The 60,657-nt window shown below is 38.9% G+C and overlaps 2 protein-coding genes across 5 annotated transcripts; one reads left to right on the top strand and one right to left on the bottom strand.

Moving 5' to 3' along the window:
• Positions 1–26,214: 26,214 nt before the first annotated feature.
• On the top strand, positions 26,215–37,404 carry LOC115693862 (transcription factor TCP2). 4 transcript variants are annotated; one of them, XM_056319670.1, is made up of 4 exons: positions 26,215–26,602; positions 27,339–27,481; positions 27,912–29,950; positions 37,141–37,404. In XM_056319670.1, the coding sequence occupies exon 3, from the start codon at positions 28,397–28,399 to the stop codon at positions 29,906–29,908; it is 1,512 nt and encodes a 503-aa protein (XP_056175645.1). In that variant the 5' UTR covers positions 26,215–26,602; positions 27,339–27,481; positions 27,912–28,396; the 3' UTR covers positions 29,909–29,950; positions 37,141–37,404. The 4 variants fall into 4 exon arrangements, with proteins under 4 accessions (XP_056175645.1, XP_056175646.1, XP_030476783.1 ...); XM_056319671.1 differs by having other exon boundaries at positions 27,333–27,481; positions 37,150–37,404; XM_030620923.2 differs by having other exon boundaries at positions 27,333–27,481.
• A 2,680-nt stretch (positions 37,405–40,084) lies between these two features.
• LOC115693860 (F-box protein At4g18380-like) lies at positions 40,085–43,389 on the bottom strand. Its single transcript, XM_030620921.2, has 2 exons — positions 41,888–43,389; positions 40,085–40,875 (listed from the first exon to the last, which is right to left on the bottom strand). Exon 1 carries the CDS (start codon positions 43,101–43,103, stop codon positions 41,907–41,909), a length of 1,197 nt encoding a protein of 398 aa, XP_030476781.2. The 5' UTR covers positions 43,104–43,389; the 3' UTR covers positions 40,085–40,875; positions 41,888–41,906.
• Between the last annotated feature and the right edge of the window lie 17,268 nt (positions 43,390–60,657).

The raw sequence follows: 60,657 nt of genomic DNA, 5'->3' as shown, positions 1-60,657 counted from the left end.
CCTACTTGCTGTATGAAGCAATCATGTAAGGGTTGGGCAAATTAAGTCCGTCCTCTCTAGTGGATCCCTATCACTTCTTTGCGGGGAGTGACTTCTAAGAAGCGCGCGTACACTGCCATATTCAACACATGCATTCTTAAACTCGCACCCGTGATTGTGTCTTGTCCTTAATTTAGTTCGATTGGTCAGTTCGTTGATGGCTGAAAATGCCATTGAATCGAGAGTTGACAGGTTGTTCTTTCTCATGGAAACTGAGGAAGAACTTTCGAGAAAAAAGTTGATAAAGGTAGGATGGCTGGTACAGTAGGTCGCATTGGCAGGTGCAAACGTCGTCTACTAGAAGTCTAAAGAAGAAGACTTCTAGTAGATCACATTTGTGCTTGTGGGGTTCTAATCTACCAAGCGCATGAGCTCCTGCAGGTGAGGTCTGGTACCGGAACATTTTAGAGTGCCCGATTAATTCAGATCACGCAGCCTCATCCCATCACGACCGGGTGATCACTGGGGCAAGAGGGTCTCCGAGGGCTGGCTTTAAGAAACCTTGCCTTCTCTAGAGGCCTGGTCGAGCCTATGATTGTGTTTTCTCTCTGGAGAAGATACCGTATAGGCTCTGTATATGTGGATGGAGGTGATGCGGTTGACAGAACCGATCACGGTTCGGAAACTATATACGGCGTGGGTCTGATAGATTCTTAAAATGTGATTGGCTTGGTCAGTAGAGTACGAATGTCGCTGTAAGCCACGGAATCGTGCTGTCTTGCCTTTTAATCTTTGTATTCAGAAACACTAAAGTGGTGTGCTACATGTCAAATCTGAAGGCTTTTCTTGCCATGTTTTGCCAACGCAAAATAGGCCTAAAAAAGATATGTATGCCCTCTTCTACCTTCCACGTCTTCGTGCAAAGAAAAAGATGGGTGGCCCCTAAACCACATTGACTTAAACATCATAATTCCGTCGATCAGCCACGAGATGAAAATGTCTTTCATGAAATGTCAATGCATCCTAGTCATTTGGGGGACTATAAGTTAGGTAGGGGGAAGATGGAAACAAAAGTCGACGATTAATCGTCCCTTGCGCGCTTTGACAAAATCTGGTACTCGCTAATCGGTTTGGCGAAAAACCCGAGCCATACCGTCGTTTCGCATATGCGCACGTCAAACCTCGGTCTAACATTCCATCTTAGGCCAGCTTGTAAGAACCGAACCAACGATGGCATTCGGTGTCGAGCCTTCCCTAGGGATGGCATACCTAATAATAGATGGCAGCGTGAGATGGCATACCTAAGGAAAGCTCTTGCAATCCATGTAGGATCAACTGCCATTCTTTCCACTCTCTAATGGCTTAAAATTTGTCCGCCCGAATCTCCACCTGTATCTAAATTCGTATCAACAGGAGAGGGACTTCTCTCCCAAATCTATCTCTCCATCCTCATGAAAAACATGCTCAGAGATTCTTCTTCAAGCTCAAAGATCCTCCAGCTTTTTGAAATGGGAATTCAAAAACTTCGACCTCTTGTTCTTAAGGCTAAACACAACCTTTATCGACGGGAATTATGAAAGTGTCAGCTCTGTTTTTCGGCTGTTGTTACCGGGAATAACGTGAGACTGGCTCTGTTTGCAGATGGACTCGGTCCTCAGTCCATGAGAATCGCCACCAACTTAACAGATTTCGCAATTTTGTGCCACGTTCTAGTCCGCGCTTTACCTGCTCTGTTCCGCTCAACCTGCATTTGTCCGCTTCTCATTCTCCTTAATTCAACGAGATCTAACTGAATTGGTTAGCGTCACACATCTGAGGCTGGGCTATATAAGGGGATACCAGTTCCTTCACAGAGGGGAAGGAGAAGAGGGACGCCATTCTCACCTGAGAGAAACACACCACCGAGAGAGCTCTGGGAGGGCCAAGTCCAGAAAGCTCCTTTTCGGTCGACCGATGCCCGTATCCATCATTTTCCGGTCATCGGCGCCCACCGTTTGCTTGCTTTCCGTCACCGGAGACACGAGATTTCCTGCTTGCCATCCGGGTCCTTGCCATGCCAAATTCCCTCGTGGCTCATCATGCAAGGCCCCGCCTGATCAACGCATGCTCGGCATGACGTCCGAGTCCAAGGAGAAGGCCCCGCTCCGGCTCTCCGACATCAAGGAGGTTGCCGTCATCCCTGAGGAGTGCAACGTTGTCAAGGTCACCAAGCAGAGCACCGAAAGACTTCCGGTGTGGCGGGATCTTCTCCTCCACCCGACTCTGTCTGTCCGCCACATGCTCATATGCGTGTTGGGATCCACTTCTTCCAACAAGCATGTGGCATCGACACCATCCTCCTCTATAGCCCGGCTCCGGCTCTCCGACATCAAGGAGGTTGCCGGCATCCCTGAGGAGTGCAACGATAATGTCGTCAAGCTCACCAAGCAGAGCACCGGAAGAGCGTGTGGCGGGATCTCCTCTTCCACCTAACTCCGTCCGTCCGCCACATGCTCAGCCGCGCCGTTGGGATCCACTTCTTCCAACAGGCATCTGGCATTGACATTATCCTCCTTTACAGCCGGGCGACATTATCAATATACCCATGTGGGGTAAATGTTGCACGGGTCTATTAGTTTTAGAGTTTTTATGACAAAAAAAATTAGTATGAGTTAAATGTATTACGTGTGTACCAGTTTAGGATTTTTGGTAATATTAATTTTCAAATGAATTATGACCAATTCCCTGGTCAAAGCAAAGAAAAAAAAAATCCAATCTCCAATATCTCTGTTCCTTTCCTCTCTCTTTCCCTTTTTTTTTTTTAAATTTCTGTTTTGTTTCAAAGTAAAAAAAAATAAAAAGAATAAAGAAGAAGAAGGAAAGTGATAACGGGCAAAAACATGAACGCTTCATCTGTGGCATCATAAACAATCAACAATACAAAAATATAAGCAGTAATTCCAAAGCACCGATTAAAGTTGGGTGTTCAAATAATTGGAATGAACTTCGAAACACGGTAAATACCCTCATATGGATCAAGGAATTCACTACATTCAGAATGACTTCTTGAGCCGGATCGATCACCTCATGGATAAGATCTTATCTAATTCACGTAGATGAAGCGGTACGTCCAAAGGCTTGTCCAGATTATTCGAGTTAGTTGATGTTCGTGTGCTGATGACATTGAAAAAAAATAATAAAATATGAATGGACATATATTTGCTGGTCATATTCAGATTGCCATAGCTTTTCATGATTCTATCTAGTATCGATATTTTTACTAATCGAATAGAATTTTTTAGGTCGAGAGAGCTGCTAATTTTTTTTTTTTGGGCGGGGGGGGGATATTTGTAATATTTTAATACTGCTTTAACTATACTATATATTAAAAAGAAAATGTGGGAACTTTATTATGATATCTTTTCGGCCAACGGACTTTATCTTATAAATTGCAATAATATAAAATAAAGATTAAGCAATGCAGTCCCTCTTGAGGTGGGTTTGACTTTGAACACTAATTAATAAATTAAACATAGTTTTGATTGTCAAAATATGATGGACATAAATCACAATTGATCGAGTATAGTCGATGATCTCCGATCCTGCACTATGCGTATGCATGTGAAATAATGAGAAATTAATAAATAATTGTGTTAATTTGTCCACTTCTTTTCATAGTCTTTTGTTTTACTAATATTTTCATGGAAATCTCGAGAGTTTTCTCCTCAGGTTTGATGTTTGCCAAGTTCTCCAACGACATGTCGAGCGATACATTGAATAGGGATTTTCTTGAGGTGGAGCCCTAGCCAGTGGCCGGCGAGGGCGTTGCCTGGCCAATCGCCGGTCATGGCCGAGTACCTGGCCACAGGCCAAAGTGAAGAGAAGGAAAAAAAAAAGAAAGGAAAAAAAGAAAAAAAAATTAAAAATATCCAAGTTAGGGTCGGCCGCCTATCGGCTATGCCACATAAAATAGTCGGCGTTCACGTAAATAATTTCCGGCCTAAATTTGCCTAATGGACTGAATTGGTACAAATGTGACAAAATTTATGCACCAATTGAAAAGTTTAGATTGGTACTTTTCCCTTCGGTGATACGATGTCTTATTTTTATTTACTATTTCAAACGGTTAGTAGTTGAAGGTGAATTTTCATGAAGCACAACATATAAACATTCAACCGCAGTACAAATTTGTGCTGCCTTTCTTGTCCATTTGTTGATAATAATATATAGGCGGTAGGGTTTAAAGTCAAACAGCAAAAGTCCAAAAGCAAAGGGGAAACATCAATGTTAAATACATAATTTGGTTTTATTATTTAAACTTTGCGAGATAACTTTATCTACTGTTCTTCTCTCTCTCGGTTACAAAAATCTACTAAAAAGAAGCTGTTTCAAATTTCAAATTCCTGAGGAAAGATTTTTTATATATATTTATGCCCAAACAGAATTTTATTGAAGTATTCAAAATTTTATATTTCTTGTCATGGATGAAAAATAAATATGTAAAATTTTATATTTCTTGTCATGGATGAAAAAGAAATATGTAAAATCTTTCTTAAATATGCCCAAAAGAAAATCTTATTTAAGTATTCAAAATAAACGAAAAATCCTCCATTATGTAACACGTGATCAACATTTCGGTGATGTGAAAGTTGTAGGAGTTTTGGATTCAAAGACAAGTCATAATGCATGGACCACACTATTTAAATTAAGCAAACAAAAAGTAAAATGTAAAAATCAATTCAAACGTGTCTGAGATTATCACGACATAATCCCATTGAGGCTGAACCTAAACCTATGCTCGAAAGATAGCTGTCCATACACTGATAAGGGCGAAGATTAGTAGCTGGTCCGAGCGGATAATTAGCCACACTGGGGCTAAGACAATGCCCAGTCTCCTAGGCCAATTCGGCGGCTTTTTGCTCAATTTCACGCGGAGTCAAATTCTCATCCGTACACGTCAAGGAAACACTCAAACCCAGAGCTAATCGGTTCCCTCTCAAAATGCGTTGAGGCGCAGCTCTCTCACAGTGTGACTCACACTCTTTTTTCATTTTGCCAACAAACAAAAATCCTAACTTGGTTTATAGGGACAAGACTAAACGCTCTCCTAATGATATCAAGTGTAACCAAGGGTGTGTTCGTTTCGCGGAAAATGAGTGATTTGGAAAACATTTTTCGAAAAATGATTGCTTATATAATTTAGAAAAATTAGTCAATAGAAAATATTATTATCATTGATAACAATCTATGCCTACATATTTTCGTGAGCAAATGAAAATTTTCCATTCATTTATATTTTTACGAGATATAAACGATCATTTTTCGAAAAATATTTTTCAAATTACTCATTTTCTGCTAAACGAACGTACCCTGAGAGTCAAAAAATACCAAAGAAAGTTGAGTCGTTGTAATCTCTACCGTATTACTTGTCCACAACAAATTTTTCTATCGTTCTCCTTATGAACCATCACATTGATCACTTGTCCCATTTTTTTCACTGTTCATCTCGTGACCATCCAATATATCTTAACCACAAGGCCGGAAGATTAACGTTTCAAAGATTCTAATAATTGACGACGATCTCCGAGTACTTTATCACCCATTACCCACGTTTCCTCGAGGTGTGTCGAGTTGGTTATCCAAGGGGTTCTATTTATGCCCGATCGTCTCGCATGCAGCATCCATTCCATAAACCACGTTGTATAGCCAGCACATATCAAACTCGGTTGCTCGTGTTGAGGAAACCCAAAGGTCACACTTCGCCGAGCGACAAGGTTCGAAAGCCATATCGACCGTGATTAAGCCCCGAAAATCACGTTAGCCCTAATTAAGCCTCAAAACAGGACTCGGTGTATACAAGTATATAATGTCTCGATACGTAGGTTGACCATGAGCATCAACAACACGACATGCTCGCAGATATAATTCACCAAGTATAAACACTTCTGTTTCAAAACATTTCACGCGACCAGCGACATCGAATTGCCGATCAAATTTTTAGAAAGAGCATGCCACAAACGAAGTTATTTTTGTATAGTTTAAGATATGTGTAGGACAAATCAAATCAGGCAATTTCACAAAAACGTACAGTGGTAAAAGTCAAACTATACAGAGTAAATCCCTCCGGTCCTAAACATAATTTAAGATCCATTACCAGAAAATATCAACTTAAAACAGTAGCTAGGCTCTCTTAGGCCAAAAAAGCCCATTATGGAAGAAATTGCAAAATGCCCTAACCAAAAATTATTTGAGGCTGTAAAGCATCAGGAAATATTTAACTATCAGAAAATACATTCTTTCTTTTTTTCAGAAAATCCCATTGAAAATTGAATTTTTCAAATTTTCATTTTACCATTCATTCTCCTTGATAAAATAGCACCTGATATTTCAGAAATTACAACACAGGAAATTCCACGCCAATAATTGGAAAATAAACATTCAGAGATTCGATAAAATTTTCACATTTTCATAACATTATTTTCTCGGATTTTGACAATTTCCGTAATCTCCGCATATACAATTATTTTCGCTAAGAATACCTCAACATGACAAAAATGGACTTTGTTATTTTTCCGTGAATAATAACCTTAAATACACCATTTTTCATCCACTAAAAGTGACAATAGCCCAAGTATATACCAAACATTCGCAAAAAGTTCTAGAATATCACCGAAAATTGCAATGATTCCAAAAATTCCAGAAAATTCACAGATCATAGTATCTGTCGTGCCCGGTGCAATGGCGAAAATGTTGTTACAATTTGGTGACAGGGTAAGCTGTATGCACCACCGTCCCCTGCATCGGCGACAGACACTTTAGATTTTTTCAGAATTTCCAATCTTGTGTTACTTACTTGAAGGCTTTGATTCTCCCCCCACAGATAACCAAATCGCGTCATTTTTGTGTCGTTGGAGAGTACTATAAGTTGATAACAAAGATCGATCCTACAACTATTCCAAACAGATTGTATTTTCCCGAGAAATTTACTTGTGGATCAATAGAAATATATAAAAAAATATAATCTTTTGCTAGGCCCAACTCATAGTCTTGGCCCCAAATATTACTTACCTACCAATACTAGAATGGGCCGTGATAGTGGTTCTGTGTTTTTTTCTGAGCTTTGACTCTAAATTCGATATTGGATCATATATATTTGATAGGGGTGTTAATGAAAAATCGAAAACCGATAAATCGAACCGAACCGACCGACAAGTTCCGTTTATCGATTTGGTTTGGTTTTGGTTCATAACTTCGGAAACCGCTAAAACCGAATCAAACCGATAAGTTTATTGAATAAGTTGGTCTTCTTTGTTACTATTAAAATTTGTAGTTTGGCCTAACCAAGTACGTTCGCTCTATTAAAGGGATTCTTCTATACTATTAAATGAATTCTCAAGTTGACCATTATTGGCTGGTTTTTAATCTCAATATGATCTTTTGCATTTTCCCTTTATAGTTAAATAATATTTTTTAATGTTTCAATAATTTAATCTGATTTAATTGTGATTATATCCCTTTTTTTCATTAAGTGTGTAGACAAGGCGCCTTTTTCCTTTTTGTAAATTTCGCATTGCATGTTGGAGTTAGACGGTCTAGATTATGCATTGAACTTCTTACTTGTAAATCGACTTGATGGTAATGGTTTGAATCAAAGCCAAACCGATACCAAACTAAAGTTATTGGTTTGGTCTGAGGTGAAATTTTATTGGTCCGGATTGAAATTTTCCCAAAATGATAAGTTCGACTTGGGTTAAAAATACTTTTGAACCGAACCATGAAAACCCTGAAAACCCTAGAGTTATTAGCCGTATTTATTAGCTTTTCTCACAAAGTATCACCTGGAGTTTCAAGTGTAATCCGAGCTCGAGTCGAGATTGAAATCAAATATAGTTTGAGGAGTTATGAAAATTCGGGGAAAAGAAAAGGAAAAATTTATTTGAAGCATTAATGTTGCAGCGTTTCGCTTGACTCGGCGCTTGACAACACGACAAGAACCGAAAGTTTTTTCTTTTCTCCTTTTCTTAGTGATGTGAATAGTATACGGAAAGCCAACGAAAGCACCACATAGCTACATTTCAAAAAGCACTTGCTATAAATATCTTATTAGCCTGTGGATGTAAGGACTCTTAAAAGACTTTAATATTTTTTTTTCTTATTTCTATGAAAATATTTGTTTCATTCCTTTCCAAATACAAAAACTCGCCCAAAAGTTTACCAATATGAAGTCTTGCCCCCTATACTTTTGAGGTTGTCCCAATCAATGCCATTTAATTCGTCTCGGTCAAACTCTTCGCGATCTGAATGTTTTTCCATCTTAATTTAGCCCTTTCATAATGGAATCTGAAGCATACGATGTTACATGGCAAATTCAAGTAGTCGCTAAGGTTAACATGATTAACACATTTTTTTTTTCTGATCGCAAGGTATACGAATCACTTTTTAATCGCTTCGGAATAGATGAAGAGGACAAATTGAATTCCGTATAATTCTTTTTGGAGGGGAAGGGACGGAGGGGGGTGGGAGCGACTATATTACTCTTATATCTGATCAAAACTTAGGTACATGATATCGGTATTTGAGCCAAATTTAGAGAAAATAAAAATATAGACTGTTGACTAGGATAAAATAAAAATAATAGAGATTGGATTGGACCAACCTCATAAGAAGAATGAAGTAATTGCTGGGGTTATCCCTCCTCGGTTGTGGAAGGGGCTGGTGATGATCAGTTTATAAGTGTAAGGGACAACCTTACCCTTTAAGCTAGTTTTTAGGGTGAGAGAGATCAAATATCACCAAACATTAGTATTAAAACCCAAGTTACTAACAAGTCTAGACCTAACAGTCGCACAGGAGATATGAGTTATTGCTGTTCTGACCTAGGATTCGATGTATGAGAGGGAGATTATTAGGGTTCTCTTACATCAGTTGTGGAATGGGTTGGTAATTAATTTATAAGTATGAGAGAAATCTCATCCTTTGAGGGAGTTTTTAGGGCGAGCTAGCTCAAAGAATAAGAGAAGCCTGAGACCACCCAATAATAATTAACTCACATATTGAGCGACGAAATATATGCAACATGTCATGACTGTCATAGGAAGCAACAACACTGCCAAACGAGCTCTTAGTATTGCAGGATAATGAACTTACAATAGGCATGGAGAGTTGACCTATAACATAAATATCGACCGATGAAAGTTTGCAAGTAAAGGCGGCTTCATCTTAAGCACAAGATCAACTAAAACTCAAGCTAACCCGGTTCCTAAAAGGCCGACCATTCTTAACACCACCAAAATAACGCGATACAAGCAAGAGAAAAGCTAACGAAAGCAGTACATCTCAATCCGAGAACGACATCGATGCAGATTAATTTGAAATCGACCCGACTCGAGAGGGGTACAACTGAATCCAAGAAAGCCGAGAAACAGCATAGCACAATGAAAGATAGGAAACAAACATTATTGCATAGTGGTTCAATTGCGACTCGCATTAACTTCTTGCGTACTTTAGCTCACGACTTGAATTATTGGTCAAAACCAGACGACCTAAGTGAGGGAAATGTCCGTGCCTTTACGCAATCGTTCCCTTTAGGTGGGTTCACAGATACTGCTTTCTTTTGACTTCGGCAATAATGATGTTAAAGCAAAGTTTCAATGACTGAGAAATCAAATCAAATCAATTGCTCGCATAATTGAGAGTCAACTGAATCAAATTTATGGTACCGTCCATATCGTTCTCTTGCTAAATTCAGGAGACGTATAGGAAGTGACAAGTCGTTTTGGTGATTGTCTTGTGCTGTCCATTGTTGCATAGGAAGAAATGCCTTTTGGGAATATCTTCATTATTGTGTTTTCAGCTTTGCAGTTTTTAGGGTTTTTCGCCCGGAAAAAGGACGTGAAAGTGACAATCACATCCTTTGCCGAAAGGGAGGAGGGAGTCGCATTCAATCGATTCTCATTCGGTGGGATTTGAGTCATGCGACTGCTCACTCCTCCACCAAGAATTCAAGTCAAATGGCAGAGCATCAGCAATAGTAAAGCTGCCTAACTACATCGTCGATGTACATTGCATTTGATGAACGATGAGTCAGTAGCTGTAAACTCGACGGCGGCGGCGGCTTTTCCAACTAGGCTTATAAGAAGGCCCCGCCCCCCACAAGGTGTTTGCGTGTTTTCAACATATTACCAAGTTGAAATGTTAGACAAAGTTCTTAACCAGCCCGTCTTTAAGTTAAACTCTATGTTCGGCGCCGTATGTCAGTAACATCGCTTCAATGTCCATGGAAATGCCTTAGAATTCGAAATTTGATATGATTCGAGATCGCAAAGTCTAGGATACTAATTAACTTCGACTGATTACTCTCTAGGTCAATAATCAAAGTTGGTAGGTTTTGACAAGTATGTGACCGAGATACACAGTGCTAGTTGTTCTACTTTTCTTGTCAGCTTTAAAAAATGACCGAATTATGCATTACTAAAGTTCTACATCATGGGGTAACTCTGAATTCTGGTACGTTCATACACTCTGCTACCCTTTTTAATCAAGTCTAGGTTATTGGCGTCGGCTTATGCAACCTCAAACTAGCATTGAGATTTCAAAGCCTTGTGAGTGTGGACGAATTGTGTTGAGATGTGGTTCATACTCTCCATCGACAGAAAGGTACGGGTGCACCATAATAGCTTGTGAGTATATATAATTTATTTATCTTGTAATCAATACTTATAACAAAGAGATGAGAAGTGCTAAATATAGTAGAAAAATCCTCCACTGAATGTAGTCATAATTTAATGGTGAACCAGAATAAAACCTGATGTTTCTATTTCTCTCACTTTTCTACTTTTTATTTCGTTGTGTTTGTGCGCCTAATCTTAACAAATTGCAACTAAAGTGAGCAATATGGTGGGAGGGTGTGATTTGTAGTGATTTTACTGTGATGAAGAGATTAGATGCCACATGCGTCTGTGATGTTATATCGCCCATGTCCGCATTGCACTAGTAAATTCTCAACATCGTATAAGCGACGTACCCGGATGGATGGGGTTGCCTAATTTGACTATTTGCCATGTGAAATTTGCCGTGCACTATGGAACCTACTCAAGGAAAAATGTGAAAACGTCTAGTGGTGAATATATACTTGAGATAACCTAGAAACTTCAGCTACCCTAGATCATTAGTACCATCTTGATCCTAGATTTATCTATCCACTTGGTGAGCGTCAATAAGGTTACCGAGATTCAGTTCAACCTAATCAACAAGACAATTCGAAGTGCCCACGAAAAAGCACGTGCATGTTAAACACGACGAACAAAAAGCCGTAACATCTCGCACGCAACTACAGCTTTCTCCATATCACCCTAACAATACACAACACATGGTCCATCCACCATTAAGGACAGCCGCCACCGCCACATTAAGGTATAAAGCGGCGGCATCTAAGCAAGCAACAAAGTTAGATTAGTGCGACATGCCAAGTTACCAACAAGCATAGAATGTGTCTAGAATGGGTTCAAAAAGGGAGCATGTTGGCACATTTAAGTAATTGTTAAAACAAGCTCATGATTTAGTGCACTAAGACCAGCATATATTATGTGCCAACCAGCAAATGAAGATGCGGAGAGGGGGGCCTCATCTGCCTTGATGGTACTGACGCTGGCCAATGCGAACGAGGTGCCGTACAACATGTCCAAATAATTTACGACAATAATGGTCTCTGATTGCTATCCTCATGCAACCTTTTGGCAGAAAAAAATAAGGATGGTTGCAGAAATATATTTTAGTTTTTAAGGAAATCTATGCTGGTTGTACGGCGATTCTTATCCAAATCATGGAGATATCACCCCCACCCAATTACCGAAAATTAAAATAAAAAACTTTTTTTGGTAAATAAAATAAAATAATTGATAGAGAGAAGAAAAAAAAGTAAACCAGTTGAATTTTGTTTTCTTTTTTGTTTAGGATAATGACACAAATGGTCTTTAAATTTTGGCCAAATATGTAATGTGATCCCTAAATTTTTAATTTGTTCAATGTGGTTTTTGAACTTTAGCCTAATGTTCAATATGATCCCTGAACTTTAGCTTAATGTGCAATGTGGTCCCTAAACTTTTAATTTGTTCAATGTGGTCCTTGAACTTTAGCCTAATATTCAATGTGGTCCCTGAATTTTTAATTTATTCGGTGTGGTCCCTTGACTTTTGGTCCATGTTCAATTTAGTCACTAAATTATATGAAAATGTTCAATGTAGTTTCTGATCTTAAGTTAATGGAAGGACTACATTAAACATTTTCATTAGTTTAGGAACTAAATTGAATATGTACCGAAAGTCTAGTGACTACATTGAATAAATTAAAAGTTTAGGGATAGCATTGAACATTAGGCTAAAGTTTAGGGACCACATTGAACAAATTAAAAATTTGAGAATCACATTGCACATTGAATCAAAGTTCAGGGACTATAGTTAAACCAATTCACTACTATATCGACAGCAAGGCAACTCTATATGTCATGGTGAGGAAAATTTATATATCGGATTAACATCGCATGATTTACTCAATTAAGCATCACCTTCTTTTTTTCTTTCTTTTTCGATAATCGAGGGACACGGGTAGGCTTGCCCACTGAGTCGGGCCTAGGTCGATATGGCTCGGGTACGCCAGGCCTGGCATTGGCCCGGTTTTTGTAATTAATTTAATTTCTTTTTAATGAAAAAAGTCAAAGAAATTAAAACTAGTTTTTCAAATATTAAAGACAATAAGAATTAATTGAGGAAAGTAAATGAAAAAAACACTTGCACAGTTTAGCATGGATGAAGTGCAAATACATATCCAAGTAATTTGAAAAAAATTATGCGTACAGTTGCGCCAGGAACAATTACATGCAAATTACACCCAAAATAATGTTTAATAAATTTGGTGTCTTTGACGCTGTGTCTCTCACCATGATTCAGATGATATAGTGTCATCATTGTCCTCTATTCACATTGGCACGTCGGGCTGGAGTCAATTCTTGTGAAAACCAATTATGTCTTATGATAGCCATTTCTAATATTTTACGTAGACAAACTGCACCTATTGTGTTTCGAGACCCATTGACTAGTACTGAAATTAGACTTCGCACGGTATTTTGTATGCCAATGTAGTCCGTAAGTCATGACCCATGATGGAAAGAATCAAAAAACCGGTGGCTCGCCTCTTCCACCATTTTAGAAAATTGACGTTATCTTCTCCAAACTCTTTCAATGTACTTGGAGTAGTTTGTCCCCCGATACATCTCCAACTCATTTTCAAAATTACAAGTTACATACCCCATTTCAACAAAACTGTCCACCTATTCACAATTTTGTCGTTTTAAAAACATCCTCCCTGCTCCCACACAAACCGACACTCACATTTTGAATTCTCCACACCCACCCAAAACACTCTAAACGCTAAGGGTACGTTTGGTTGTCTGGGTTTCTAACCAGGATATGACTAAATATCATAGGATATAAAGTGCCAGGGATTTTGCTATATCCTATCCACTATTCGATGAATCGCAGTAATAAAATCGGATATTTTCACATCCTATTTTGTCCATTGTTTAGTATTAACGGCATATCGGTGTAAATAAATTGAAAAGTTGCACAAACGAAGATGGAAAGAATCTCTCACGACACTCTTGCTTATTTCATTTTTATTTGCTTATTTTTTTATTATTTTTCCTTTTTTTAATTCTTTTAGTTTTTATTTCTTTTTTCCCCCTCCATCATTTTCTAGTAAAAATTTATTAAATAGTAAACTATACTATTATACCTAAAATACTAAAACACCTAAAATGTGTGATAAATATAAATACTAAATATATATGTTTAATTTATATTATAAGATAGAAAGAATTTTGAATATATAAATAAAAATATGACTAAATAAAAATGAAATTGTAGTTATTTTTTATTATTTTCAATTTTTTTTATATTAGAATTCAAATATTATTTTAATTTCATTAATTTAACAAGTTTGTTATTTGAGAAAAATAACTTTTATATTATGAATATTAAAAATCTTATTCATCTTTATCCCAACTCCTCCATGGGATAATTTTATCTAAGCCATATCCCTCTTATATTCGATTTTATTCTATTTTGAGCAAGCACCAAATACAAAATATGATAAATTATCATACACAAAATTATATCCTGATTACCAAACGTAATCTAACCACCTGAGCCAAGGATAGGCTAATGTTGCCAACTCCCTTCTCCACCAACACCGGAGCCTCTTGGTTTGCCGTCATCCACCAGAGATCTTGTCATCATCACTTTCAACCTTTGTGTGATCACTACGAGCACCCCTTATCCCCCACCCCGCTATCAATTGACCTCGGCTAAGGTCACTTTGTGGTTGTACCAACCTCGATTCGAGATTGACGGCCACCCTCAGGCCATAGGGACCTTAGATCGAGGTCGCAAGCCACGGCGAGTCCATCGCGAGCCCTGGGGGGTCTCGTCCATAGGGGGTCTATGAGTTGCATCGTGGCAATAGAGATAGATGAGAGATTGTAGAGAAGAAAATAGAGGGAGATGCACCCAAGTGAAGGCAGGCAAGAGGGTTTTGAAAGAGAAAAATGAACAGAACCACATATCGAATTCGGAGAGCATCAGAGGGCAACATGACCCACATCGACAATGATATTGATACTTCAAAATTAAGAAGCTTGTGACATCTCAAGTGCTAAAATAGATGGAAGAGAGGAGTTATAATATGATTTATCAATTTTATGAACCGATATCATCTCAATCATTAATTATGTGAATTTTAACATGGAACTTGTATGATAAAAATGTTAAAATGGACATGACCTACATAGTTTATAGACTATCATACAACACAAGTGACTCGTAAAGAGAGTTTTATTCCAAAATGATTACTATTTTGAGCACTCATTTCTTTTGTAGAATTTGGGCAATACATTGGGTCACGTTGTGAGAACGATCCCCCCCCCCCACTACTTTCAGCAACCAGAGAACCAAATTAAAAATAGGAAGGAAAAGAAGGGATGGGAAAGTTAAGCGAGAAGAATCAATTGAGATGCCGTTTCAGTCCATGGCTGTTTTCGTGCTGATCCAACCTTTTTGCAGGCCACACACACACACGCACTCATTCTCTCATTTCTCATCTTCTGCTAAGAGAGGGAGAGGGAGAGGGAGAGGGAGTGGCAGGTGGAGAAAAGGAAAAAGAAGGGCACGTCGCCCAATGCACACACACAGAGATAGAGAGACAGAGAGAGAGAGGGAGAGGGGAGGCAGAGGCACGTGTCGTGGTCTGAAGGAGGAGTCAGGCGTGTAATCTATCAATGCGGTGTTGGGGCTGACTTCTCGATGACCAGCACGTGTCCTGGTCTTCCTTTTCGTGAACCCCTAAAATCCCTTTTTATAAATTTTCAGAAAGAGCCACTCATTCTCTCACCCCCCCCCCCCCCCTTCTCTCTCTCTGTAAGCTGTACTTACTACAGGTAAAACTTTCTCTCTCCTCTCTGCTCTTCTTGTTCTACGATTATGCGACCCATCGTTTTCGTTTGACTCCGCTTTACTTCTGTCCGACGCACGAGCTTTGCTTGTGAATTGTACCTAGCGAGATTTCTATCGAAAAATTGTCTTGAAGTCATAAATTTGTTATAATTTTACCAATACAGCCGTAAATCCTTCTATTTTGCCCATTGAATTCTAAATTTTTTCACATTTTATCAATTTGATCTATCTAATCAATTTCAATCGAAAATCGCTGACGTGAACGCCGACCGTCCTACATGGCACAGTAAGCATTGATGAGGGTTAGCCGGTCCTCGACAGGCTTGGAAGAAAAAAAAGAAAAAAGAAAAAAGAAAAAATATTTAAAAATTTTAAATTTTTTTTATTAAAAATTATCCACGTCAACGCCGGCCGGCATTTACATCAATGATTCCTGGCTAAAATTGGCATTATGAACTTAATTGGCAAAACGTGAAAATGTTTATGACTCAATTGACAAAATTAAAAAGTTTAGGACCGAATTAGCAAAAGTGTAATAGATTTATGATTTTTTGGATAATTTTCCCAAAAATTCGACTTTGCCAAGTCCCATTTCCATGTGATGAACACGACACAATTCGCATTTCTTTAAAGAACTTCTACATTGGTTTCATTTGAGATTTTTCAAATTGCAATACATCATTGTTAGAAAGAATAGCTAGCATTGATGATGGATCGTTCGATCTCAACAGGTCACGGGTCAGATCTCGAATGATAATTTTCCAATCAAGGTGTGCTATGATAAATTGTTGCGAGTTGCACGACAAAAATATCAAGTGAGAAAAATCGCTAACGATTAGATCTTTGCTGATCGCCTCACAGAAAATCTCAAACCGACACTCCTGATCTAATCTATTTGCACTAGAATGCATATGTCTCAGTACATGTGGATTTTCCATCTTGGATTTGTCATTCTCCACTTCCATGTCAGATTCGTCTTCACTACTTGTGTTGAAACTCATGCATTTTAAAGGGATATCGGAAGGAATGCTAATCTATGATAGATTTGGGTTAGGGGTACCAATTATGAGAAGAAAATTAGTTTGGAGGTTATCAATTTGGAATTTTTGGTGAGATGAAAATTAGTTTTGGAGGTTATATCATTCCTCAAAGCAAATATAATTGCATACATATATCAAAAACATAAAAGCAAATACATTTGTCGCTAATAGTACTTTTTTAGGCTTATAGTTGGTATTTTTCACTTTCCCTTTTTATTTTGAGCAACACAGTACCGTTTTTGCTTAATGGTCTCCATCCTGATTTTTCAATTTTGCCTCTGTGAGGGTTTTTTGAGGCCTTATTGCGTGCTTCAATTTAGTATTACTGGAAATTGCATCAACAACATGCACAATATTAGTTTCGAGATTGGCATCAATCTTTTGTATTACTTTTAGCAAACTAAACATATCATATCGAGAGAATTAGTAACTTAAAAGGCGTCACCTGCAAATTGAAGGAAAAATGGCGGCATGTTCAACTTTTAAATTGTTTCTAAATATAGGTCTAAATTTCAAAAATAAATTATGAAACAATTTCTTGTCCATAAGCAATCTTAGATTTTTCTGGTTCACTTATATGCTCCAAAGTCGAAAAAATAGATTTGGAGGCGGAAGGTATCCATGGCTAAAAGCTTGACATTTTAGTCAACTCTTTTCCCACCAAAGTTTTGACACATAATACTTATGCTTCCAAAGGTAGAGCTCAAGGCAAAACGTCAATGTGTTGCAAAATGAGTTACTCTAATAATCATTTTTATTGTATTCAAACGTAACTTATTATTTGCTGAAAGCCAAAGCTTGTAGTTGTTGCTTGTAGAAGAAAAGTCCTAAAGCACTTCAATACCAAAAACCTTCCCCATCTTTAGTTTTTTTTGTATCCACTGCTCTTAGAAAAACAACATTGCGTCCTAGACGAAATCCCATCAGTAGGAAAGATCAAACTGCCCTCATTTGAAAAACACCATCCCCTAAAATCTTCCACAAAACCCTAGTCTCCATCATCCACAAACTCCCTATCTCTCCTCCACCATCCACCACTAATTTGCCGTCGACTCCCCACCCTACCGCGGGCGTCACCGCTGTTGGCCCTGTTCCTGTGGCCACCATTGATCCCTCTCCCGCCGCTATCATACACCACTCTCCGCCGCTAGTGTCGAGGTGGCCGAGCGACAACAAGCCAAGCGGCATTGGGCGTAGTGGCAACGGCTAAGTTTAGGTTTAGGGTTGGCTTAGGGGGGTGGGGTGGAGAATTTAGGATATGGATGGGATAGTTTTTGGAAATAAAATGGCATTATTATATACGAGTTTATATTTGGAATGGGTGGTGAGGTGTAAAGTGGTTTTTTGAAAAACAAAATTTAGGGTAAAAGCTGGTTTTTTCAAGAGTAGAGGATGTAGAGGATGTAGAGAGGTCTTCGGATGGAGGGTTTTTGGTTTTTTCCCAATTATCTATCTTTCAAGTTTAATTCAACGGGACATACATAAATTTACACGACTCTGATTGATAGATTCGATGGTAACTTGGCCTTTTTGTTAAATGTTGAAAGTAAAGATAACTCAAATATCTTCTTTTTTCTTTTAATGCTTTGCAGTATAATATGTAGAACTACATGTTTCGGCTTGGGACGAGGAGTCTCATGTAAGTAGGGTCTTAAATTAGCCCGGCACGCATCCTTATCTGCTATTTGGAGGACTCGGTAATATGAGCTCAATCAAATGGTCTAATTTCCTTAAAAAAACCCTTAATTTTAAGTTCAATCTCAATTTTATCCCGAACATTTTTTTGTTTCAAAAAGAATTCCAACATTCAATCTAGTCCCAAATCTGTCCACGCGTCCAAAAATCGCCACTATTTTCTTTAAAAATTATCAACATTACGGATCAGTTAGAGGTTCATTATCAAAACCTTTGTCTCATCAACACCCTCATCTTTACATAGAACAACAATAGTTTCCTGATGTTGATAATCTTGAAGAAATTAGTGGCGATTTTTGGATGCGTAGGTTGATGTGGACATCGAACCCTATCGAGGAGGAGGTGCTAGGGACCCGTTGTTCTATCCGCTAGGCCTGATCACTCGAGCGAGAGCGAAGGAATTCAAACAAGCTGTCGGCATCATGGTTCAAGATATTTGGAATGGAGACAATCTGGATTCGAAACTTGAAGATTCTGAAGCTCATTGGCGCAACATTATTACTCTTGGTCCAGCGAATTCCGAAGGAGCTTCGAATTGACAAACTTCGAATTGGCTCAAATTTGGATGGATGCTTGGAAACGAGCCGCTGATCAATACTCACTACTTTAATAGTGATTGATGACGTTTTTTAGCAATTTGGAGTCGTTTAGATGAACATTTAGGCCTTTTTTCATTTTTGGACGAATTTTTAGTAATTAAGGTTATTTTTGTAATTTTAATCATAGTAGGATTAGGATTAGGGTTAGCACCCTATATAAGGTTGCTTATAGATTTCTAAGAGGAGGCAGAATTTTATATAGAGAATTTTTCTTCTTGAGTTCTCTTGAGGACTAGATCTTATCAAGATTCTCTTGTGGCGATCGAATTCAACTTATCGAGCAAGATCGCGAATTCTCTTGTTCGTGGCGTTATAGCGTGGATTGGTTGACACAGGTTCGTCAACAGGTTGTGTTCATACCGAGATTACCAATCACAGGTTCGATTGGGGGTCGAGGTCAGCAATTCGTAACTCACAGATCTTCGTAGAACGATCATCTTCCGCACAGATTCATATCATAGGTAGATTTGGGACTAGAGTGAAAGCTGTGATTATTTTTAGACAAAAAAAGTTCAAGACATGATTGGGGTCGGATCTAAAGTTGGTGATATTTTAGGGAATTAGCCCCATTCTAATGTGAGGTCTTGAAGCTCCGATGTTTGTATTTAAGTGAGGAATGTGGAAAGATCTAGACTTAAGAATGTAAAAAAATTCAATGAATGGGGAGAATGCACATTCGAGAGTATTTTATTTATCAATGATATCACATATCTCGTTGACATGACATCGTCCAATCAATCACATTCATTATTGTTGACATGATAGTCACTCATTTTAACATGTGAAACATGAGTACTTATCATGTCAACAAAATGGATTGATGTGATCGGTTGTCTGATATCACATAAGCAAGACTTGAGTTGCGATATTTCATCTTGCAAAGTTTCAATAATTTGGTGTCATAAATTCATGTGTGGACCTTGGGTTGTGATATATTTTCCAGGCCTCAATTCACACATAAAATCATACTGTACTGTGCCATCTCACCATGTAGGAAACCCTTAAACATATAGGTTAGACTCACATTCACATACAAATACCGGTGGCGTTTATCTCTCTCCCTCTATTAATGTGTTTGATCTTGCACATTAGTCAATGCAGTCTTTTTACACTTCCTAGTAGCCTAGAGGATTTATACATTGTTCGAGTCTTCTGGCTTTTGACGATTATTTCTCGCCCTCGGTGGACTAGGTTGTTACCACCTAAACTCGAACTGAGGAAAATTTTAGTAAGTCGAGTCGCCATAAGAAGAGAGGTATATCTATTTCTAAGGTGTTCCCGTCATCCCTTCTCACTAAAATGCCCTCAACTACTTATTTTGGAGATGTTTCATATAAGGACACATGCGTAAGTTCATATATAATTGCAGAGAGGATAATCACATGATCATCTTTATATGATACTCATAATTATAGTTTAAAATTGAAGCTACTGGTCCAAAAATGCATTTATTGATCATAATTAATCCATGGCGCAATTACAAATTTAATATATTCTGAAATTATCGTTCTCTCGCGCGCCCGTGCACTCACTCAGTGGCGTGACTAGTTCGGGCCTCTTCACTTTGTAGACCTGCGCGGAGTTTGAATCGCCCCACACACAACTCCGAGACTTACCCATGCTAGGGTTAGGACCTGCTTGGCACCTCCGAGGGCTTTACCTGCCCAAACTGGTGCAAATAAGGACAGCGCGGCTTCCCCCTCACAATCATAAAAGATAAAATCTCTCCTTTCGTCTCTCGCGCACGAGTCAATTCGACTACCGATCCAAGTAAAAAATCCGAATCCGAGTGAGGTGTGTGGTTCGACGACCGGTGAAACGAGCATGATTTTCGTGGTTGAGTCCAAGCGGAGTTTTGGAGAGGATCAAGGAGTTTTCCCGCATTAGAATATAAATGTTTCTTGTTTTGGGATTGTCCACTTCGTGCTTGTTCTGCCGCACAGGAAGATTGGCCTTCGAGCCTTGTGCGTGCTGCGAGTATGGCGACATCTGAGGCGTGGCTCCATCATGATTCAATTACATCCTAGAGCCAATTCATGAGTGTATTAATTCATGCATTAATATTAATACACGCATATCAATCTTTTCTTCTTGGGTCTCCCCACAAGCAGAAATAAAAAATCACTGTTACCTTGATTTCTGCCAGATCTCAGCGTTGTAATCTCACAGTCTCTTTGTAACCAAACTCAGACCAACTATTTTATTTATTTCATGTTGATATAATTCATGCATAGGGGTTCATGTCCGTAGGTACATATAGCTTGTGAATGTGTTTGTATCGCATTTTGGTTTGACTTGACTTTAAATGCAAGTTTTATTACCTGTTGATTTCCATGATCATTCTAAGTTGAATTAATTTGTGAATGATAGGTTTTGAATTAGATTATGTACTTTCCATAAATTAGAGTTCATCTAAAAGTTATGGATGCCTATCAAAAGTAGTTTTGCATCTTCATACTGGAAAATGTTAGTTAATAAAATGTAAAAGTTAGGAAGTTTTGAAAATATTTGTCCTAAGAAAAGGAATACAACTTTGCTTAATTTGTATACGGAACTCATGCACGTGCATAATGCCTGTCTAGTAAATATTAGCATTTTAAACAACCCAAATGGTTGAATATTAGCATTATAATGTCGAGTTATTTACATTTCATACAAGTAGTTTCAGCTATGCAAATAAATATTTTATGTGATGATTTCGCATATAATTATATAAAAAAAGCAAGCAAGTGAATAATAAAAACCGACGATTATTGAGATAGTACGTATTGCTCGATTTCATCAAACAACTAAATATATAAAATAATAGATGAACAAAACTCTAAAAAAGGATCTTCGAAAAGAGATCATAAATATATATAGAAGTCTCTCTTCTCATTATATAAGAGTTTTGTTTAAAACTAGTAGATAGATCTTATATGCCGAAGGTAAAAAAAAATTGTTGCATTGAGAAATATTTAGATACCGGCAGGAAGAAATGCCTTATTAGTTATGGAACATTATTACATTATTATTAAAGTAATCTGAAAAACAAATAACTGTATTATAAGCTGGCTTCAATAATCAGCATTTGTCATGAATAACTGTGTACATCGTATAATAGCAACTATAAGCAATTCTCATTACTTTAAGACAAAATTGTAATTTTAGCACGCAACTATAAAATTAGTCTCTGTTAAGAATTTTTTTTTTCACGATAAATATTGATATAGGCATATAATAGGAATATGTTAAAAAAGACACAGTTTCTGTGGAAAAAAAATTATATTATATTTTTGACATTTTTGAGAAAAAACCAATATGGACTCAAAAAATATTTTTAGTTTTTTCCAATATCAACTTAATCAATCAACAAATAAAAAATATTTAGTTTTTCTAACCTTTTCTATCATCTGTCTTTCATATTACCACAAGGAGAGAAAAATTCCCCGCAAGCGATCTTGTCTACCGTCAATATAATTTTCATTAGAGAATGAAATAGTGAAAATCACCAAATTAATGGCAGAGTAGACCACTTCTGAAGAATTTCTGTAAAGGACCGATGTTTATAGGTCATGGTTAGTGAAATTCAAATTCGGAACATAGGATATTACCATAAGATCAGTTGAAAATAATATCGATAGTCTCCAGTATTACTTTGTTTATGCCCATGCTGTCATACTTTCAGGCAAATGATAGACATATTTAAAGAACATTTAATATCACGAAAAACTCCAAACTTGTACACCAGTGACAAATTTAATCCAAACTAAGTTTTTGACCATCAAAATCCCTAAATTGGTATACCTGTGACAAATTTACACTCCCGTTAGTTTTCGTTAAATTTTACAGTCAAATTGATGAGTTGAGTGACACGTGATAGTTAACGAGTGTACGAATTTAGGGTTTTACCCTCCAGTTTGTGGTTTTTCGTGGTATTAATCGAATGTAACGAAAACTAACATATAATAAATTTATCACAAATGTACTAGTTTAGGGTTTTTAGTAGTCAAAAAATTAGTTTGAGTTAAATTTGTCACAAATGTACCAATTTAGGATTTTTTATGGTCAAAAAATTAATTTGGAATAAATTTATCACATCTATATAAATTTAGGGTTTTTTGTGGTATTAACCTTGTATATAAATCTTACTAATCCTTTCTCACCAAAAGATGTTGCAATTTTTTATTAGTTGTTGAAAAAAGTTGTATTGAATGATCGGTAACCTATAAAAAATCGCCACATCACTTAATAATGGATTTCTTTTAAGATTTCTGGGTAGACATATATTTCTCTATTCATTTTCACCCTATTAAGGTCTCTCACCATTTTCAGCCAATTTATTTTTAATAAATCTTCTTGGTACACATAGTATTCTTATTTTAAGGACAAATGCTAGAATGTCACTCCAATTATATATTACCAATAAAGCAATTAACATTTTTATAAAGACAGATACGCATACATATCATGCATTAAATTATAGCACATCTTATTCGGAACGAAAATGTGAAAATGTTTTCATTAAAAACGTCATCTACAAAGCGCGAGGATCAACATTGTTATTAAACCAAAGCATAGGGGAGTACAATTACACATTACAAAAAGTACTCCGAAAAAGTACATAGACTAAAAACACAATTTTTATTCGGAGGTTTGTACATGCGTGACTTACAATGTCGCTAGCCGGTGCTGGCTCAGCAATTTCTGGCAATGTCTTTCGCCCATGAGTCGACCACGAGGACCGGATTTATAACTAAACAAAGTACAATGATCGATAGCGAAATTCGACGACAATTAGGGACCGAAAACGTAATTTCTCCCCCTCGTTTTTTTTTATTTTTTTGGTGGGTGTGTGTGGATGTTAAAGAAAGGTACGCAGGTTGCTGTTGTGTTTACCAGCATAAGGTTCATAGTGGCTTCTTTTCTCACCGGTGCTTCTCGTGGCCCATCATATTGGTACCTTCGCACAAGCAAATTGTATATTCATTTTTATCAAAGTTGGGAGGCAATGAGACACATCATTACTCGTACGGACCATTATGCTTGTTAATGCTCATTAAATTAATTTAATAGAATTTTACATCACTAAATGCCCATCAAATCCTTGCTTTTAGAGGGTGGGATTAAGATAAGCAAAAATAATAAAGAAGAAAAAAATTCAACTTTTTTTAAAAAGTCTATGATTGGTTTAAAGGGAGAATGACTTCCCAGCTCGACATTTGGTTGACGGGGATGATAATTTCCTTCTTCTTTTTTTTTTTCTTTTGGTCCATTAAGTAATTTTGGGAAATTTTGGTGCCCTAAGCTCCCCCCCTTCGCATTAACTTGGAACTTAATCCATCCTTTTGCTTGTTTTCACCAAATTGCCATGAGATGTAGCAAAGAGCGAGGTTCTGAATAAAGCCTGAGGACTTGCTTTTGTAGCAGAGAAAATGAGTGTGATTGACGTATTAATTGTGTTAATTGAGTTATGGAAATATTTTGAACACAACGAACCTTGTGTTTCAAATCATATCGTCTCCCGTTCATATGAATCTTAGTAGTCATGCCCGCCACCTTATGGTCCTTTACTCCACCCACGAGATCGATGGAGTGATCTCTATGCATTTTGAAAATTAGCCCGAGACAAAAGGTATGCATATATGTTGCACATGTAGTGCGACTTGCATATCTCTACTCATAATTACCATAAAAAGACAAAAAGACTAGGATTAAGTAAAAGGAACCGACAATATCTCGGGCCTTTTAGAGTAAGATTAGGTCGATCCCCTTCAGTATTAAGTGCAATCAATTCCATGTTTGGGTTATCTATATGAATTTCGGCTCGCATCTTACTTGATCTGGAGAGATTTGTAGGGTATTTCATAGCAATGATTTATTTATCTAAGAAAGTTTTTCTTTTCATAAAAGTCCATTGAGTGATCCTCCCCATAAAAAGTCAATAAAAAGAAAGAAATGCCTAGACTACAAAGTGATGGAGTACATGCTAGTGCAAATGTTATCATCAATCCACGTAGTGAACAGATACATGCTAGTTGGACATGAATTGGTATTTCGAGTGACTGGCCGCCGAGTGAGTGACGCGTAAGAACTTGTCCTTGGGACGGAAACTTAAGAGTCAAAAATGGTTTGCTAAAACCCTGTTGGCCAAGGAGCCGAAAAAAGAGGAATTCACCCAAGGAAGGGTTAGCGTTTGAATTGCTAGCTGGCTGAGGCAATAACTTAACCAAGGAAACATAATCGGTAATGGAGTTTCCAAGCATTCTTTTTATCATTTCATCCAAGAAGTGTTTTCAGTCAAGAAAAATGGGGGTTTGGATGGCTCCCCTAATCCGGCGATAGGGAGTGCTTCTCTTCAGGTTAGGGTTCCAAACCTACCTCGCTACCAGGTCTCTATTGACTGAGGAAATTGCCCAGCGCTAAAGCGCCATGCTGACGGATTTTGATTAATCTTGTCTTTGATAATAACTATATTTCCAAACAAGATGGGGAAAATGATAGCCCTAAACAAAGATGAAAAACTGAGAGTGCATTCGCTTTCGTATTAGATCAAAAACTGAGAGTTTTTCTAATTCTACGAATGTTTTGAGAATTTCTTTTATTAAATGCCAGCTGGAAAAAGTTTGGGATAAGTGTATTAGAAGTCCAAAAACTTATAATGATAGTGCAATTGAGTCCCAAAACTTGTCAAATTTGTGCAATCAAGTCCTAAAATTTATTGGTATTTTTTCGCTTGTCAAGTTGGATGGAGTTAATGAAAGTACTTGATTGCACCAACTTTACAAGTTTTATGACTTGATTGCTTTTTTTGAAAATTTAAGGACTCAATTGCACTTACGTATCAAGTTTTAGGACTTCCAGTACACTTATTCCAAAAAGTTTTGAATTGCCTAGTAATCCACCAATTAGTAATCCAAGATTCGAGAGAGCTATGAAATGGGGAGAGAGATATGGAAGAGGAGCATGCTTCGAACCATTCGACCGGCCGACCCCTTCACAGTACATCATTACGACCGGGGCCGGATGACACCGACCGGAAGTGGAAATCGCGCGGCAGAGGACTATAGTAGGGCCAGGGAAGCATTTATCGCGTGGCGAATTCACGCGGCGTGGCTTTCGCACGTGCGAATTCCGTCGACCCGGGACGCGCCCCGAGCTTCTCTACAGGGGATTAGATTTGGACACATATAAAGTTGAGAGGGGGATCAAAGGAGCAATCGAACATCACAAAGGCGTGCGGACGCTAAAGAGGGACGTGACTGAAAATGGCATTCACGACAAATAGGCAGAGGCGGAGGGGCGAATAAAAGATTGCATAGAGAGAGAGAGAGGGGGAGGAAAGCATGAGATAAGCCCGGTTGTAATATATTTTGCTGAAACGAACGTGGATCAGCGAATGAAAGTGAATCCTAACCCAACCCAAACTCGCTCACTGTCTCCTCAATCTCTCTCTCTCCTCAGTCCTCGTCAGTCCTCACTTCTTTAGGGCATTCTTGAGCTCATAACTCTCTCTCTCTCTCTGTCTCTCGCTCTCTCGCTGTGCAGATATTTTCTTCCTCCAGGACACTTTGGATTTTCCTTTCGGTCTCAGCCATCAAAGCCAATCCCATAGCCCCCCCACTTGAAAAGACAGAGACACCCGTCTTGTGCTGCCTCCTCCCTCTTCTTCTTCTTCTTCTTCTTCATCACCCGCCAAAGCTTTGAGCTCAAGAATTCTTGTTGTTGTTGTTGTTGGTGTTGATGGTGAGGATGATGGTGGTGCCCGTCTGAGCTCAGAGGTCCGGCCATGGCGGGTCATGGATAAGCAACGGAGTCCTCCTACGGTGTGCGTGAAACTTGAGAGCCGCAAACTCTGCTGGTTTTTTTCTTTTCTTTAATCTGCTGGAGGAGTAGTTTCCCCAAGAAGGTGTTCGCTTTGCTTTTCTCTAATTTCTCTAGCAACGCCATTGTCTCTTGATGCTAAGAGCTCGGTAATTGAAAGAAAATCATGGGTTTGTTTCGTTCTTTTGCTGAGACCTGAGATTGCTGCTGCTGCTTCTTCTTCTTCTTCTTCTTCTTCTTGGAATTTGGTTTCAAGATTTCGAGACCCTTCGAAGAGGGGCACACAGAGAAGCACAAATTAATGTTCGATTCGAGAGGGAATTCATTAACCTGAGGAAGTTTTTAGATTTGCACATATTAGAAGGCAGATCTGTGAAGTGTGAGCTTAGTTTGGTGTAATTTGGCTCCAATTCTTGCTTTCCTTCAACATTTTCTACCATAATAGCAAAAAGAGAAAGACGAAAAGAAAATAATTAGCGCCTTCTTTGCTTCGAGAGCTCAACACCTGTCAAAAATCCAGCCCCCAACAACAGCACACATTGTTTCCTTAGTATCAAGATTTCCTCCCTTTCTATTAATTTTATCCTTTTTGTTGGGTTTCTTTATTTTTTTTGTTCTGTGGGTAGTTTTGAAACAGTGCTCAAATTAATTTTAGTGCCTGTTATTGTTTTATTCACCTTCAGGGCTTCAACACCGTAACTAATCCGGCTGTTCTTGGTGTCTGCCATTTTTAGGGCCAGCCAGAGCTTCAACAAGAAAAGGGTCATCTACAAAAGCTCAGATCAACGGAGCCGTACAAGAATTGACTGGCGTTTCGGCTTGCCCATTGAGCTTTGAATCTGTAAAAAGAGAAAGAGGAAATTTTTGAAAGCTCCGGATCAAGGTTTGATATGTAGCCACCACACTAGCCATTACTCAGTAGCTCCCCTCGAGCTCTCTTTTTAATTTCAATCCACTTTTTTTTCTTTGTCTCTGGGGGTTCTTGGAAGCTTTTATCATCTTTGAAAAGCTGTGAGATAGGTCTTGAGCTGTTGCTAGAAGCTTTGTAGCCACAATAATGCTCGTAGGTATGGGTGGGTGTAGTATGTGAGTTTATCATAACTAAGTCAGATCTCTCTCTCTCTCTCTGTGGTCAGCTTGAATGAGTAAGGTGAGTCTGTGTGTATGTGTGGTTAAAGCAATGTGTACGTATCAAGCATCTGATGCTTGCTATTTTCATTTTGTATTCTCTTTCTTTGTGAATTATAATGATGACGATGAATGGTTAATTTTTTTTTTCATTGTGGCTCTTTTGGGCTTTCTGGTTTTTGCAGTGCTGAAGGCTGAGGCTCCCTTCTGAGACCATCTCAGGCTTTGCTTTTGAAAGAGGCGCACACTGCAAAAAAAACTGCAAAAACAGTGATAGAGAGAGAAGAGGAGAAGCTGCTCTATTGTTATTGACCTCTCTCTCTCTTCTCACACATTCACACAGACATCCCTGACTTGGACTTTGATACATCGAAGGCGTAAAACAGGCTCTTTTTATCACTACACAGCCAAAGTACTCTCTGTATTATCGTCATCAATGCGTAGGACATTGCAACCCCACCTGCACTCTCACCACCACCACCACCACCACACCCACCAAAATCCCTCCTTTTCACTTCCAAGTTCAACCCACCACTTCTCTCTCTGAGACCCACTTCCTCAAATTCAAACCCCTTCCTCCTCCTCTCTCTAGAACAAGCATAAATTCGACTAAGAAGCAAGAGGGTCTCATCAAGTTCTCAGTCTTGCTGTTTTAAGGCATGAAAGTGGCATGGAGGTGGAGAAGATCCATACACAAGCCTGTAAATTCCCAAGGGTAGGAAATGGAACCAGCAGGAACATCGATTCGGCCAAGATTGGGCCAAAAATCGGTGACCACCAGTATCCAGATGACGAGGAAGATGGGGGAAAGCACAAGCATGCCATGAGCATCGCCGCCGTCGCTGCGGGTATCGGGCCTGCCGGCAGCGGCACCAATAGGCTCCAGGGTTGGCCCAACTCCCGGATCATTAGGGTTTCACGGTCCTCCGGTGGAAAGGACCGGCACAGCAAGGTCCTGACCTCGAAGGGCCTCAGGGACCGGAGGGTCCGCCTGTCCGTGGCCACTGCCATCCAATTTTATGACATCCAGGACCGGTTGGGCTATGACCAGCCGAGCAAGGCGGTGGAGTGGCTTATCAAGGCCGCATCTGAGTCCATTGCGGAGCTTCCTTCGCTCAATGGCTCGTTCCCTGAAACGCCGCAGCAGTTCAGCGATGAGAAGAGGGCTAGTGATGGCGGCACGGAGCAGGAGCACGGGTTCAATTCAGCTGAGGTTGAGCTGGACGGTGACTCAAATTTCCAGCAACAGAACCAGAACCTCTCCTTGTCCAAATCCGCTTGTAGCAGCAACTCCGAGAACAGCAAGGGTTCGGGTCTCTCTCTGTCCCAGTCGGAGCTCCGGGTTAATCGCGTGCGGGCGCGTGAGAGAGCAAGGGAGAGGACTGCGAAGGAGAAGGAGACCAATAATCAAAACCTGAACCCAATTTCTCAAAACTCTTCCTTCACTGAGCTCCTCGCTGGGGCTATTAGCACTGGAAACAGCACCACCACCACCAACACCAATACCACCACCGTTGCCGCCACCACCACAAGTAGTCCTTCTGGCAGCGGTGAGGCCAATCTGTTCCACAAGGCGGCAGCGAGGCAGTGGAGCTCAATGACTATGGAGTACTTCACCAGTGGGCTATTAGGTGCACAATTCTCCAGGGGACATCCTCACCACACGTCTGGTGGATTTCCCGGGCAGATTCAAATGGGGAACAACACGAATTCGCTGCCGCAAGCGATGCAAGTTCCAGCCTTTACCATCTCCACTGAAAGTGGTGGCGGGGGCAGCCACCACCAGGAGCTCCCGCATTTCTCCTTCGTGCCTGACCACCTGATCCCGGTGGCGGCAGCTGCTGGCACGTCACAGCCGGAATACAATCTGAACTTCAGCATATCTTCAAACTCTTCTTCTTCTGGCCTTGGCGGCTTCAATAGGGGGACCCTTCAGTCCAATTCATCACCGTCTCTTTTGCCTCATCACCTCCAGAGGTTCACTTCTCCCATGGACGGTCCAAGCATGCCATTCCTGCTTGGCACGGCCATGCCCGTCGCTGTTGATACTAATCACCACCACCACAGTGCCCAGTTCCAATCTGGGATCGATGGCCGGTTGCAGCTCTGCTACAGCGACAGTACCCGACATGCCGCGGCCACTGCCGCCAGCCACCACAAGGGCAAAACAAAGAACGGATGAACTCCATAAAGATCCAGTCGTATGCAATCCATCTTCTTACGGGTAAGATTTCGACACTTCTTTTGTTTACTCTCGTGAGTCCTTGGTTGATGATGCCTATATTATAGGCTTTGCTTGCTCTAAATAAGTGGCTGCTGCTTGGGTCCTTTCCATGGCTCAGTTCTTGAATTGGGTTTTTGTGTTCTTTTTCTCTCTCTCTTAATTTTCTGTTTCCTTAGGTTTTAGCTTTTTGGATTGATGTGCTAGGGTATCGTCCCATGAATCTTTATGATTTTTTATTGCTACTTTTTTAAAAAAATTATTGGGAACCATAAAGAAGAATAATCTCATTGGGGTGGGGAGTATTTTCATGGTTCTTGTGGTATATCTACATTGTTTTTTTTCTCTCTCTCCTCAGTCTCGTTGCTGCATAGGTTGCCGTGAAATATTATAAGAGATCGGCTCGTTGTCTCCTCGTTTGTTTCTGAAATTTCTTTGGTTCCCTCTTCCTCTAGCAAAGCTCTCTGCAATTCTTGAGCCAGGTGTTGCCATTCCTCTGGTTCATTGAGCAAATGTAGGTCATCAGGCCATGACATATTATTCCACAAAAAAAAAACGGCTTTTTAAGGTTTTTGTTTGGGTTTGTGCTTGTGTTTTTGTGCCCCTCTCATGAATGTGGGCCTTTTAGCAGCTTTAAGAAAAATGTCTTGATTCTTTGTTTATTTATTTTCTCCTCTTTTTTGTCGTTGCTTTCTTTTTTTTTTTTGGGTTATAGTGCCTCTGGGCTTGCAACACATGGCTATGAATCGGCGCACTGTCGGGTGATGCGTGGGTTTTATTCTTTTTAGCTTACATGGATCCTACAAAATCACTTGCTGTATCATATGTTATGCAGTTTCGAACTCCATGCACGTAAGCATATGAACTTTATTGATATGAAACTTTTGGCGAAACTGTGGTGATGAGAATAATGTTGATTTCTGCTTTTAGACAGCATATCAAATTTTGGGTGGTGGACAAAGGGGATGATTGCAATAGGGTTCTCCAATAAAAAAAAATTGATTTCTTTATTTTGTTCCTGCCTTGTTCCTCTTTCTCCTTTCCTTCTCTCTGATTACAGAGGTGATTGATTGCTCTGAATAGTGATTGAAGCTTAAGTACATGATTATTGCATTTCAAATAGGGACCAGGAAAAATGTCTTAAGTTTCTCTGCTTGCTTGCTTGCTTTTGGGGGGAACTAATACCAAAAAGACTGACTAGCTAGTTCTCTTACTTTGGGGGGCAAAAGACTAATTAGTGGATTTGGAAACCTAGAGACTCTTCAGGCTTATTCTTTGATTAAGGAAGAAGTGAAAGCTCTTTCATGACTAGGCAAGACATAGCACAAGAGTCATGTGAACTTACATTGATGAAGAAGTTTAAATATGGTAAATATCTAACCATCTGGAAACATTCTTATCAGCAATTTATGAATGAGAAATTCATAAATTTGATAACATGACCACAGGTGTAACTGCATATCATTGTCTTTTCTTAGGTTTTTAAAAAGAACTGTGTATTCAGGAAAAGAGTCTAGAAAGCATTCTTTTCTCTTTATTTTCAGATTCTTAAGAAAACTGTTCATCCAAAAAAAGGGGTCTAAAGAAAAATTAGTCTTGAGAAGTCCTCTCAAAGTCTTCATACTCACTATTGTTAAAATGAATGGACTACTTTTCCCAGTCTCATATATCGTACATTAGTTCTAGCAGGAAAGAGTTTGGTTCAGCCATATTAACTATTAGGCCAACAGTTCGTATTCACGTGTTATATGTGCTTGGTATCAAAAAAACGGAAAACTTGGCCAACAAAAAATTTTCTTAATATGAATCTGTCGTGAAAACGGTCAGTGACCGTATCTTGTGACCAACGACTTGGTCACACGATATGATCCTAGTACAAATATAATAAGTCTGAAATGTCAGCTCTTTTTTTTTTTTTATGGCACCACGTGTCTCCTCGTTACGTGGTTTATCCATGTTAATTGCCTTATTTTATTTGAATATTATGCATTTCCCTATTTTTTTTCGAAAAAAAAAATTCGTATTTGGATAATACCCGGGGTTCAATTAATCAGTGTTTCATGATACATGGCTCCTGCAGCATCGAAGCATGTGTTGTCGTAAAACATGCTTATTGCAGACATATATTGGTTCCAATACCTTTATCACATGCTTAGAACATTTAAGAATAAACTAGACAAAGGACACCAGCATATGAAAAGGTCTTGCAGAGTGTCGTTACTTAACCAAGAAAATGAACTCAAGAGCAAGTCTCTTGTAGATCTTCTTGTTTTGTCATCAACTGATAAAGAACAACCTTTTTTAGAGTAACATCCTGAGATTTTTTCTACTAAAACTATTTGTGCAATGTTAACTTGGGTCTATTGGGAACTTGCCAATTGCTATGCTCGATACGGGTAGTTCTTTTTCTGGTCATCTAGCAGAATAATTTCGAAATTTGTGTGCATTATCTAACATGCTTGAGAAGGTGGTCTCTTCTTGACATTAGCGAGGACCTTGAGGACACTTGCTAACAGAAGACTTAACAATTTATATGATTCATACCATTGGGACTCCTGAATTCGAGGCGTTAATAGTTATGCTGCATGACTAATTATCATACTAAACATTTGAAACAAAGCCGGGACTTTACGAGGGATTAGAGGTTTGGATTAAGGAGTTAAGATAACACTGATCCATTGACATTAGTTGTTGTTTCAATGGGGGTCGAAGAAGAGAACCGCTGAGAAGAAGAAAGACAGAAAGCACATGCTTCTCTAATCAAAGCAACTCCTTTTGTCTTTGTAAGTTCTTAGTTGAAGAATGGAGAAAGATGTCTCTTCCATTGACTATATAGGACACATTTTTTTGTAAGGGAAAATGAGAGCGGAAAATATTCGATAAATAGATCGACTAAGATGCACTAGACAGGCGGAGATAATTTTTTTAAATCGAATTTAAATGGTTGAGAAATGAGACAGTAGATATGTACAGAAACATAGAATCTGGGAGAACTTAATAGTCGTACAAGTTGAGTTTTCTTGAAAATGGGATGAAGAAAGGTATAAAATTTCACGCATAAGGGGACATTTATTGAATAAATGGCGGAGATCTTTTCTTTTCTGATGAGTAAAAGCAGGAGCAGACAGTAGATACAGCTTAAAAAACATGATTATGGTTCATCTTAATAATGACTCGGGCTTTCATTAAATTTTGAAGTCCAATTTTGAGGTCCGGAACTGCCTCTAAGATTGCTTTATGTATAGCCGAGGCTCTTATTTTGATTTTTCATACTTTCACAAACTTTACAAAAAAAAAAAAGAGGTACTAGAAAATCCTTTTCTGGTCAAGGCCACAATAAATACTGCTATGAAAAATTGACTGTTCTTAAGCTGGTGATTCATGTAAGTAGTTTTTGTGACATATGCAAAGGAATAGAGATTTAAATTCTTTTCTTCCACATTTCTTCTAATTACTAATCGGAAATATGTAATTCACATAAGGGCCACTATGCAGGTTACATGTCCATCTTTAAGTAAACGCGTCACCCATCTAATGGTTGATTATCTAGAAAAATCTTTACACGACAACAGACATAATAATAATTCTTTAAGTTAGATCTTCATTCAAGATTGAAATCTAATAAAGCATACTTTCCCCTTCAAGTTGTTGCACAAACTCTTCTTGTTCATGCTTCATTTAAAAAAAAATCTCGTTTTGTTTTCTTATGTCAACAAAAAGGAGCTAATGTGGGTAATCATGGTGGATCAACCTCCTACTTCTATGTTCTTTTGGCTATCACAGAAGTCCCTTGCTCCTGAAACTGTGAGAAGACCCAAGTTATTTGTTGAATAGAGAGGATGAATTAAATTATATGCTAAAGAATTTACCAAAAATTGTTTTTGCCATTGCTTTCCTATGTTCGATTTTCTGTAATTCTTTAATGGAAAAGTGTCTTATGTTATCTAAGAGATTGATGTTTTATTAGAAGATTTAAATATTAAATCATGCCTCGATATATTAACTTAAGCTTTTAGATAGTTGTTGTCCCAAAAAATTTTACAGGCCATTTGAGGAAGAAGTTTCGAGTTCAAATCTTTCTAGATCCCTTATTGCTTCATCATATAGGTTTTTACACTTGAGTCGTAGGCCAAAGTTGCCTTCATAACTTTTAAGTTTTTAGAATAGTTGACAATGGTTTCACAAAATTTTACACGTTCCTTTCTGATGACAAAACTCTAAAAAGTAGTATACTTAAATGCTGGCTTCTCTCCCTCTCTCATACTTTGTCTAAGGGAAATTTTGGACATTAATTCCTTTGAATTTCCTCACTATACATAGTCAGAACCAAATCTGGCAAATGCAAACCTCATCTCATTTGTGTTTTCTTGTCATCTCATTTCATTCCATTGAAAGATTTCAAATGTAATTACTGCCATAAATTTTGTAAGATGTGGCTTACAGGCTGTTACTAAGAACATGGAATAGGGCTGTGAGTTGATACTTTAGGTCAAATTGGCGAAAAACTTCACATTCTTCCATCACAAGAAATCGTATATACCAAGCTGAATGGTGTCCTGCTGCTTTAAAAGATGAAAAAAAAAGTAGAGGTGAATGAATCATTCTATTGTTATCAATGGCTTCACTTTTTGGAGATGTAAGTCCTTTGTTTGGCATTTAAGGCAAGCAATGAAGCCACCTTTTCAATATTGCTCGATTCCATTTGTCAGGGTCAGTATTTCCTCATTGTTTCCATGAGAATTATTTCATCTCTACCATGATTGAGAAATTTGGTCTGCATTATGCTATTTATTAGGTGTTAGGCAGTTTTAAAGCGGGTTGGGGCAATGGAGAGGCAACCCAACCTGTTCCCATCTCAATTTGGAAACATGTTGCCCTCATTATGGTCCTAGTTTTGAAACATGTTGCCCTCATTTTGGTCCTAGTTTTGAAACATGTTATTGCTTTCAAGAACTGTGTCTTCTCAAATTACAATTCAGTTCTTCTGTAGATTATTCTTCTGACTTAAAGAGGCATTTCGTCTCAGATAATCTATCTTAGAAGAAATGAACAAAAACGTGTTGAGCGTCTCGAGTGCCTGGAAACCAATTTAAACGCTACGTCTGGGTGTTCCTAGGTCATATCGTCAGCCATAGGTTGGAACTTGTCCTGTAAATCTTACAGATGACTTAACACTTAAAAAACGTAACATTCCCCTTGGACCTGTCCATTCTTATGAACCTTATCGGTTCTAACAGGTTTTTTTTTACCTTCTATTTCCAGTCGGTGCAGCACATAATTGTCCTACTTCATCCATTATTACCGCACAGATAGACTTAGTTTCTCTTTCATGCTCACTTTCGTAGCTAAAGTTGGTCCCCATTGGTAGCTTACATTAGACTTAGACTCATCTGTGTTTGTGAACTAGAAATCCAACACAATGGGTTGAGAAGAATACCGATCATTTCTGGATTGGGCTCTTAGCTGCTACTAGTAGTAGCAGCTTTAGGTCCTTCAAACTAGCTTAGGGTGAATTTTCGTCACTCAACTCAGAAACCATCCGTCTTTACCTTAAAATAGAGAATATTTCCCATTAGGTTGCTTCTAGTGTCCAAGGACAAACCATGAAGGGATAATGAAATTTTGAAAGAGAAAGCACTAGAATTTTATTTCCCGTAAGTTGAACTTGGCTTAAACAGTACATGAGAGCGGCCAGCTAAATTCACACTCTTTTCCTATGTATCACATTAATGGTGATTGTTGATGTAATGGTTAGCAATTGATCTTCTTTATTTATTTTAATCGATGAGTAAAGATGTCTAATCTTTTATATACTCCAACCACACAGTTCTATGACAAAGATGTTGCTCAAAACCACATAATGCACCATATGGTCGTAGGTCCTTGTTGTAGCTTATCTCTGGGGATTTAAGTATTTCTAGCCAGCAAATTCTTTTTATCACCATTGAATTTTGGGCAGCAGCAAATCTTAGTCCTGAAATCTTACCATTATCCTACGCTGGCACGTCACCTAAGTCTTCTGCTTTATGTGAGCTTGTGTTGTTGCTTTACCTTTGTAATAAGAACCTTTGTTTCCAGGAGAATATGTACCTGTCTATTTTAGACGACGAACTACTATAAATTCTAATTTATGGGAATACGATCTTGCCCATTATATTCAGATATTCACTCAGAACATCCACGAGGTAGATTGTTTTACTGTCCGTTAAAGCATAGTAATTAACACAAGCAGCAGACTGCAAATGTCTCTGGTAATTCTTTGCAGATCAGTTGGCATTTGCTAGAAACTCCTGTTAAGTCACCAGTTGGAATTACTGGTGCACTTTCTGATGGTGCACCAACTTCCAATGACATCAAACATAGTGCTAATGGAGTTTCCATATATCCCTCATCTTTTATACCCGGCTAGCATTTTTGGTTCATGCATCTTCACTACCACTGGTCATTTATGAATAGGGTAGTTCTTTTGGACTAGCACTTGTTTAGCCACTCCCATTTGCTTCAATGAAGGCTATTTATCATTTCTCACATGCTAGTTATCAAAATTTGGTTTAACTTCTTCCTAGTTTGCGGCTGTGGATGTTTGCCAATTCACGAGTGTTTCGGGTTTGTGGAAATAAAAGAAGATTGGTGGGTGGTATGTGCTTTTGTATATGGTCCTTGCTTACTGTCCAAATATATGAGAGTCAAAATAATTCTTGCTGAAAATATCACAACTAAACAAAAGAAAGTGACAACAAGCACATATTCTTAAGCGAAGATTCCAAGCAAGGACATGAAGTCTCGCAGTCGCATCTCTTTTTTTTTTTGGGTCGAACAGTTGCATCTCTCTTTGTTCCTAAATAATCCAATTCTTGCTTTGGGGAACAAAAGTCTCTATGTTGTTGAGTGATGCCCTTAACATGAGAGACATGTTCTATCACGTTGTTCTAACCATTTGCAGTCTGCAGTCATTCATCATACAGATTGCTTTTGCTTATGTGTTTCTGGAAAATGTACACATTACATTCATGTACTTGTTTGCTTGTTTCTGCTATTGCTTATTTCACGATGTATCGAAGTGTTTATTAGCGAAAGGTATTGGTAGGAAGATTTTGGGATGTTGCTCAGTTGTACTTATAATTCTTTCTGGAGTTTCATTGAAATAAAACTACAGTCATGACCTTATTGTTTTCATAATCTTATCTTTTCAGTTAATGCAGTTGGATGCAATGGTAAAGAGAGTGAAGATGTAGATATGGCGGCTACAAGCCACGAGCGGATCGGAATGCGACTTATGTATCTTGCATCATCTATGAATTTCTTGTTCGAGTAATTTATGTTTAGTTGCTTATATGTCAATTTGGAAGTAATTTCGGCTCGAGTCCGAGCATTCGATTTGTATTATCCCCACGTGCCATTGTGTGCTTTCCTGGTTTTTCCCAGAGCGTGAATTAAGAATTTGATTGTTGCTGTTCTTCATTGTTCTTGAAACTGTTTTATACAGTAAGATCAACCGCAGCATGAATCGTGCAGATTGAGCATTTGCCACAAGCCAAAATCACATGCCTTGGCTGATGACCCGTGTGCTTTTATTTTTAGGGAAAAAGCTATAAAAAATCTCAAACTATACCCATTATAATATATACATACTCTAGACTTTTTTGGGTAACAAAAAATCCCGAACTATGCGTTCTTATATACATTTACAACTTTTTCTTGGGACATAAATTTCAAAATTTGTACTTATGTGACATCTATTTTCTGTTAATGTTCTATTAGATGATTTTTAACCAAAATTACATTAGGGGTGAGCAAAAGGATTCGTTCGGACCGGTTTGAACTGGTCGATTCTGGGCGGTTTTCTTAGGGCACCGGTCTGATTCCCGATTTCATGCAATTGGAAACGATGAATTTCAGTCTGGTTCTTGGCTTCAGGTTTGGAACCGTCTATCCAAATCACCTGCACTAGATTGATTTTTTTATTATTTTCAATTTATATTTTTTATATCAAACAAATGTGAAAAATTATTAATATCTTCACAGATCTTTCACGCCTCTTAGTCTCTCTCATATCTGAAACAAAACTCTAATCGCTCTCACTCACGCCTCCTCCTCCGTTGATCTTCTTGCCCTCGCTTGACAAATTTGTCACGTTGACGAGGAGTCATTTGCTTCCATCGCTAAATCAATAGAATTATCAAAATATCTCTAACAATGAAAATTTTCCTAGAGAAATCCCTAATTATCTCTAACATTGAGAATACAATTCCTATTGCCATCGAATTTTCCTTCATGGTAATTGCCACAACCATTAATCAATTAATGTTAGTTGATTGAGTGGTTAGGTGATCGAAATGCATAAAAGACAAATGTTGATCCCGATGCCATTCCTTTGATTGATTTCAATGAACTTTGTTGCTTGGTTGTTTGAGTGATTGCACTTGATTGCATGAATGAATGAAAACTGACACCATGAATGTTGGCCAAGCAAGTTGATTCGCATTTTTTTAGAAAAATCAGCTAACACATACCGTCAGTTGTGCATCAGCCAATGGCCGGCTACCACAAATCATGTCAATACTATTTGCCTTCCGACGTCCATGTAGAAATTTTTTAAAGGTTCTTATTAAGAGAACTTTGACGGAAAGTAAATGTGTCACACAAGCATAAATTTAAGAATTTTTGTGTCACAAAAAGAAGTATTTAATAAATATGTCACAGTATGCATAATTTACGACTTTTAATAGCTTTTGCCCTCGTTTTTATTTACAAAAATAAAGTCCCTTAGTTGTTTACCCTTTCATTCTCCCTGCCAAAACTTCATATCTTTGCTTTGAAGGAAGTTCTTTATCTACATATAAAGCCATATAGATATGCAGTGGAGGATGCTTCTGCTGTCATACAATTAATGTTTGTGTATATATATGCATGTATAGCAATTATGAAGGGATCTTGCGGGCGCAGTTGAGATAATTTTATCAACAGGGGATCTTGCAGGCGCAGTTGAGATAATTTTATTGACAATTGCGTATCACGTGACTTGATGATATTGATGCGCGATGATCGCGAAATTGATTTCCATGATAAAGACTTGATACGAAATGCCATGACAAAAAAATCTACGTGGAGGATAAGGATCTACGATTAACACACGAGTCCTAGAGAAGTAAACAACCGATGTCGCATCAACGTCATTCTGAAATCGATATGCACGAAACGTTGACAGAGATTTGATCGATTTAGATATGTTGACACAAAATGATAATGCATTCAATAATCACTATCTTATCGTGCGATTATAAAAGCATTTGGGTTAGCTGTACTTGAATGCCAGAATCGAACAAGCACATGAGTAATGTTCCAGCTCAATTGTGCAGTCCTTGTTCAGCACGAAAGACCAATAAAGTACGATTCGTGCATTTATTTTGGTGAGTTGTTCGATTATTTCCATTGGCTGACTTAAACTAAATTTGAAAGTCAAAAAATATTTGTAATTGTCGCTTTCCCCAGAGATTAAAGAAAGAATGGCGACATCATCAATAATTCAGGGGGTTGCCGATGGATCCATCATGCCGGATGAAATAATGAAACAAGATGCAGATTGCGATAATGAAACAAGATGCAGATTCGCAATACAGAGTGACATTATAAAAATGACAACAGGGTCTAGAACCAGACGCATACGAAGAAGTCCATACTTGGTTCACATGGATTTGGATATTAACAAAAGAAGATGCACGAACAGCTCAGAGATCGACATCAGACCAATAATTGAGGGGTTACAGTCATATCTCTCTCTCTCTCTCTCTCTCTCTCTCTCTCTCTCTCTCATCTTCTACTCAGACTTCTATTCAAGTGAGGATGGCCAAGGTCTGCTCTGAAAATGGTTCGAGAAGTGACCCAAAAGTGGCAAGTGCATTGGGGGACTTTCTCAAGACAGCATCATTTTCTCAACCTCAAGACAGTGAGCCTTCAGCCACTTTCTAGGCATTTTCCACTGCCCATATTACAGCAAAAATGCTTGCTAGTGACAAGGGAACCATTTTCAAACAATGCCTGGATAATCAGATTGTGGTCTAGCAGCGTGCTTTGGCATGAGCATTTTACAACAGTATGGGTAAAGGAAAACAATAAAAATCGACACTCCCTGCAAACCATCTGAAACTGCACCCGTCTCCTTAGAATATGTGAAAGGAAGCAACAACTTTATTACATGTGTACAAGACAGGGTATCGACGAGTTGTATATGAAACAGCATTGCAAGAGAAGCAACAGAAAGGGGGGCCGAGAAAAGCCGATATAAGCATACATATATATATCACAAGGTCTGATTGGTCCTTTAAACTATCACAGCTTTTCTACAACAAGCTTTGAAAGAAGAATGAAGTTACTACGTGACGACGCACACCCTGTCCCATGGAACTGGGCCCTAAACTCCCATATCCCATGCTACATCACCCTCGCAATCAAGAACTTGTCATTTTTATCATAACTCATCAAAAGCTCGGAATTCCACCTTCAAATCCTTTATATTTCGCCCCGATGGACTGCGCTGGCATGAGCATCAGTAGTTCAAAGGGCCACGGAGAGTGCACTTGTCAGTGAACTTCTAGAGTATATGTTCTTCACTACAATATTCACATGGTGTGAGATGATAAGTTCAAAAGACTACAAACTCAGGAATAGAACATCATTTTCTATAACTGATGTAGTCATTGCAAGCATATTCCTGAGAAAATTAACGAGCAGATGCATCTCGTTATCAAAGCCTAGAACAGAAGTAAGAGACTTGCCGTACAGGGCCACCCAAAAAGTATATTGCATACACAGCACATTTTGGCTCAGTAGAAGCTGCATTGGCTGCTGCTAGCACAGACAAAATTGTGGTTTGATCCTTGACCTACCAGAAGGGTACAACTTGTTTCCCTTTACGCAATCAGCTTACCCTGAAAATACAAAAGGTTCACCTATAGGTGAGACGGCAAAAATATTCATCTGTAAGATAGTAATAGTATTATTACGGGTGCTCAAACCCAAAAGATTGGTTAACTACAATCAAAGATGGATATCAGGTTGCACATCATCTTGCACAGTGCACAGCCTAAATATCTCCGATTCAAAGACAAATAAACATACTCTACCAAGTTGAGAGAATATTCCAGTCTTAAAGACAACTAAGCAGGAGTTTGGAAGAGCTTCCTGGGCAGCAGCTTCTTCCAACAAGGTGCAGCAACTCCGTGAAAGTATTTAGCAAGTAAGTAGAAGCTAAAACACCCTTACCAAAACAAAAGAAGAGAATGATAAACCTAGGCAGACCATCGAGAATTGGCATGCAAATTTTATTGCCGTTTTCACTACCCCAACTCTCATATTTTAAAACTTTTCTTCAAACTAATATCTGAATAAAAATGTCATCACAGGAATTTCATATTCACTCACGAAGAGATTGACAAATCCTCTGACCACATAAGGGACTGCTATATTCGCTTTATAAACCACCAGTCCCTAAATTGGCAGTTGACAGTGCTTCTTTTAAGTTCATTTCCGAAAAGCTGTACCAACTCTACTTAGAAATCATGCACAATTGACGATCTGAAAACATCGAAATCTACAAGAGGGCTACTGAATATTCACTTGAGCCGAATGGCCACATCAAAAATCCAATAATTGAAAGAGCCATCAAAGAAAGTAATTAGAGATGTGTTATCCAATCTTAAATCTAGACATAGGGAGGAACCAGTCTGCTAGTAAGGGTGCATTCAGGAGGAGATGATGGTCAACCCACATCCCAAAGAACGCCAAACACAACAATTTATCTAGCAATTACTTCATAAATTAATATTCCAAACCAGTCAGGCAGCGAACTGACTACACCAATACAGAAACAATATGCAAAGCAATAATACATCCATGGTGCAAACTAGGAAACATGAAGAAAACAGACCATCAGGGACGTACCTGAAATTCCCTGGGACTATCAGAATGAGTTCATCTCCAGGCAGTATGTCCTCCTTTTCACTAACATTCTAGCCGCAGTTCCATAAGGCTCCTCAAATGCAGTCGAAATCCAGGACCCATCGGCCATGTCCATCTTCGACCCAGACTGCTCACTAGGTCTTATGGCAACCAAAGTTGCCCCTTTCAGCACAACCCCGTCAGGCAATTCCAAGTGCGGCGCATACCAGAGCCTCATATTGAGCGCAGGCACCAATGTCCTCTTCGAAGATAAAGAAGCTGATAATGGTTTCACCCTCAGCTCCTCGAGCTGCTCTCTGTTCATGCACAGCACTCCTTGCCCATCAGCATCCGTCAGAACCAAGCTATCGAGAGTCTTATGCTCCGCAATTATGGGCTGCAATAAGTAGTGCCTTGCAGATGCGGCAATCAAAGAGCTTATAGTCCAAACAACCCTCAATTTGAGGCCTCCATTTGTGTAGAAGGACTCGGGAATACTTCCGTTATCGTCGCTGGCGCAACCCGCATCTGTTCCATTCTCAAAACCCACGAAATTCTTCAATGGCCCGGGCCGTAGAACCGAAGAAGCACCCAAAATGACGCAATTGTCAAGCGTAGACCCAAAATCCGCCCTCCACTTCAACAGAATCCCACCATCAATCCCCAACTCTCCACTCGGCAACTCGATGCGAAGGAACCGAATCTCGTTGAAATTCTTCAAGACCTGAGTAGGAGAGTGGTGAGTGACGCCACCCTGGTCCATCTCGCCGTCGCATTCGCTCCCGACGGCGAGGGAGGACGACGAGGAGGAAGAGGAAGGGCCCGACTGGGCCCCCCTCCTCGCCCCTCCGGAGAACAAGCCGAGAGCCTGGAGGGGCTTCACTATGTTGCCCAGGACCAAGCGGAAGAAGCTCGCGAGCGGGTTGCGCCCCTTGTCGGAGAGGGCGGGGGAGGCGGACTCGTCGTCGGAGATGACGCAGTCGACGCGGACGAGGACGGTGTCCACCTGGGGGACGAGGTGGCGGAAGCGGCGGGAGACGACGCCGCAGCGGCCGAGGGCCTTGACGTCGGCGACCCGGTTGAAGACGAGGAGGAGGAGGGGGTCGGGGAGGCGGTCGAAGTGGTCGGCCTCGGCCGGGGCCGGGTCCGGGGCCGGGGCGGGCGCGGGGTGGACCCGGGAGGGGTTCGGATCCGACGGCCTCGTGGGGGGCGGCGACATCCCTCGGCACGGATCGGCGGCGGCGGCGGCGCCCGCACCGGAGAGATCGCGGGGGTCGTCAAGCGGTCGGCCGCGGCGGATCTGGCGACGGCATCGCGGGCCCCGATTCGGGAGACGACGGGGCACGAACCCTAGGGAGAGAGAGAGAGAGAGAGAGAGAGAGAGGGGAGGGAGGAGAGAGAAGTACTCACAGTTGCAGGTGAAGAGAGAGAGAGAGAGAAAGCTCGAGGAGAGAGGAGGGAGATCCAGGCCAAGGAAACGACTTTCTAGAGAGAGAGAGAGAGAGAGAGAGATGATGGAAGATGATGAAGATGACGAAATGAATGTGAGCTGGTTTTGGTCGAGTGGAGCTGGAGGAGGAGGGGGAGGGGGTAGGCCGTAGGCGGTTGGAGTGGGGCTGGAAACGGGTCGGGTCGGGTACCCCGACCCGGAAACAATCGTGGGCGGGTCTCGATTTCATTTATTGAGATAAGTACATTGAAAGTTTTAAAACTTGTCACGAAAGTGCAATTGAATCCTAAAATTTTCATAATGTGCAATTAAGTCCTAAAACTTATTATGAAAGTGCAATTGAGTCCTAAAACTTTCAAAAAATGCAAACAAGTCATAAAACTTGTCAAATTGGTTCAATCAAGTCTTTCAATTGATGATTGCACTTTTTGAAAGTTTTAGAACTTGATTTGCACCCTCGTGATAAGTTTTAGGACTTGATTGCACTTTCGTGATAATTTTTAAGACTTGATCGCATTTTTTGAAAGTTTTAGGACTCAATTAAACTTTCATTATAAATTTTAGGATTTCTAATATACTTATCTTTTATTTATTTATTTACTTATTATTTTTCGAGACATCGCTGCTCGAACTTTCCCGATTTAGTTATTAATTTAGGAGCTATTTTCTCCCAATTTAGATATGAGAGTTTAATGATATTTTTTGGGAATTCAATACTCCCGTGCTTTGTTCGTGTATAGGTCATTTGCCTTTTAATTTCAATGGTGATCGTAAGAGCTTTAGCATCTCGCTAAATTACGAAGATTTGCTCTTTCAAAAGTTAGATTTGTTTTCATTCAGTGTTTTGGTTGTCTCCGTACAACGATGGTATAGAGAAAGCCAAACTTAGGCGCATACCGCCAACTGGCATTGTCATAGTTATTGGAGAATGAATTTCCGACATATGCTCATCACTAGTGATCAGGCCCTGATTCTTTTGCTTGACAGACGAATGTGTGCACCTGTGCTCTGTTGATCCTTTTTGTTTTTTGCATTTGGTTTTTTTTTGTAGTATTTTGGGTTTTGTTCTACCTCGTCGGCCCTCCCCTCTAGCCGATTGCTGATGCCCGGCGATCGGCTGGAGAAGGAAGAAGAGAGAAAAAAAAAATAATGAAAAAATATTAAAATATTATTGAAATTTGTCCATGTCGATGCCACATAAGTCAATTGGCGTCCACGTCAGCATTTTCCAGCCAAAATTGGCCGGATGAATTTAATTGGCAAAAAATTAAAAGATTTAGGACTCAATTAGCAAAATTGAAAGGTTTAGGATTTAATTGGCAAAAATGCAATAGGTTTATGACTTTTTTGACAATTTTCCCGGCCAATTTGTGAGTAAAAGCAAGATTACATGGTATGGGGTTATAAGGTTAGCTCTCCTCCTTTATATGACATCCTTTTGCTATCACATTTTGCATTTAGCTCATTGAAAACAATTATCAAAATCATATAATAGAATATGGATGCAATTATATTTTTTCCGGAGACATAATCATGTGAGAATTTCACATCCTTTTGGCATGACTCCTTATGACATCTTTGTGTTTTTATTTATTTTTCTGAAAATTGTGAACTTATGATGACATTCCAAATACCCCTAGGTCCAAATCACACATATGCATGTGCAGTTGACCATATGACGACTTTTTTAATATGCGCGAACACTAAATTTAATATTCAGACATGTGTATTACGTCATTTTTTGTATGCATGTAAACTAGTTTATTAAAGAAAAGAGCAGTAGCTAAGCTATGCTCATTGAAGTCCCTAATTTTTTGTGGATTAAAAGTTACAAACGTTCATGCTTTTTGTCTTTTTTCCTCTTGTAACTTTGGGCCTTAGTTGATTGATGGGGCATTTCATATATTAAACACTTTAATGGTCACGTTTTGAACTAGGGTTTCGCTAGAGACCAAACAAAAGTATAATTCATAATCCTCACAAAGGGAAAAGTACCAAAAGAAGCAAAAATACATATTGCATTGATACCAATTCAGTTCTCAACCTTTCAACTGGACTAATTTAGTCTTAAATCTTTTCACATTGGTACCAATTCAATGCATTAGACTAATTTTGTTCGGAAATCGTCGACGTGGACGATAGTTGTTACCAATTCAATTCTGAACCTTTTAATTAGACAAATTTAGTCCTAAACCTTTTCAAATTATTACCAATTCAGTCGATTCGCCCAATTTAGGTGGGAAATCATTGACGTGAAAGCTAGCTATCCTATAAGACTGAATTGGTACCAGTGTAAAAAGGTTTAGGACTAAATATGTTCAATTGAAAGATTTATGACTGGATTAGTACCAATGTAATAGGTTTATGACTTTTTTGGTACTTTTCCCTTCTCACAATTGTACCCTTGAATATTATGTTGGGCTCGATACAAGAGAAAGATCGATGGAGTTAGAAAAAGAGGAAAGATTTGAAAGTGCGCCGTAAGAAAGCCTTATCCAAAAGTTCAAACGAAAAAGTGAAAAGAAAGTCCGATAAAAAAAAACAGTGAAGGGAAAGATTTGAAAGATTGGTGGAGTTAAAAAAAGAGAGGAGAGATTTCAAAGTGCGCTATAGAAAGTTTGGTCCAAAAGTTCAAACTAAAAAGTGAAGGGATACCATACGTATATAGCATACTAAATAGAACCCAATTATGATATTATGTCAGAAAGTCCAACTCAGAAACCTAAGCTAAAAGGTGGAGGGAGGTCGCATGTACATGAAAAGCATATGAACTACGCAGACAGGCGATACGGCATACCTTAAAAAGTACTTCAATCCATAGGCGTGAAATGCGACCATCACAACGCTCGATATACGAGTACTTTGCAGAAAAAACAAATGATGGGTACTTTCCTGTGAAACGAGCAGAACCTTCGTATGCAAGCACTTCGCCTTCGATAAATCGGTTGGTACTTGGTAAGTACGAGTTTTGAGTGGTACAACCCAAGTTGATGGTTTCAAGTGAGTTTTAGGACTATGGCAATCACAAGCGAAGAAAGATACCTTATGGAGACAAACAAGTAAAACCGAAAGGGAACGGAGCGCAAAAGATTGCGATCCCCGTGAAGCAATGTGTCAATAAAAACTCAATTGCAAGAAAAGCAATAACTTCTCTCTCTATCTCTCTCTCTCTCTAGAAAACTCTATTATTGCCTGTAATTTTTTTTTTTGGTCAGATATTATTGCCTGTATTTATTGCTAGTATTTAATGCAAGAAAAAAAAAATGTGGCGGTGTCGGCGTCTACGTCGACGTCGACAGTCTTTTGAAACAGTGTTCGTTCGTGTCAGAACTCGCAAATCCCTATTTCGGTGGGAGCAATGTATGGCCATGGAAAGTTACCCGAGGGTCCATACCGTAGAAAAGCCAAACCTTTATACTGAACTTTTCTAGGAGAAGAATGGTAGGCAACAACATTTCACCGATTTTGGTGCAGCATTGCTTTTCTGGTGATATCAAGGGCAAACAATACAAAAATTATTTCTTGGGCCGATACCATAAAAAATCTCAAAAATTGGTACATTCGTACCGCATTTATCACAAATTAATTTTTGTGTCCTAAAAATAATTGAATTGATACACGTGCCACATTTAATCAAAATTAATTTTTGTGCCTTAAAAATAATTGAATTGATACACGTGCCACATTTAATCAAAATTAATTTTTGTTTCACGTAAAATTCTAAACTGGTACACTAGTACCACATATATTCTAAACTAATTTTTATACCACGAAAAAATTCCAATTCACCAAAATCTTAGATTGGGAAATCTTCTATTATCTAATTCTGCACTAAGACTCGAGTTTCAAAAATCTGCTAAAATCCCTAATTTTTTTGTGGCATGAAAATTAGCTTGGGGTAAATGTAGCATGAGTCTACCGGTTTAGGATTTTTTATGAGACAAGTTAGTTTAAGTAAATGTGGCATGAGTTTTGGGTTTCTGGTTGTATTAACCCAAAATATTACTAGTAAAGCCGATAATTTTAATTGTATGTATTGATGTATTAGACATATGATAAGCTCACGTATTAAGCATGTAATATTAGGATAAGCATGTAATATTAGGATATTTAAATATTAAATCACGCCTTCATTTATTAGTTTAAGCTTTTAGAACAACGGTCCCACGAAATTTTCCATATAATACCTACTAATTAACAAAAAAAATAGCATAGAATCTTGATTTCCCATATTACAATTAAATACACTAACAAGACTTGGACCGGTAGGAGTACAAGACAGCTTTTTAGTACTCATTTAAAATGCGAAAATTATCGCATATCGATCTTTTTTTTTTCTTTTCCAACATGTAATAATCCTTCTTATGAGATAAATATATTTTTTTCCTATTGATGATTGTGAACAATAAGAGGATGAATGATATCGGTACCTACATGCTACGAAGCTATCCTGATAGAATATTTAAATATTAAATCACATCTTTATTTAATAACTTAAGCTTTTAGTAGCGATTCCATAAAATCTCACATGGTATCAGAGCATTAGGTACCCACCAAAAAGATAGGCAAAAAGCTATAGTTGGCAGTGATCCCACAAAATCTTATATACCCGAGGCCCATACCTTTGGAATAATGTGCCTTCAAAAATTAAATTTAAGACTTTGACATTGGCCATTTTTATACTAAACTTTTTTTGTGGGAGAGGAACGGTAGACAACAAAATTTCATTCAATACAAATTTTTTTGGGTGATATTAATTGAAACCAAAAAATATAACTAGTTAACATTTCACGTTTTCCAATTTTGGGCTTCCAAAATTTCATATTTCATCGGAAATAATGTTTCGTAAAACCATATTTTCTGTGACATTCTGAATTTCGGCCCATTTTTGGGATCTATAAAACGTGTAATTTGTCAGTGTGCTTATAGTAAAATCTCGCCCGAGAACTGATCACTCTCGGTTATTATTTTTAAATTAGAGATTTCGCTAGAATCGCACTCGATCGAATTTGACCGTTATTTAGACCCCGAACTTGGCAGTCGATTTTCGGAAGTTTCGGGACGAAATAAATTGGACGGTGTCGATATTGTTGTGGCCAGCGTTGAGATTGTCAGGAATGATGGAAAAAAGGGAGTTTTTGACCACGTGCGAATTTGGACTAGTAGACCTCCCTCGTTATAGTTTGGTTCAATTAATTTGGCCTTTATCCCTTTTTATGTGCGAGGCTTATTTTGGACCGATAGATCGTTTTCGGTTTTGAATTTAGGCCATCAGATCGCATTTAATATTTGAATGAAGTTTATTTTCTCTTATTTCTCTCTCTTCTCTCCTCCGCGCGCACGTTTCCCTCCTTCTGACCGCGCACGTTCCCTCTCTCCCCTTTCTCTTCTTTTCCTTCTGACCGCACGCAACCCCCCCTCTGACACTCTCTCTCCTCTCTCTCTTCTTTCTCTTTCTTCTTCTTCTTCTTCTTCCTCTCTCCCCCGACCCTCGACTGCTGCTTCGCCTCTGCCCAGCTCACCGACCAACGCTCGAACGCCCTCATGCCTCCGCCCGACGCCGCGTGCCGCGCCGTCACCGGCCAGCTCGCCGCCGCTGCCGCGGGTCGCTGACGCTCAGCCTAGCCGAGCCGTGGTGGCCGTTGCCCGGTCGGCCGAGCTCGCGACGCGCCCGCATGGCCTACGCCGGGCTGGCCCCGCGTCGCCGTCGCCGCCTCCCGGTCTTGCCCGGTCGCCGCCGTGTCCCACCCCAAGCAGCCGGCAAGCCCCTTTTCTCCATTTCTCTCTCTCTCTCTCTCTCTCTCTCTCTCTCTCTCTCTCTCTCTCTCTCTCTCTGTTTGGCCGTGAGAGGCCTTGAGCTGGAGGAGCTCCGCCGCCGCCGTCACTGTTCCGGCGCGGATCGGTCGCCTCGCCCGGCCCAATCCGCCGTTCCATTTCTCTCTCTATCTCGACCGTGCCCCTCTCTCCCTCTCTCTAGGCCGTGGATTAGCTTAGACCGTCGCCGCCGCTCGCGCCGTTCGCCGGAGCCGCCGCCGCCGTTACTGTTCCGGCGAGGGACCGCCGCTGCCCAGCCCCTTTTCGTCGCGTGTTCGGCCCGTTTCAAGCTTAGGACATCCGGTGAGTTTGACCCTAAGCCCTAATTAGGACAATTTGCATTTCTAGACGGATTTTAGGGATTAATTAGGGTAATTAGGGGCTAAATGGTGGCTGCTGTTAAGGGCTGATTTTGTGGTGTTTTGGTGACCAAGGATGATTATTTGGTCGAGGTTTAGTGGCTGGTATGGTGCTGTGATGTGGCGAAGCGTAGGTGTCGGGATTTGGACAAAATTGTGGATTTGGGGAAATGAAATTTATAGACCAAGTGGTGGCTGTTTTTGGTGGTTGTTCTACGGGCTTAATGCGATAAATTAATGGAGGTTTAGTGGCCCGAGAGGTGCTGTGCATTGGCTAGACAGAATTGGATCGGAATGGCCCAAGTTCGGGGTAGGTTCGGGCCTTGAATGTGAATTTGGCGGGTGCAAATTGAGGACCGAGTGGAGGTTACTAGGGGCTGAATTTGTGGCACATTTGGTGACCGAGAGTGATGATTTAATCGAGGTTTAGTGGTCTATAGAGTGCTGTGATGTGGCGAAGCATAGATGCCTTGATTTGGGCGAAATTGTGGACTTGGCGGATGAAATTTGTGGACCGTATGGTGGCTGATTTTGTGGCTATTTTACGGGCTTAGTGTGACAATTTAATTGAGGATTAGTGGCCCGTAATGTGCTATGCGATGGCTGGAAGTATTGGATTGAATTGGCCCGAGTTCGGTTAAGTTCGGGTTCAATTGTGGATTATAGTGCGCGCCTAGTTTGGTCCTCATGGTGGCTGATTCGGGTGATGCTTTGGGGAGTCTAATAGAGTATTTTGAGGGTATTTATTGGCCTAGAATGACCTGCTTGGTGGCTGTCCATACCGGGATTTAATTGGACAAGGCGCGATCAATTTGAGGCTTGATTGGGTGATTATCGGGAATGGTCGAATTAACTGATGGATTGGCTGAATTGTTTTTGGTTGTGATCAATTTGCGATGCCTTGTTGAGTACTTATATGGCCGAGAAAGGGTAGACTTGGTGGGCCTTAGACTTGTGCGAGTTTAATGGCTCAATCGCGTGATTTTCGTGTGCCGATGATGTACCATGGCCGATTTGAATTAATTGATTGATTGGGCTTGTGATTCATTGAATTGAGCATATTGTGTTGTGAATTGAATAAGTGGCGTTGTGCAATTGAATGCTCATTGTGAAATTTGTGAGTGCCCAAGTGTGAATTTCATGGCCATGGGTGTGCATATCAAACATTGGCATGGCATGTGCATATATGAGTGTGCACGAATGACATGAGCATGTGATCACCTAAAATGCCCTGATGCGTTTTACGCGGGGTTCAGATAATAATTGGTGATTGTGAATGTGTGATCACATAAAGCCCTGATGCGTTTTACGCGGGGTAGTGAACCCGTCCTGAGGCGTGTTACGCGGGACGATGCCCGGATTACCGGAAGATGACCAACCTGATGCGTTTACGCGGGTTATGTGTCATGAGCCTGATGCGTTTTACGCGGGCCGGAGATCGATCTCGAAATGATGGACCTGATGCGTTTTACGCGGGTCGGACCTGATGCGTTTAACGCTGGTCGGAGGAGAAATTGATAAATGGCAAGTGTGCTAGAGTGCAAGCGTGCGAAAATGCATTGATGAGGCGTGAGCACGCGTATGAGCACGAGCATAAGCATGACATGCGTTGTGACCAAGTGATGTGTGCATGTGCTGTGATTGGGTCCTATGTTTTATGCTTGAACTGTAAGTGCCTAACCTGCAGGGCAAGGTGAGTGTTGGATTTGGGCCCGAGGGCCTAAGTCAATTATGATTTGCTTGGTGTGTTGATTTAGTACTCGTCAGGAGGTGCACTTTAGCCTAATTTAGGTTTAGGGAATTACTCGCTGAGATTTATTCTCACTGTTGTTGAAACCCAATTTTTCAGAACCCCAGCCCTGAGGATGTCAGGAGTATTGAAACGTTTTGGGAGGAGCCCCGGCTAGATATAGTGTTTGATCGCCGAGCCACGTACCCGCTTTTGATTTTTGAGTGTGGGCTGTATATGAATATTGTATATGTTTCCCGATGTCAAAACAAGTGTATATTTATCCGTGCTGGTTGTTGTATGGCTATCCTTGATTATGTGTATTTTATTGTACGGGTGGTTTTAATTACTTCCGCATGTGCTTTAAATCTCTGTGTTGGGTGTTGGGTCGGCGACGAGTCCTGGGACGTCGCACACGAATCGACCTTTGCGAGGGATGTGGCGCGCCGAGGAGTGCGGGGTGTGACATTTTCCTCCATAGCTCATCGAGAAAACTTCCTCTAACAGATCTTTCGATTGAGGATTCGCAAACATAGACATTTGTTCATATTTATTTTTTAGTCAAATTTACGAGTCGCCGATTTTTATAACTTGTAACCTCTCAATTAGACTACGGTTGAAGGAAACTCTATTATTGGGAATGATAAAAAATATAATTATTTTAACAGATGTGAAAGCAACTCAAGTCTTGTTGCCCACCTCAATCCTAGAAGCAACAAAACATGTTTGGTTCCGAAAGATATAGATAAGTTAATAATTGCAATTGAAGCAAAAAGGTTATAATTGAGAAAGCCGAGGAATATTAAATTCGATTATTGTTGATTAATTTCAGCGTATATTTCATCTATACTCCCTCTCTCCCTCTTCTGTCTTCTTGTCTTCTTCAACCTTCAGCCATGATCCTGCCCTTCTTCCTCTTTTGTTGATTGAGTTTTCTATATCTTCTTTTATGTTTTCTTCTCTCCTGATCTAGATGGGTGGGCTCTCTTCTCCCAGTCTAGTTTTAGATCTAAGAGTTTGAACTTTCTCGATCTGGTTCTAAATTTAGGATCTATTCTCTCCCAATTTAGATATGAGATTTTAATAATGTTTTTTGGAAATTCGATACTCCCGCTTTTTATTCGTGTATAGGTCATTTGCCTCTAGTTTCAATGGTAATCGTAAGAGCTTTGGCGCCTCGCTAAACTACGAAGATTTGCTTTTCCAAAAGTTAGATATGTTTTCATTTAGTGTTTTAGTTATCTCCGTACGACGATAGGTATAGAGAAAGTCAAACCTAAGTGCACACCGCCAACTGGCATAGTCGTAGTTATTGGAGAATGAATTTCCGACGAATACTCATCACTAATGATGATAAGAGATCTAATGATCGAGCGCCGATTGCTTTGCTTGACAGACGAATGTGTGCACTTGTGCTCTGTTAATCGTTTTTGTTTTTTTGGATTTGGCTTTATTTTGTAGTATTTTGGGTTTTGTTCTACTTCGATCTGTTTAGCCATAAAAGTCCTTATAGTTTTCATGTATCCTTTTGAGTGATGAATACAATTTTCTTTCGACCAAAAAAACATATGTTTTAGCGTAAGGGTTGAATAATTTTTTAATGATTGTTCAATTTAAAATCTCTTCAATTTTATATTTATTTTTTACACCGTAGGTTTTATAACCGAAGATGTATGATGCATAAATATTGCATAAATGGTTGTAATTTTAAAATCGAATAGACTTATTGTATGGTTCTTGTGAAATAATTTATATATTGAAAGAAAATTCATGGCCATTACCATTACCCGACTAGTTTGTGAACTGAAAACTAGATTGTGAGTCGGTTTTATAAACTAGTTTTTTTTTTACCCGACTAGTTTGTGAGTTTTCATGTCAAAATCATAGAAAGTTAACGGGACAAGCGTCCTAAAATCATAAAAAAAAACCTATTTTTCGATGTGCTTATTTCATATATTTTTACTTCGAAAAGATAATGGTCAATTTAGGAAAAATTATCCAAAAAGTGCTAAACTTAATGTATTTTTGTCAATTCAGTCATAAACCTTTTAATTTTACCAGTTGAGTCACAAACCTTTTTACTCCTTGCCAATTGAGTCCATTCACCTTATTTTAACTGGAAATCATTGATGTGGACGTTGGCCGGCCTACGTGGTGCTGACGTAGATAATTTTTAATTTTTATTTTGTTTTCCTCCCCTTCTTTCTCCTCCAGTTGGTCGCCAAGCTTCGGTAACTTGTCAGAGGGGAGGGCCAGCAAGGTTGACCTCGCCTGCCTCGGGCAAGCCTCGCCCTCGACAGCCAATGGCAAGGGCGAGCCTCGCCATCGCTAGGTGAGACTTAACCTCGTGAGGCCGACCTTGCAAGATCTAGCGAGGTCTAGCCTCGCTATGGCTGGGCTAGGCTTGGCATTGCAGGATCTCGTCTAGCCATGGCCAGAAGGGCCAGCGGGGGCAAGGCTCGCTCGAGGCCAGCGAGGTTGACCTCCTCGGCCTCCCCTCTAGTCGGTTGCCGACGCCCTGCAATCGGCTAGAGAAGGAAGAAGAGATAAAAAAGAAAGAAAGAAAAGAAGAAGAAAGAAAATAAAAAGAATAAAAAATATTCGAAAATATTAAAATATTATTGAAAATTGTTCATGTCAGTGTCACTTAAATTGATCGGCGTCCACATTAGCACTTTCCGACCAAAATTGGTTGGATAGACTCAATTGGCAAAAAGTTAAAAGGTTTATGATTCAATTGGCAAAATTAAAATGTTTAGGAAGGTTTATGATTTTTTGGACAATTTTCCCTTTCAATTTGTGAGTAAAAGCAAATTTCCATGGTACGGGGTTATAAGGTTAGCTCTCCTCCTTTATATGACATCCTTTTGCTACCGCATTTTGCATTTAGCTCATTAAAAACAATTATCAAAATAATCTAAAAAATATGAATGCAATTATATTTTTCCGGAGGACATAATCATGTGAGAATTTCACATCCTTTTAGCATGACTCCTTGTGACGTCCTTGTTTTTATTTATTTTTTTGAAAATTGTGAATATACGACGACATGCCAAATAGGCCTCGGTCTTGATCACGAATATGCATGTGCAGTTGACTATATGACGACTTTTTTTAATATGCGCGAACACTATTTTTAATATTCAGACATGTGTATTACGTCATTTTTTGTATGCATGTAACTAGTTTATTAAGGAAAAGAGCGTTAGCTAAGCTATGCATATTGAAGTCCCTAATTATATAGGTGACTGCATGTCTGATGCAGAAAAAAGAAGTTCAAAGTCTTGGGTATTGTGAATTAAAGTTAAAAAGGTTCATGCTTTTTTTTCTCTTTTTTCCTCTTGTAACTTTAGGCCTTAGTTGATTGATGGACATTTCATATATTAAACACTTCAATGGTTACCTTTTGAACTAGGGTTTTGCTAGAGACTAAACAAAAGTATAATTCATAATTCTCACGATGGGAAAAGTGCCAAAAGAAGTAAAAAAATATATTGCATTAGTACCAATTCAGTCCTCAACCTTTTAATCGGACCAACTTAGTCTTAAACCTTTTCACATTGATACCAATTCAATCCATCATACCAATTTAGTCCTACGTACCAATTCAGTTCTAAATATTTCAATTGGACCAATTTAGTCCTGAATCTTTTTACATTGGTACCAATTCAGTCCATTCGGCCAATTTAAATGGGAAATCACTGACGTGGAAGCTAGTTGTCCTGTAGGACTGAATTGGTACCAGTGTGGAAAGGTTTAGGACTAAATTGATCAAATTAAAAGGTTTAGGATTTGACTAATATCAATGTAATAGGTTTATGACTTTTTCGGTACTTTTCCCTTCTCACAATTGTACCCTTGAATATTATGTTTGGCTCGATACAAGAGAAAGATCGATGGAGTAAGAAAAAGAGGAAAGATTTGAAAGTGCGCCGTAAGAAAGCCTTATCCAAAAGTTTAAACTAAAAAGTGAAAAGAATGTTCGACAAAAAAAAAAGTGAAGGGAAAGATTTGAAAGATCGATGGAGTTAAAAAAAAGAGAGGAGAGATTTGAAAGTGTGCTATAGAAAGTCTGGTCCAAAAGTTTAAACTAATAAATGAAGGGATACCATATGTATATAGCATACTAAGTAGAACCCGATTATGATATTATGTCAGAAGTCCAACTCAGAAACCTAAGCTAAAAGGTAGAGGGAGGTCGCATGTACATGAAAAGCATATGAACTACGCAGACAGGCAATACGGCATACCTTAAAAAGTACTTCAATCCATAGACGTGAAGTGCGATCATCACAACACTCAATATACAAGTACTTCGCAGAAAAAAAAACGAATGATGGGTACTTTCCTGTGAAACGAGCAGAACCTTCGTATGCAAGCACTTCGCCTTCGATAAATCGGTTGGTGCTTGGTAAGTACGAGTTTTGAGTAGTACAACCCAAGTTGATGGTTTCAAGTGAGTTTTAGGACTATGGCAATCACAAGCGAAGAAAGATATCTTATGGAGACAAACAAGTAAAACCGAAAGGGAACGGAGCGCAAAAGATTGCGATCCCCGTGAAGCAATGTGTCAAAAACTCAATTGCAAGAAAAGCAATAACTTCTCTCTCTATCTCTCTAGAAAACTCTATTATTGCCTGTATTTATTGCTAGTATTTAATGCAAGAAAAAAATATCCCTATCCCTACATGCCCCTATGCCTTGATAGCAATGTAAGACTAAGATGGTCGCACATCCTTTTATATTACCGGTTTATCGTTAATCGGGACAATAAATGTGGCGGCATCGACGACGATGTCAACAGTCTTTCGGAACAAGTCAGTTGTGTCGGAAATCGCAAGCCCCGTTTTGATTGGGAGCGATGTGTGGCCATGGAGAGCTACCCGAGGGTCCGTACCATGGAAAAGCCAAACCTTTATACTGAACTTTTCTAGGAGAAGAATGGTAGGCAACAACGTTTCAGTACAGCATTGCTTTTCTGGTCATATCAAGGGCAAACCATACAAAACATATTTATTGGGCTAATACCCTAAAAAATCTCAAATTGATACGCTCGTATCATATTTACGACAAATTAATTATTGTGTCTTAAAAATAACTGAATTGATGCACGTGCCACATTAAACCAAAATCAACTTTCGCGTCACAGAAAATTCCAAACTGATACACTAGTACCACTTGTAATCTAAATTAATTTTGTATACCACAAAAAAATTCCAAATTACCATAATCTTAGATTGGTAAATCTTCTATTATGCTAATTCTGCACTAAGAGCTCCCTCAAGTTTCAAAAATCTGCTAAAATCCTTAATTTTTAGTGGTATGAAAATTAGTTTAAGGTAAATATGGCATGAGTATACCAATTTAGGCTTTTTGTGACACAAAAATTAATTTGGGGTAAATGTGGTACCAATGTACCGATTTGGGATTTTTTGTTGTATTAACCCAAAATATTACTAGTAAGCTAACAATTTTAATTGTATGTATTGATGTATTTGATAAATGAGAAGCTCACGTATTAAATATCAAACCACGCATTCATTTATTAGTTTAAACTTTTAGAATAATTGTCTCACGAAATTTTTCATATAATACTTGCTAATTGACAAAAAAAATGCATAAAAATAGTGTTTCCCATATTACAATAAAATTTACTAACAACAAGACTTGGACCGGTGTAAGTACGAGACGACTTATCAGTACTTATTTAAAAATACGAAAATTATCGCATATCGATCTTTTTTTTTTCATTTCCAACATGTAATAATCCTTCTTATGAGATAAATTGATCATTTTCCTATTGATGATTTTTCATTAATGTGAACAACAAGAGGACGAATGATATCGTTACCTACATGGTACAAAGCTACCCGAGGTCCATGCCTTTGAAAAAGTGTGCCTTCAAAAATTAAATTTAAGACTTTGACATTGGCTACTTTTACACTAAACTTTTTTGTGGGAGAGGAATGGTAGACAACGAAATTTCAATTTAATTTTTTTTTGAGTGATATCAATTGAAACCAACAAAAATATTCCCAGTTAACATTTCACGTTATTCGTGAAATCATATTTTCCCCCATAGCTCGTCGAGAAAACTTCCTCCAACAGATCTTCTGATTGAGGATTCGGCAATATAAACATTTGTTCATATTTATTTTTTAGTCAAATTTATAAAACTTGTAAGTTGTAACCCCTCAATTAGGGTACGATCGAAAGAAACTCCACAATCGGGAATGATTGAAAATATAATTATTTCAACGGATGTGACAACGATTCACGTCTCGTTGCTCACTTCAGTCCTGGAAGCAACAAAAAATGTTTGGTTAAAAAAGATATAGATAAATTATTAATTGCAATTGAAGCAAAATGGTTATAATTGGGAAAGTTGAGGGATATTAAATTCGCTTATCGTCGATTAATTTCAGCGTATATTACATCTATATTCCCTTTCATAAGATGATTCATTTGTAAAATTGCTTACATTAAAGCTCAATAGTGTAATTGGGTAAGGATTCTCGGAGAACTGATCCCGATCCCTTGACGACCATTGGATTAAAAAGAAGTAAATCTCGCATGTTGACTGTAAAACCATTTAAGAGTTTTGTGTTACGACATTTTGCATATGAGTTAAAGAAAAATATGACCCGTTACGATGTAAGTTTCTATCATTCGGCGAGTCATAGAACTGCCCCCAATTGAAACAATCATTTCTCTTTTCAAACATGTTTTGGCGTGCCGAAAAACTAATACCACACAAAAGTAAAAAGGATTGGTGAAACAAACACGGCAATAAAAATTACTTGTGCTCTTCATCCGACACGAAAGTAAAAAGGATCGGTGAAATAAACACGGTAATAAAAATTACTTGCCCTCTTCATCCAATTCCTCGTTTATAACTATGCATCACTCAAGGAATTTGCTTGTGTTCTTCATTCCATTCTCGTTACATTTAATTCAACATTTGATATCATAATTGTCTTTATTAAAGGTTTATGAACATACTTATTCATTGATAATTACATCGCATAGTGTACGCCGTATGAGGAATATGATTTCATGCACTTTAGTATCCGCACTTTTTGAAAATGGCTCAACATGAGATCTCTGCCAAATTGATCGACTGGAATTACCGATGTTGCATTAACATCATTAGGTAGCCATTAGATGTCCGAATTGGCATTCGACATGTCGACCGCACCTTTTTTATTTTTTTGGGCTAGACATTGGCTCTCTGCTTCACAATGATTAATTGTTTTTTCAAAAAGAATTCCTTCTTGCCAAAAAAAAAAGGTTCACGATTGCCATCCTCGAAAACCATGTTGTAGACCACCACCGGAAGGCTCGGCCATCGCCTCTTCCACCGCTGCCATCACTTGTCCTCACCACCACCGGCCGCCACCGATCCTACCTCACGCAACCGCCAATGACGAAAGCCTCGCCACCACCAGCTGCCACCAATCCTACCTCGAGCAACCGCCAATGACGACTGCTTCGCCTCGCCGAAAGGATTGCTGGAGGCATTTGTAATTTGCGAAGGCATGTGAACATCCCAATTATGATCTGGCAACAATAATATAACCGCGCATCTCGCAAATGACAACCGATAAATGACAAAGTCAGCTATATAATGTCCGGTTCCATTAATTAACTAATAAATTAATTAGCATTACAATTTAATCTAAATCTAGCCACTTGCCCATTGAAATTGAGAAGCATATGGATTTTCTTTGTGTGCTTGTGATGGGGTTGGCTTGGGTTCATCGATTCGTCATTTGGCCAGAATCTGGAGAGCTTCAACATCTTTATTTAATGAGAAATCATAAAATATTTTTGAAAATAAAAAGAAAAAAAAGGTTACATCTTAACTATGGTTGATTTCGAACAAGAAAAAAATGATGGTTGATAGTTTCCTGTCAACCGGGGAATTGTGATTGATAAAAAAAAATCTAAATAGTGATAAAGTCAAGTAACCCATTTCCTTTTAGGGTTAATATCACGAAAAACCCCAAACTGATACACCTATGACAAAGATGCCGCAAACTAATTTTTTTACTACAAAAAATTTCAGACTGGTATATCGATAACAAATTTATCATCCGTTAATTTCTGTTAAATTTTATCGTCAAATTACTGAGTTGTATGACACGTGACAATTGACGGGTGCACCAGTTTGGGATTTTACCTCTCCGTTTGTCACATGTTTATCAATTTGTGGTTTCTCATGGTATTAATCCGATTTAACGGAGGGTAAAGTTGTCACAAGTGTACCGGTTTGGGTTTTTTGTGGTCAAAAAATTAGTTTTAGATAAATTTGTCACAGGTGTGCCAGTTTGGAGTTTTTGATGGTCAAGTAATTAGTTTGGGGTAAATTTATCACATGTATTTTAGTTTGGATTTTTTTGTGGTATTAACCATTCTTTTTAACATATAATTGCATTTTTACATAATTAAATCGTTTAAATATAATTAGCTGGAACTACCAAGCTTGTTTAATTTTATTAAGCACCCAAATGTTTTGATTTTAGCATTTCTGAGTTATTGAATATGATCACCTTTTACCCACTCTAGCATTTTTCCCTGGTGGTTTCTTGAACTAGATTTAGAGCACCAAACAAAGCTCAACTCCTTTACCCAATTGAAAGTCAGTCAAAGAGGATTTATGAGTAATTGCTTCTATTTTTTTCTAAATCAAACTGAAAAAAAAAATCTTCCTTGTCCGATTATAATCTAGGGGCATAAGTGCAAAACCTGTTTATCTTGAGACCCATGAAATATTTCGCAAATCTTATGAACCGGTTGAGTCGAGATTTTTGGCTCGTGCGTTCGACCCGTTCCTAGGCTAGAAATGCTCCGCACCCCAACCAACTACCCCAACAAGTATTTGGCCTATCTCGAGACATTAAGATAGGGTTAATTTACTAATTTAATTGCTTATGATTTTCTAAAGGTATTGGCGATGTACTATTAGACCATAGCTCAATTCACCAAAAGAATTGGCAATCTATTAGGAGCACATGACTTATATGAATTGTGGGTCTCCGAACGCAATGTCAATGCATGTAGAAAACTAGAGACTTGAAAATTTATGCAATGCAACTTAAAAATAAGGGTAAATGACACCGCTAATCTTTGAATTTTTGCTTATTACTTGATGTAATCCCTTAACTTATTTTTTATTTAATGTCATCCCTGAACTTTTGATAAGTGGTTCAATATGGTCCTTGTGTTCAAATCATTAAGGGAATCTGCGAACATCGACGGAATAGTCCCTTTAATTTTTGACTTATCATTGTTTTTGTGCACTTTTGTCTCATATTTTGCTTATTCATTCAATTCATTTCATGAACTGTTTTTTCATTATCTCCCAATTGTGCCATGTCAAATTTAGATCTATCCCAATGCAAAATAGTATTAAAACCCA

The sequence above is a fragment of the Syzygium oleosum genome, unplaced genomic scaffold, assembly GCF_021117445.2.
Source record: "Syzygium oleosum isolate NSW1041296 unplaced genomic scaffold, Sole_v2.1 Sole_v2.18, whole genome shotgun sequence".
Classification (NCBI taxonomy): Eukaryota; Viridiplantae; Streptophyta; class Magnoliopsida; order Myrtales; family Myrtaceae; genus Syzygium; species Syzygium oleosum.
Note: the sequence above shows the minus strand (reverse complement) of the source record. Positions and strands in the feature narration are given on the sequence as shown.

Coding starts and splice junctions, on each gene's coding strand:
- LOC115693862 (XM_056319670.1), top strand. CDS start 28,397: ATGGAGGTGGAGAAGATCCATACACAAGCCTGTAAATTCCCAAGGGTA.
- LOC115693860 (XM_030620921.2), bottom strand. CDS start 43,103: ATGTCGCCGCCCCCCACGAGGCCGTCGGATCCGAACCCCTCCCGGGTC.